This window comes from Lactuca sativa, chromosome 5 (genome assembly GCF_002870075.4).
Source record: "Lactuca sativa cultivar Salinas chromosome 5, Lsat_Salinas_v11, whole genome shotgun sequence".
In the NCBI taxonomy this organism is placed as follows: Eukaryota; Viridiplantae; Streptophyta; class Magnoliopsida; order Asterales; family Asteraceae; genus Lactuca; species Lactuca sativa.
Genome location: NC_056627.2, coordinates 49,818,593 through 49,890,681, shown reverse-complemented (window position 1 = coordinate 49,890,681; position 72,089 = coordinate 49,818,593). Strand labels below are relative to the sequence as shown.

At 39.5% G+C, this 72,089-nt stretch overlaps 1 protein-coding gene across 1 annotated transcript; it reads left to right on the top strand.

Annotated features, from left to right (window-relative positions):
• The first annotated feature begins 40,922 nt into the window (after positions 1–40,922).
• LOC111883290 (diacylglycerol kinase 1) lies at positions 40,923–44,954 on the top strand. Its single transcript, XM_023879628.3, has 7 exons — positions 40,923–41,262; positions 41,721–43,118; positions 43,304–43,670; positions 43,760–43,956; positions 44,055–44,219; positions 44,308–44,445; positions 44,538–44,954. The coding sequence occupies exons 2-7, from the start codon at positions 41,925–41,927 to the stop codon at positions 44,685–44,687; spliced, it is 2,211 nt and encodes a 736-aa protein (XP_023735396.1). The 5' UTR covers positions 40,923–41,262; positions 41,721–41,924; the 3' UTR covers positions 44,688–44,954.
• Positions 44,955–72,089: the final 27,135 nt, after the last annotated feature.

The following is a 72,089-nucleotide window of genomic DNA, read 5'->3' as shown; positions in this document are numbered from 1 at the left end:
GGACTCGGCGAGTCAGCCCTACTCGGCGAGTTCCAGAGGGTGACTCGGCGAGTCGGTGCGTCAGACAGTGCTTATCTCGGGATTTCTTGCTGTTTTTGCATTAGGATAATTACCTTATCATCTTAGATTAATATTAATCCGATTATATGATATATTTGACTATAATTTTAATCTAAATGAAGATATTTATCAATTAATAAGATAATTGTTTCCTTATAAGATAATTGATTAATTATTTTAAGTAAATTGATAAATTGTTTTGCAAGAAATCATCAAATATGGATAATTATGTGATTAAATGTTAATTTGAATTATTTGTTATTTGATCCTTGTTGTTGTGAAAAGTTTCATATTTGGCCCTTTAGGTTTTATAGTTTAAATTTGAACCCCAAAAGTTTTGTTGTTTTGAAATTTAAATAGTTGAAACCCTAATGTTTTGAAAAAGGTTTCAAAACTTGCCCTCAAGTTTTGGAATTTAAAAGTTGATTAAAAGGTTAATTAGAAATGTTAAATTCTAAAACTCTAGTATAGTTTTGAAAAAGTTCAAATCACACCCTTATGGTTTTATTAATTAATTAAAGTGTATAATTAAAAGAGGTTTAGTAAATCCATAAAAGTTTAGGTTTACAATTTAATTGAATTAAAAGTATAATTGTTAAATTAGACCACCTAGTATTTTTAAAAGTATAAAATACACCCTATACTATATATAACATTAAAGGTCTAACATTATATATATGTATGAGTAAAAGTCAGTCTTACCGTTAGTAGGCCTCATTAACGAAGCTAGTCTATAAGGGGTGTTTAAGGAAATTGCCTATAATATGGCGATTGAATGGGTATCCACTCTTACCCACCGCACTCTTGACTAGTGGAGGGTCGTTAGCCGAACGGGTAGGATAGGACGAACCTTCCATTATAAGTATAATGAATTACTAAAGTAACTAAATGTTTTTCGAAATTCCCAATCTTAGTTACTTAGGCAAAAGTGAATTGATGCAATTCCATGAAATTACACTTTGTGCCCTTGCGAAGACGTTAGTGGAGCGTGTGTGGTTAACCGGCACACTAAATGGGTCTAAGCAAAGGTAGCAAAGGGTGACTCAATGTTTGTCATAGTTCGGTGGAGCGTGTGTGGTTTACCGGCACATCGAATAGGTGACTGTAACATGTGAGGACACCATGTAAGTTTGCATGGTTATTCACACCCGCTTTGTGATCCTCGGCATCCCAGTCACAAACAAGAGGGGCATATCGAGATATAAACATGCCATTGAAAGTTCAATGTATCTCAAAGAATCTAGGAGTTTTCATAGATTTAAAACTTAAAATTCTTTTTCGTTTTTTCATGGTGGAAATTAGTGAATCGTCATTCACTTACCTTCAAATATTCTGCAATTAGGGTTACGGCATCCCTCTCCCGAGTTGTAGAATATTGTGTTGGGTCCTAGCCTTAGTATCTCATTTGGGTGATTTACTAAGGACTCAATCAATCAACTAACTTGAATTCGTTTTCTCCCGTATTGTAGATGTCAAAGTTTGACAACTATGGTCTTCTCAAATCCCGTGGAACAAGCATTCCACATGAAGATGATATTCCACGATTCGGTCGAGGAACAAGAAATCATGCTTCACTTTCCCTCCTCCAATTATTCTCCCTAACCCACAAGTTCAAAGGCTTGAAAAGTTCAAGATCACTCAAGCCCTTTTGGCAAGTAAACATAAAGAAGGAAAGTCGGTGTGTACACACGTCCTAGGGATGAAGTCGCGCATTGATAGACTAAGAATGAAGGGATCCGTTGTTAGTGAAGAGATGGTTGTTGATTGGGTTCTTCAGTCACTTCCCAACTCATATAGTGAGTTCGTAAGAGAGTACTATATGACGAACCACAACGTGACCCTTATAAATCTCACCTATATGCTTATTGCCGCCGAATCAGCAATGGTTTGGCGCAATAGAAAAGCAAAGTCAATTGGTGAATCTGCCTTCAAGACCTCTATGGATATAGACAATGGCAATGAAAGACATGCAATGATCGAAAAGTTTGATCATAAGAGAAAGGCGATGTCTGAAGTAGTTCCATGTGTTATTCCAAAAGAGTCAATTTGCTTTTATTGCCAAGAGAAGGGGCATTGGAGACGAAGTTGCCCTTATTACCTAAGAGATCTAAGAGATGGGAGAGTCAAAGGTATGACTGCGCTTTAGGTAAAAATCCACTATCTAACTCCATTAAGTTCCTATTCATTGATTCTTAATACATGATGTAATAAGATTACATTTGAGTGCTTTGTAGGGTCGGTGAAAAGAAAGAAAGCTTGATAAGAGAGCAAGATGAATCTAATCACAAGAGATGGATCTCGATCGCATGGACTTGAAGATTAGATTTTGAGCTTAGAAAGTTATGATAGAGTTGTTAGAAATTTTCTTTTGTACATAGTTTTCAATGGATTGTAAGGACAAATTTTTTCCGCTGCTTTTATAAATAAAACAAATTTTGTTTGACTTATTTATTTATTTGTTTATTTCCTTGCAATCAAATCGTTATGAAAATTGGTGTTTGCATATTTCTACAACAAATGGATATGATTCTTATTTATGGTGTTTATGGAAAAGTCGAGAATTTACCAAATAGGGAGAGTTTCTCATCGCCCAAGTTTCAATTGGACGGAAACTTGGAATCATGCAACTTGGTTGCACGATGAATGAGAAATTTCATATTTGGAAATTAGACTAATTCATTGACAAAGTGTCAAGTGAAGGACTAAGAGATCGAGCACACAATGTTGCGTGTTGATCAAGTCCACCATAAGAGTAACAATGATATTCGTCATGATTTACTAAAGGATTAGTAAATATGATTATACTTACATGATTAGGTGTAATTCTTAATTGATTAAAGGGTTTAAATCAATAGCAGAACGAATAAGAAGAATCAAGTAGGCAGAAAGATAAAAGTTTCTCCATTCTAAGATGAAGGGAGAGTACCTTTTATGCTTTATGATAGGTCTTAATGATTAAGAACCATATCTCAATTGATCCTCTAAGTGAGTCTTAGTACAATTGTATGTCCAAGAAGAGGAATCAAAGATTGAAGAAATGGTCAAATCAAGAAGTCAATCATACTTCGTTCCAAAACAAGTCTTAGAGTTAAGATTATGATAATGAGTGAAAAGTATTAAGAAGGTTTAAAACATTCATTAAATGTGGTAAGTTGTGATGTCTCAGATAAGACAAAGATCAACTAGGACCAATTTATGAGGAGTTTTGATAAAAGCTACACTAACTCTTGAATAATGGTTATTGACAAGAGAACCTTATATGTCAAGGAGTCAGTGGGAGTCTTAATGGTCTTGAAAGGTCTCAAGAACAAATCAAATAAACCTTATCGATCATCACTAGCACACGAGTTAAGGTTTACAACCTATCGTGATGACATTATTTTGATTCTGTGCCAATCCAATCGAGTTAATTATGCATGAGAGTTCTATGAGTTCTCATTTTGAACGCATAAAAGGCAAAGCACCTTAATCAATGAAAGGTACATTGCTAAGAAAAGGTAAGCTGCTTAACTACTTGGAAGACATGGTGGGCAGCTGTGCTACCATAAGGCAAGAAATCAAGATTAAGAAAGTTCGATCCATATGAGTTTGAATTTGTCGTAAACGTTGATTTTGACAAATTCACATGGATTGGAACATTTGCATCGTTTAAAATCTAAGTGTCATAAGATTTCCTCCTTCATGAAAATGATTGTGAGGAAATGCTTTCACTAAGACAGATTTTAAGAATATAGTGATTGTAAAATTGCATTCTCGAATTCAATTATGGTTACGGCATCCCTTTCCATAATTTGAATTGTGAGGTTTGGCAATTAGTCTTAATTGTTTAGACACACATATGAACTATCGAAGGCAAATTTGTATAAGTTCAAGAAGCATTGATAAAGGATTATCAAAGCACTAAGTATTAGAAACATGAACTTAAGAAATTCAATAAGTATTGTTTTCTGAAAGTTAAGATGTTTATGAATACATGTCGAAGCTAGTGGGAGCATAAGTGTTATGTTTTATAATAATCATCATGATAGTGGGAGCATAAATGTTATGATTGTATGATTATTAAGGAAAGTATTGCGAGGTTAGCAATATTAATTATAGAAAACAAGAGTCATACTTTGCAAAGTTGTAAGAGTTGAAGAGTTGTTTTGCTATAATTAAGGGAGAGAATATTATGCTTCATTTCAAATCTAAAGGTTTAGGTTGAGAAATGTTAATAAAATTTAGTCAAAGGTACAAAGTGTGTTCTTAAAATTTCGATTATGATTACGGCATCCCTCTTCACAATTCGAATTTTGAGAACATAGCAAATAAAACATTATGCGTCGTGTCCCATACGCTTCGGGTATAGGATCGATTGCAAATGCTTTAATGTTTGACCATTCTAAAATTTTCCAAATGTCTAGCGCATTTAGAGGGAAAAGGGACTAGAATTGGTATTGACTAAAATAATTAAACAACTATCAAAGGACAATCCAAAGTTCGACGAGGATTGGTCGCTTGTGAGTAGTTGGAAGTATAGTATTGGAAAATATGGAAATGTTTCCATATTGGATGGACCATATCGACATCATTACGAATAGATAAGATTCTATTAAGAATGAGTTGTCATATGGAACATATGGAAGTGTGTCCATATTGGGAATTGAATATTGAGAAATCTATGATTAGATTAGAAACTTCTATGTAAAAGGATGTTCAAAGAATGTACTTTGAGTGAGAGACATCACGTCTATGGAATTGTCTTGTAACAATCTTCGATAGAGGACTTTGTAATATCATTGGCAATAGTCTTTGTGACTTTGGTGCAGTGACATTATGAAAGGATAAGTTGCATAGAATGTTAGAATCTAGCATATTCTATAAGTAGCAAGAATTTGATATTCTTTGACTTATGAAAAACGGATTTGGAGTTGTGAAATGAGAAGGATTGGAAATGTGTTCAATGTGATCTATTTCACAAAGTAAGAACCATAGGTAAACATTGTGTGCATGCTAGGAGCATGGGACAAGTGTTGGAATTCAAGTAAGAAGTTGATTAACCGAAGCGACAAATAATGAGTAATCGATATGGTGATAAATAAAAGGTGTTTAATTTATACTCAAAAGTTTGAGGCCATATGGGAATAGTATTATTCTTGTGTTTCACTTTGCATGTTTTGACTTCCAGAATAATTGAGTTTATTAAGAATAATCGAATTATTCGAACGGGCCACAGTTGTTCATATGTTGGAAGTAGATATGAATGAAGACTGTCGTGAATTGGTGTGTGGATTGTCTAGAAAAGTATTAGACATAAGCAAATGTTTGCTGCAACGTTCATGAGTGCTTACGAATATGATTTGAGCATTGGATTAAACCCACGCTCACTTGGATCACTCCATGAATTGTATCACGAGTGATTGGTGAGACGATAACATCTTATATTCTTGAAACCGAGATGTGTGAGTTGTATCTTGCGAATCGGTTGCACATTGATAATATGTAAACGCACCAGTAACTTGGTGTTATAAAACATATTGTTGTGTGTAATTCGGTGCGTGAGTGCAAGCGAGCATTGTATCAAAGTTTATCCATTCCTTTTATTCAAAGTAGGATAAAAGCGATATCTTTGGGCCCCTCGATGGTTTAGTGATGACAAACGTAAATGCTCGGCCGGGCTAGGGCTAATTTGATTTGTTCAATTAGTCAGTCGTCATAAATCAGAAATCGAGAAGTAGTACAAAGAAAATGATTTGAAATCATTTCTCATATGATATCTAGAATGGAGGAATATATGATCCCTTATCTAAGGACACGCGTATTTGATATGATCAGAGTTGACAGCGGCTTTGGAAAGCTACGATTGCAGATCGGGATCCGAAGTCATACGCAGAATAGTTGTTAGACTTATCCAAGTGGGAGACTGTTGGATTAGTGTCTAAGTCCATAACTATTTTGGTATGTACTTGACCCGATGGTGCATGGTCCTTTTAGGTTGCCTTCACCAAAGCAACTTGAATGGAGAAATAAATAAAGAGAGAGAGGTTATTATGATTTATTAATATGTTATAAGAATAATGTATTAAAGGATAAATCATATTTGTTTAATTAATATTGGTCAATAATTAATTAAGAATTAATTTTGTGATCAAGTGTAATTAATTAAACTAGAGGGGCTGAATTGTAATTATGTGATAGTTACAAAATAAGGTAAGGATTATCTTATAAGCATGGTGAACGAATTTAAGGTTGGAAAGCATTAGAATTCGAGTATGATAAGGATTCAAGGATTATCTTATTGGTTGCTTAATGGATAATCAACTAGATAAGGATAATGACTGAAACCCTATCTCTACACCTATATAAACAACCCCAAGGCTATGAATTCGGGTATCCCTTCCCAAGAAGTCCCAAATACGAATTCTAAACCTCCCTCCTCTCTCTATATACCTTCTCCACTTGCTCATGGTGTTTGTAAGCCATTAGAGGAGTGACACTTGTGACTCTCAGCTTTCCAAGGTCAGTTCAAGGAGGAATTGGATTGTTATTGCTATATAACAATCAAGGTATGTTCTTAAACCTAATTATATGTTAATATTGATTTCCATATGCTAGAATTAGGGTTCATAGTCTTGGATTCAAAGTATGTACAATAGAGAAACCTAGATCCAAGCTTTAGGGTTTGTATGAGCACATAGGATGTCTTATGACCAAAACCCATCACTATTAAGTCGGAATCCTGGTTAGGATGGTGGTATGTTATGTGATCTGTTTGATCTGCTTGTTGACTGTGAATTGCTATATGATTGTATGTATATGTGCACATGGTTGTTTGGACTGGAGTTGGGTTGAGGCGGGTCTTGCTGTGTGCTGTAGGCCAAGATACCCAGGGCGGACCGGTTGTCCCGAAGGCCGAACGAGCGGTCCGGATAGGCTGTAGGCCCCGAAAGGGAGGACCAGACGTGCCGAAGGCTCGGAGAGTGGACCAGATAGACTGAAGGCCCGGTGCGGGCGGACCAGTCATACTGTAGACTCAGAGAGTCGACCAGGTGGATTGAAGGCCCGGGAGTGGGCAGACCAATCACACTGCAGACTTGATGTATGTGGATAGACTCAGAGGGTGGACCAGGTGGACTGTAGGCCGGTGCGGTGGACCAGTCACACAGTAGACCCGAAGTGCATGGCTGTTCTGTGATCGGATATGTTATGGCATGTTATGCGTGTATGGTATTTGTGGTTGGTATTTTGGGGATATCTCATTAAGCTTTCGGGCTTACAGTTGTGGTTTTATGTTTTTCAGGTTCTTCAGGGGATTGTGGCAAGGCGAAGGCGTGATCGTACCGCTCCTCATGATTTTGTAGTATTGTGATTCTGGGAACACGTTAAATGTTTTGTATTGAAAACCTTTTTGTAAAGATTTAATGGAATCGAGATGTTTTTGAAAAAATTTAAAATTGGTTGTATTTTTGAAAGACCCTGTATAGTGGTTTGGTCTAGGCATAGTCGTTGATAGCAGTAGATATGTAATTATGATTGTTTTGTCATGAGTTTACGGTCAGAATGGGTTTACGGCCGTAAACACCTTACGGTCCTTAGTCAAGTCTATAAATAGCGAGTTGTGTCAGTCATTATTGGTTGTTGATGCTTTCGTATACTCCCAAGTTGTATCAGACGTTTTATAGCATTGAAGCGTATGCAAGCTTGGTCTTTTTCTCTATATTCGCTTATTAATTCGTGTTTGCATCTGTTATTATCTTTGATCATTGGTAGATCTGTTTTTCGGGACTTTACAATTGGTATCAGAGCTATACCAGTGTCAAAGGCGTTCAACAGCTGCGTTTTCAACTAAATCGATATTCACAGCAGTATAGAGGGATTTATTCCAGTCGAAATCAAAGTTTCTCGAAGTTTATGGCCTGAGTTTACGGCCGTAAACTCCTCTTCACGGCCACAAGTGCATTCCACGAAAACGATTGTTTTACACATCATTCAAGCTTTCGTGATCACATATTGATTCTGGCATTTAATTGAGTTGTTTTTAAAATAAAAATCGAACTTTTATATTTAACTTTCATTGACCATAAACTCGAGCATTCACGAAAAATCGATTTTCTGTTAAACGATAATTACACCATTATTTTTCGAAGTTTAAATCAAAAGGTATACTTGGACCGTAAACTCGAGTTTATGGCCTAAGGTTTACGGCCTACGAGTTTACGGCCTACGAGTTTACGGCCTATTGAGTTTACGGCTAAGTCAGTTACCATATATTAGTTGAAATTAATTCCTAAATTAAAAATTTATTATTAAATATAATAATTAAAATTAAATTTACAGCCTTAAAATTTACTACAGTTTTTTTTAAAAATGGAAACACAAAACTCAACTCAATACCAAGAACTTGAAGCTGTGATGGGAACAACCACGCGTATTCCAAGACTTATGTCTGTTGATGGTTTCCCCGAGTGGAAATATAGAATTGAAAAGTATATAAAGATGAAGGATTTCAAGATTTGGAAATGCGTTTTAAAGGATCCAGTCATAATCACCACTACAGTTGGGGGGCAGGTAGTCGACAAGAAAATCGAAAACTACACTGATGAAGACTTTGAGAGTGTAGAAGAACAAGAAAAGGCATTGGCCATTTTGACTATGGCTTTATCTCCAGACATTGCACAAGGATTCAGAGAGTATACTTCTGCTAAAGCACTGTGGGAAGCTCTCATTGAAGTATATGAGGGAAATGAAGACATGCGAGAAAGTCGCCAAGATATGCTGAGACAACGCTTCAATATGTTTAATTATGTTCCCGGAGAGACTCTCGAAGCTCAACTGCAGCGATTTACAACTCTCAACACAGAGATGACTGTGGCAGGGATTTTTTTATACAAAGTCAGAAATTAACAAGAAGCTACTAAATGCACTCCCAAAATCTTGGGACATGAATGTAGCAGTAATTAAGAAGACTAAGGATCTCAATCACCTTTCCCTAGCTGAAGTGATGGCTGTCATCAAAGCATGTGATATTGATGACAATCAGCGAGAGATCAATCATGTGAACTCCTACTCAGCCGCCAATCTTGGCATTTCAACTAATAATGCTCTCTCCTCTTTCTCTTATACTCCTGCAGGTTCATCTTCCTCTGCACCGGTCATTCCTTACCCACAAAGCCAGCCTCTTATGTCTACCCAAAATACTTCATCCTCAAATGTGGCTTCTTCTTCAAAGGGAAAGGAGGGTGATGAAAATCTTGTCTTTGGAACAGGGCTTGTGAATTGCTACAATGCTCTTGTAGCTGGGGAACTTCCACCTCAATTTTCATTTGCAGATCTTGATCAAATCCATCCGGAGGACGTTGAGGAAATGGACATCACATGGCAAATTGCCATGGCTGTATTTAGGGCAAAACAGTTTGCCAAAAAGACAGGAAAGAACAATTGGGGAATGAGTGCTGACAAGAAGGTTGGATTCAACAAAGGAAAGCTTTGATGTTTCATTGCCACGAGCCAGGGCATTTTGCTGGTGATTGCCCACACCCTGATAGGAGGGTTAATAATGACAGAACAATGGTTGCAGTTGGGAACAACCAAAGCAGTGGTCAAGCAAACGATGAAAAGGCTATGGTTGCATAATCATTTGACTGGGATGATCAAATACAAGCTCTAAATTTGTCTGGACCAGAAAATGCTCACCTAGCACAAGTGAGGGATGACACTCAAGCAGGGACTGCAGTAGCTGAAGACAATATGATGAAGCTACAATTTGGCTTGATGGTATCTTCTTCTCATGCACCTAATTCGTCCAAGTTAAGTCTTCTATCATGCTCTAAAGCTTGTGTAGATTATGTGAAAACTTTACATTATAAAATTGAGACATTAGGAAATGAAGCAGAAAATCTTAGGATTCTTTGTGAACTCAATGACAAATTAATAAGAGACGTAGAAGACCTTAGATATGAAGGGTACCGACTTCGAAAAGGACAAAAACCACTTAAAGCTCAACTAGAATAAAAAATTAAAGACTTTAGGAGACTCCAGGAAGACTACAGCAACAAATGTGAAAACTATGATTATGTAGTCAAACAAAATGCTGAGCTAGTAGCTGAAGTTGAATCCTTGAAAGGAAAATTTGAGACCGCCAAACTTGATGTTAGAAAATATGATTTCTCAAGTGAGGTGGTTGCAAATATGATAGACCAAAGTATGTAGTTTAAAAGGAATCAATCAAAAGGTCTAAGGTATAATCCTGTACCTCCTCCTTTCAATCATTCATACGTGTCCAAGCCCTTGTCCAAAGAAGAGATTGCCAATGAATCATTTATGATTTATGGCAAGCCCTCCGGTTTTGTTTCAGGAGGATTTATTAATGTTGAAAGTACTAACATTTCTACTTCTCCTGCAGATCAATCCTTGAATCAGTCAAAGCACAAAGTTGAAGGATGTGTTTCTGAAAATAAAATCGAGTCCAAACCTGAAGCTTTCATTTTAAATAAAGACAATTCTTTGTTAAATGTTTTAAGTGACAATTTTTCTTGTGGTGTTTTTAATTATTCTGATACAGTAGCTGCTACCTCTGATACAGTTTTGAGTGTTTCTAATATGTCTGATAAATCTTTGAACAGTTTGGTTGACAATTTAAACGTTTGTGATAAAAATGTTGAGATACCACTAGTCTCACAACCCTCAATAAATATAGCACCCTCACTTGCCTCACAACCTAATAATATTGCATGTTTCTGTGAGACAAGCAAGGGTGTTTGTAGGGAAAACAAATCTGATAAATGCAGCACAAGTTCTAACAATAACAATCAGATCTGTTTTAATGTACTAAGGTTCATATTGCTAGAAATTGTTTTAATTGAATGTTTGTGAGTTATAATCTTCCAAGAGGAGAGAACGAGTTCAGAGGAAGATCTTTAAATAGAAATTCCTCTAGAAGTCGTTCTCGAAATGATTATTGGGTAGATAAAAGAAATAGAAAAATGGATATTTTTCACAGTCATAAAAGGTTTTTTAATCACCTTGTCCTAAACAGTCTGCCAAAAAGGAGCATAGCCACGCCAAGGTCAAGCTCATCCCAAAGTAATAGTGGATCTTCAACCAATTCTGGTAGAAGTAACACATGCTTTAAGCAGATTGTTAAACATAAAATGACAAAGTTGACTGAATTTTTCAAAAAACCTAATTATAAATAGAAGCCCAAATCTACTCCCAATATATCATCTGTATCCTCAGAGAAGTTCATGTGCAATAAATATGAAAAGGTATCGGGATCACCCAGGAAGATCATGACCTGGGTGCCCAAATTTAATTAAACCCGCACATTTTGCAGGGGCAGTTGCGGGGAAATGTCGTCAAACCATGGTTCGTCGACAGCGGCTGTTCCCGGCACATGACAGGAGACATCACCCAATTGAACAACATTCAATCATTGAATGGGGGATACGTCTCTTTTGGGGGTGGAGATGGAGGAAAAATTACACAAAAGGGCACGGTATCAAATGGAGTTTTAAGTTTTGAAAATGTGAATTTCGCTCCAGAGCTAAAACACAGCCTGCTAAGTGTCTCGCAGATCTGTGACAAGGGCTATTCTACGCATTTCACTGACAAGGAATGCATGATCTTAAAGCCAGACTTTGTCATCCCTGAAGAATGGATTCTTGTAAAGTCAAAAAGGGATGGAAATGCTTATATTATCGATATGAATAGCAATCTCCCAGAGCAAGTAACTTGTTTGTTCTCAAAGATCTCTAAGCAAACTGCAATGTTGTGGCACCGAAGATTAGGTCATGCCAACGCCAAAAATCTCAATCGTCTTGCAAAGAATGAGATGGTCCGTGGATTACCTGTCAAAGACTTTATCACGTTTGAGAAATGTGTGTCCTGTGCTCAAGGAAAGCATCATCGAAAGCCACATTTGCCGAAGCAAGTTAACTCAATAAGTCAGGTTCTACAACTTCTTCACATGGATTTATTTGGTCCAGTGAACGTGCTAAGCATCAATAGGAGTTCCTACTGTCTAGTTGTGATTGATGATTTCTCTCGTTTTACGTGGGTTTTCTTTCTATCCAACAAAGCTGGCGTCACTGAATTGATCAAGAGGTTCATCATACTTGTTGAGAATCAGACCAATCAAAGGGTGAAGGCACTTCGCACTGATAATGGAACGGAATTCAAGAATTCTGTTCTCAATCACTTCTGCTCTGAAAAGGGGATCCTGCGTCAATTTAGTTCCGCTCACACACCTCAACAAAATGGTGTTGCTGAGAGGCAAAACAGAACACTTAAAGATGTTGCAAGGACGATGTTGTGTGACTCCAAGCTTCCTATTTTCTTTTGGGCAGAGGCAATAAACACTGCCTGTTATGTTCATAATTGAGTACTCATCAACAAAGCTCAAATGAAAACTCCATATGAAATTTACTATGGTCACAAACCGTCAGTCAGTCATTTTCGAGTATTTGGCTGTCCTTGCACCCTTCTTCACCTAGATGCCAATCCGAAGTTCAATGCCAAAGCCGATGACTGCTATTTTGTTGGGTATGCTGCACGTACCGCCTATAGAGTCTATAACAAGAAAACCAAACAGATTGTGGAATCCTATGACGTGCGTTGGTTGGAAGAAAATGAGACAGACACAAGAGTGGGTCCGGACTGGTTGTTTGATTACACGTCACTTTTCAAATCCTTAAACGTGTATTCAAATGATGTATCAAGAACTGATTCGCATTGGAAGAGTATCTCTGAAGATGAAGACGAAGAAGTTGTATACAAACCTGTATCTAAACCTTCCAATTCATTGAAAGGAAAGTCTAAAGCTTCAACCGAATGGAAGTCCTCTAACTCGCACAAGGGAGAATCTTCTGCTTCATCTGAGGGGGAGCCTTCTGCTGCAATTGAGGGGGAGCCTTCTGCTGAAATTGAGGGGGAGTCTTCTGCAACATCTTCCAAAAAGTCCTCTGCTACTTCTCAGGGGAGGCCGTTCTTGGAACATGACAGTCCTCAATCAGACCACACTGATTCTTCTGATGCTGAATCAAGACCTCTCACATCATTAGAGAAAGAGTTCATTCCAAATGATTCTTCCGCTGTCTCTTCAAACCTGATGGAATTACTCTTTCCTGACCTTATTGTAGATGAGTATGTTGCAGAACCATCTGGTTCTACTCAACAAGCAAATGAAGGAGGTCTTAACATTCACACTCTACCTGTCTCTATCAATGACATCAGCCAAGAAATACCCTCTAGGATTCAACGAGATCATCCGATCGAGAACGTTATCGGCCAGCTAGATAGTGGTGTTAAAACTAGAAGTCAAAGTGGAGACGTGAATACATGTCTGTATTCTTGCTTTATCTCTCAAATTGAGCCCAAGAATGTAGAAATGGCTCTAAATGAACCTAGCTGGGTAGATGCAATGCATGAAGAATTGCATCAATTTGAAAAACTCGGTGTTTGGAAGTTAGTTAAGTTACCAAAGGGCAAAAAGTCTCTTGACACACGGTGGGTCTATCGTAACAAGCAGGACGATTCAGGGGTCATTGTGTGAAACAAAGCTAAACTGGTAGTTCGCAGGTTTCGACAAGTCGAGGGTCTTGACTACACTGAGGTTTATGCTCCCGTAGCTCGCTTGGAGGCTATTCGTATCTTCTTAGCGTATGCTTCGTATATGAACTTTACTGTTTTTCAAATGGATGTCAAGACTGCCTTCTTATATGGCAAGGTGAAGGAAGAAATCTATGTTGATCAACCTCCAGGGTTTGTCGACCCGAAGTTTCCTAATCATGTTTACAAGTTGGACAAAGCGTTGTATGGGCTGCATCAAGCTCCTAGAGCATGGTATGCAACTCTAACTAAGCATTTGCTCGAACATGGTTATACACGTGGTACTATCAATCAAACATTGTTTATAAAGCATGTCAACAAGGACCAGATACTTGTTCAAATATACGTCGACGACATAATTTTTGGATCAACCAGCCAACAACTTTGCAAGGAGTTCGAAAGTGTAATGAAGAAAAGATTTGAAATGAGCTCTTTGGGATAAATGAGCATGTTTTTGGGGCTTTAGGTTAAACAGAATTCAACCGGCATCCTTCTTCATCAGGCCAAGTATGTGGAAGATATTCTCGAGAAGTTTGCACTTCATGATGCTAAATCTGCTTCAACACCAATGGCTGAACGACCCCTCCTGACTCCAGATCCAGAAGGCGAACCCGTAGATCAAACTCTTTATCGATCGATGATCGGATCCCTGATGTATCTTACTGCAAGTCGACCAGACATTATGTTTGCAGTTTGTTAATGCGCACGTTATCAGGCTAATCCTAAACTCTCTCATCTTATTGCTGTTAAAAGAATTTTTCGATATATCAAAGGAAGCCCTAAATTGGGTCTTTGGTATCCGAAGAATTCTGAATTTAATCTTTATGCTTTTACTAACAGCAATTATGGAGGTTGTGAGCTTGACAGGAAATCAACTTCAGGAGGATGTCAATACCTAGGTGACAGACTAGTTTCATGGCAATGCAAGAAGCAGCACATTGTCTCGACTTCAACAGTAGAGGCGGAATATGTGGCAGCATCAGCTTATTGTTCTCAAGTTATTTGGATCCAACATCAGCTGTTGGACTACGGTTTGAATTACTTAGAAACCCCTATCTATTGTGATAATGAGGCTGCCATTCAAATTGCTAAGAACCCAGTCCAACACTCTAAAACCAAGCACATCGATATTACAATTCACTTTATCAAAGACTGTTATGAACGATCTTTAATTCGAATCGAACAAGTCCATACTGATAACAATGTGGCTGACTTGTTCACAATGCCTTTTAACAAAGCTCGTTTTGATGTGCTTGTGGGATTTCTGAAAATGATACGTTTTGAGGATTAAGTTTTTTTTTCTTTTTCTTTTTCTTTGTTTGTTTTTATTTTTTTTTATTTTTTATTTTTGGTCTTATTAGTCTACTTTCAAATTTTATTAGGTTTGTTTTCAATTTTTGTTAGGTCTATTTAAATTTGCGCATTTTTATTTAAACTCTCAACCATGCACAAATTTAGGGGGAGAAATAAAATCCAAAAACATCAAAAATTACAAAAACATCCAAAAATATTGTCATTTCAATTCAACATTTTAAAATTTTTTTTGTTAACAACCTCGGTTGTAAGTACTGTGATGGGAAATGATATTAATAAGTGATAAAGGACAACCTGAATCGGCGTAACGTACCTAAGTTGAATCGTCTACGCTCTGTACTCGATGTGCTGGTAGGCGCGAAAGATTTTAAAAAGGGATTTGACTAGGAAAGTTGAACCTAATGAATTTCAGGACTCGACAAATTTTGACCTAGTTAGATCCGTTTAATCTGACATCACGACGCTCGGATAGGTTGAGCAGGGAGATAAACATGAGAATCTACTCGTCACATTAATTGAACCCATACTTGGAACCGTGGCTTAACTTTTCCTCGATGTGCGGATTTTGTCCTTAATTCCGGTTGGATGGGGCGACTGGTAAATTCCGATAAATTAGGTCTGTAGAAAATCATTTTCTTTCTTTCCGTCTGTTAGCCATATGTTGTCTCCTTTGCGCGACTTCCAATCCGACCTGGTACACAACATATGCAACTCTATTTCTCTGTAGGAAATATATATGTGCGTGAAATATATGTGTGAAAAACTTCTCATCTGTTAGCCATATGTTGTCTCCTTTGCGCGACTTCTAATCCGACCTGGTACACAGCATACGCAACCTTCTTCTTCTCAACCCCTCTGAAGTAGTTAGCAATAGAATTCTGTATCCCTTCTCTCTCTGAATGGTTGTCTGCTCACCCGGTGTAAGGAGTACTCTGGAAGTTCTTGATGGCTGGGGCATATCAGGAAGCGGGAAACACGTTCCAGTACACCTAAAAATTGAACTCATACAGATTGTCTGTAGATCTCGCTGGTCAATTTAGGTGGACAACAATATCCCTGGTTGTAGTCAATTAAATGGTCATAAGGTGATTTCACGTAAGATTTAGGAGTTATCATAATTACCAGAAATTTACAATTAGGTATATGCCCGAATCATGTCATTGGTAAAAAGTCCAAAAAATGTCACAAATCCTTCGCGCTTAAGTGGACCACAATACTGGCAATCGGTCAGACGAAGATGTGAAGATAAGGGTACCGATAAGTAGAATAAGGCCGTCCAATAACTTTAATCCAAGCATCACAAAAGAAGTGGTAGTTAAAGTGTTTCTTAATTTTCTTTGACGTTAATTTTTATCTTATTTTATTTTTAATTTTATTTTTATTTTTATTTTTATTTTTATTTTTATTTTTATTTTTAATTTTATTTTTATTTAATTTTTGCAACTTCAAATTTTATGTTAATTTTATTTTACTTTTATTTTTATTGTCTTATTTAAATTTGTTTTATTTTTCTAGCATTTAAAATTATGGTGTGTTAGTTTTTTATTTTTTATTTTTAAAAGTTTTTTTTAAATTAAATTAATCCTCAAAAGTTTTTTTTTTTAATTAACTGGCGAAAAATTGGAAAGACTGGGTAGCTATCAGCCAGGAGGGTAAGAAAGGTAGAAAGGTAAAAAGGTAAAAAAGGGGGTTCACGGCCAGAATCTCCCCACTCAACAGTTTCCGGCCGCAAACTCACTCTCAAAAGCTCTCAAAGTGCTGGAAAATTTATCTTCGATTTTCAGAAAAACGATTACATCATCGTGAAGGTAGCATCGTGTAGATCTCGAATATGTATTTTATTTCACAGTTCACCATTGGGTGTCAAAATTAAAAAAACCGAGTCGAGGAGTTTACGGCCGTAAGCATAGGCCGTAAACTCTGAAAATTGATGATTTCGATTCGAAGTTATTTTATTATGATGCTATTTATCTTTATATTCACGACTGTATGCTTTTCGTTTGTTATTTCAAAGAGAAAGATCGATTTTTAGCCACTTTTCGGAGTAAACATTCATAGGCCGTAAACTCCCAGTTTACGGCCCGTGAATTCGGGTGTAACTGCCCTGGATCGTTTGAAAGATTTCAATGATAACTGCGCATCGCTTTTTCGAAGTAATTTCTAGGCCGTAAACTAGAGTTTACGGCCCAAGAACAAATTCTCGATTCAAGCTTATTTTGGTCGTAAACAGGTTGGGTAACGATTGCGTGGTGCTTTCTCTTAGACCGTGAACCAAAGGTTTTTTTTTTGAAGTGTTCCTTAGGCCGTAAACTAGAGTTTACGGCCCAAGAACCAAATTGCCAAAAGGTTTCGTTTTTTTATTTTTAAAGGTGGAGGGCAGTAAACATACATCATTAATAAATAAATTTTATTTTGATCATATTTTTATTGTCCTATTCTTGGTCAAAATAAGTTTTATTGTTGGTGTCGGTTTCTTACAATTGTGTTTGAGTGCAGAAAAATGGCAAATCTCAAGTTTGCAGACATGCACAATCTGGCAATCGTTCTTGCTGATCTACCTGTCATACATTCCGATATGCTATCAATGGTTCACAGGTTGCATGAATGTTGTGTTGCATCAGCATTAACAGTCAATCCGGTGATATATCAGAACATTGTTCGTGAATTTTGGGAGACGGCAAGGACGCAGATGGATGATGATGGAAATTTCACGGTTGCGGCGAAGGTGCAAGGACGAGACATTGTGATCAATGAAAGCTTTGTTCGAGAGGCATTGTTGATTGACGATCAACCTAACTATCCGACGGAGATTGGTATCGAAGACGTTCAGAGAATACTACGACGGATGAGTTATGAGGGAACCTACCCACCAACGTTGAAAAAGCTGCTCCATCCGTATTGGAGATTTCTAGCTCATGTGTTCGTGAGTTGCATATTGGGTAGAAGGAGTGGGGCTGATGAAATTTCTCAACGCACAACTGGTGCGTTGGTGTCTTTAGCTGCAGGAATTCATTTCAATTTCTCGAAGTTCATCCTAGAGGAATTTGTAATTAACATCCGAGCTTCTACGAGGGATACCTTTCTACAATATCCCCGCTTCATTCAAGTGTTTGTCGAGATGCAGTTTCCTGAGGTTAGAAAGTCGGGAGACACTTTGGATATGAAATCCTTGGGTCCACACACTGTGGGACTCATTAAGCAAAACAGAAGAGGAAAATTTGTCTTTCGAGGGCGTTATCCATTGGAGAAATTTGGAAAGTTTACAGAATTAGACGAGACGCCAGTGTCATACGAATCGTCAGAACCGACCTCTTCTGAGAAAACATCTACTGAGGGTTCGACTCCAGCAAACATAGTGATAGATGTGACTGAAGATGATGAAGATTCACCAACTCCGAGAGACCAAAGTGCTTCTAGTCATGAACATGAGTCGAATGAAAGACAAGATGAAAGGGAAATGGGTACCGGTGATGATGGACATGACTCATTTGAAGATCTTGATCTTACGGGATTTGATAATGATGATATTGCGGCTTCCTTAGCTAGTAGCGCCAATGTTGTGTCCAATGAGATTCTTGACACAATTTTTCAAAATGTCGATGATGGTGTTTTGCCGACAACTGAGATGAGGAAGTCGAGCGAAACTCTTACTCCAACTTCTGAGCAGATGGTGTCAACTTTGATTCCAATGGAGGTAGTTGTGGGATGTTCCCCTCCCGTGTCTATTTCTCCTACAACTGAACCATTTGTTAGTGTAATACCTCCACAAGCTGACCAACCTCAATCAAAGAGGAGAAGACTTGATGAAAGACAATCCAAGCTAATTACTAGTTTGGTCAGTGGTCTTCCTACACCACCAATTACTACTGCTACTACACAACTTTCTGCAACAAAGATGTTTGCAACTGGACCTAGTTCGGTTTTTGATGTTGGCGGCCCTTCAGCTCCGCCCGGTTTTCCTGTTCCAAGATTCAATAGGGATGCAGCTTCTGAGAGGCTGGCTTTGCACATGGCAGAAGAACAGCTTCGTTCGCCCAGTCCTCAAGGAAAGAGCATTTCTATGAACGAAGGGGGTACTCCAGATGATGATCCATCTCTTGCTAGGTTACGAAAGGAGATCTATGTGCTAAGTCAGAAGAACATAGAGCTTGACATTTAAGTAGCTGAACTTCGTGCTCAGAACATTGAGCTTCGTACTCAAGTGTCTAAGCTTCAGTCAGATAGAACTTATCTTGGCGGACAGCTTGCAGAAGTTAAAAGGGATAAGAAAGTGAAAAATAAGCAGATTTCTGATCTTCAAGAACATTTCAATCTGCTAACTTCGAGCTACTTCGAATTGAAAAAGAAACTAGAGGATGATTTTGGTGAGAAGTATAAAACAAGCATAGAAGAACAAAGAATAAATCTACATGTGCAAGCATATCCAGTAGATGTGCCAACTGGTCAATCATCTGGTTCTGCTGAACGAATTGCAGTTGTTCCTCCTATGGCTTCTCATATTCAAGAGATCATTCGGAAAAATCAAGAAGATGATACTGAAAAGGGGCAGTTGTTATTCAAGAGAAATGCTACTCAGAGCACTTCTAAAGGAGGACCTTTGATCATTGTCACTGATCTTGAAATTGTTCGGTTTAGAGATACTTATGGGGATCGATCAGGTGTGGCTGCTTGGGGATTTCACGATCCTCTTCAACTTTGGATTATTATTTGCAAGAGTGGTAATTCAGAGTTGTATAAAGATGTTCGTGCTTTTAGTTCGTTGACAAGGGTTGATCTTACGGAGTTATCACAAGCTCCTTTTATCAATCTATTAAACAATCCTCATGTTTCGCAGTTCAAATTCTTTCTGGATGAGCAAGTTAAGAAGGGTTTTCCAACAATGCCAACTGTCGAGTCAGTCATTCTAGAACATCCAGATGTGTTTGAAGCCTCTTCTGATAAACCTCTGCAAGTGGTTATGTGGCCTCCCACGTCTCAAGTGAAACAATTTCCCATTGTTCAAGGCTATCCAGATGGATCACTCGGTTCTATGGAGTGATGGGTTTATGATGAGAGTACTTGTGGTGCAGTCATTAAGCTCAAGAATGGGTGCATACGACTGTATGATCGAAGAGACCTACTGCAGTTCAGGAAGTGGGATATTCATTACCTGAGCAATTTTCAGATCAAAGTGGTTGAAGATATCTATGAGCAGGGAGCCAAGGCGTATACTAGGATGGTTGCTGAGATCTTGAGCAAGCAGATGTGGAATGGCGCTATGGGCCAAATGGATGTCATGCTGGTAAAGAAAGGAATGGGGCCGAGCTAGTCCAAACCAAGGGGGAGATTGAAAGACCTTGTATAGTGGTTTGGTCTAGGCATAGTCGTTGATAGCAGTAGATATGTAATTATGATTGTTTTGTCATGAGTTTACGGTCAGAATGGGTTTACGGCCGTAAACTCCTTACGTCCGTAAACACCTTACGGTCCTTAGTCAAGTCTATAAATAGCAAGTTGTGTCAGTCATTATTGGTTGTTGATGCTTTCGTATACTCCCAAGTTGTATCAGACGTTTTATAGCATTGAAGCGTATGCAAGCTTGGTCTTTTGCTCTATATTCGCTTATTAATTCGTGTTTGCATCTGTTATTATCTTTGATCATTGGTAGATCTGTTTTTCGGGACTTTACAATTTTTCGGTCGTTACAAGTTGGTATCAGAGCCTTGGTTTGAGTGAATTGGAGGAACATTCGTGTGACTCCAGTCTCAAATCGAGGAGAGTTTTCAAAAGAGTATTTAAAATGGTTTTCAAAATGAGTAAGGGAGGACGCGGAGGTACGATCAGCCGGAGCCAGTAAGTAACCCCAAAATACCATGCATGTTATTTGTTTTTGAGCTTTGATAGAACAGCATGCTAGTGATAGGCTAGGGATCTTCAGGATTTCATGATATGTTGCCTGATTTGTGATGCCTGTAGCCTAGGGTTCCTTATGGGATATTTTCAGTGTTCCTCTAGTGGTGAGGGTTGAGCGTTGTTATGCATGTTTCTCTAGGGCGTTGTGGTAGTACTTCATACAAATATGGGTAGGTGTGGAAGGTAGTATGGGCCCGTACTACTGAAAGCACAGGACCCATACGCGTATCAGGGAAACCATGATCTCTAGGGTTGGGTTGAGAGAGTTGGATCCCAGGATGGTGGGAAGAGTCTGAGATTTTATGTGGTGTTTTTCAGTATGGAGATTCTGAGGCATGATGAGAGTGGATCCGGATCAGGATCGGGAGCTGGAGAGAGAGTTTCGGGCGGATCGGTGCCGCCCGAGGTTATCGGTCAGATGAGCACGAGCGAGTCGGATGCGAGGATTCGTGAGATCCTGCGTGATGAGATTGTTGAGTTGTTCCGGGCTGAGTTGCCGGAGTTGTTTGGGTCGATCAAGACCGCCATGGTTGAGTGTTTTGATGAGCGATATGCGGCTCTCGCAGAGACGGCTGCCGCGGCGGCTACAGCGGCTGTAGCGGCAGCAGGGGGAGGATCTAGTCGGGGTTTTCAGTATCGGGACTTCGCTAATACGAAGCCTCCCACTTTCGATGGAGTTCAGGACCCGATCGTCGCTATGAGATGGTTATCAGACGTGGAGGGGTGTTTCTTCACGTGTTTATGCCCTGCTGATCAGAGGGTGAGGTGTGCTTTGAACCTGTTGAGGCTCGGGGCGAAGGATTGGTGGAGATTGACCACGGGGTCATATTCAGATGCGCAGAGTGTTGCGGTATCATGGGATCAGTTCCGAGAGATGTTCATCACTCGTTATGTTCCGCAGGTTGAGAGGGAGAGATTGGCTTAGGAGTTCCTTGAGCTGAAGCAGGATTCGGAGTCGGTGACTGAGACCACCAGAATGTTCACTGAGAGGGCGATGTTTTGCCCAGAGTTCGCTTCGGAGCAGGCTCAGATGTCTCGATATCTGAGCATGCTCAAGAGGGACATCAGGCAGTTTGTGTCTGCGCAGAGCTACGTGACATTGTTGGAGTTGCAGGAGGCCGCTAGGCGGCGTGAGTTAGAGATTGAGTTGCAGTTGCATGAGCTGAGGCAGGCTCTGGTGCAGTCGCAGCCGGCGCCGAAACGGTCCAAGACCGTTGATGTTAGAGTGGGGGATCTGAGCAGCCACACTTGTGGGAAGTGTGGGAGGGCTCACACCGGGGTTTGTAGGTCTGGTGGTGCATGCTGCAAGTGCAAAAAGGAGCGGCACTATGCGAGGGATTGTCGGCAGTCAGCGCCAGTTCGGGATTTGAGGATTTGCTATCATTGTCATCAGGTTGGGCATTTGAGGGTCAACTGTCCTCAGCTTGCTGCAGGACCGGTGCAGGCTCCAGCACCAGCCACTTTGAGGATCACAGGTGGAGGTCAGGGTGGAGCAGAGCCCCCAAGGGCTCAGGGTCGTGCTTTTCAGCTTGTAGCAAAGGAGGTCAGGGCAGTGCCGGATGCAGCTGCGGGTATGTTTCTTTCTTGATGTCTTGTTATCTTGTGATTATTGTGGTGTATTGTTTTGTGCTGGTATCCTTGTGTGGTTTTCGATGCGGTATTCGTCATTTTGCGGGATTGTGGTTTTGGTTATGGGTTATTGTTTTGGGAATTCCGTTGGTTATCATTCATGAGGGTTATTAGTGCAAACCCGACATTGGGTTGCAGGCCGGGTAGCATCTGCTTTCTGAGGAGTGGTTAGATGCAGATTGATTTTCTTTCGAGCAGGTTGATCGGTGTTGATGTGAGATCTCGTTGAGGTTGTTTATGCTTGTGAGAAGCAGTCCGCGTGTAAGTGTGTTCTTTGTGAAAGAGTTGTTTTGGGAGGTCGGTGATCGCGACCGGTGGTTGATAGTTTGTGCCCAAGTGGGGGAGAATTGGAGAATTCTCCGGAAGATCAATGAGTAATTGAAAGTGCTTAGCTGTTGGGATTCAGCAAGTGTTCTGTCAGCCCAGAATATAGGCTGATAGGAGTAAGTGTCGGGCATGCGGGGCGGGATACAGACCTAGGGCATTTAATTGTGGAGGGCCTAGGAGCAGGCCGGGATCGAGTATGTATGATGGAGTTAGAGTTCGGAACCCCTAGAGGGCTAGAACGGTATGCATGGGAGGATTTCCGGGGGGGATAGCCCGGAATGTTGAATGCTAGTTGAGCGGTCCGAATAGACTGAAGGTCGGTAGGCGTACCAGTCAGGCCGAAGGCTCGAAGAACGGTCCAGCCAAATTGAAGGCACTGAGAGCGGTCCAGATTGGCTGAAGGTTCTGAGAGTGGTCCAGATGGGCTGAAGGCCTGGTGAGGCGGTCCAGTCATGCTGAAGACTCTGCAGGTATTGTTGGATCAGTTTGAGGATATGGATTATGTATGTTGCAGTGTGATTGCATTAGAAGGTCTGGCCCCGGGTAGTGATCTTGATTAGTGGAGATAGTGCAGGGGATTGAGAGTCCCTGCGATGAGAGTCAGAGTATGTGTGTGTTGGATGGATAGCGGATACGCTAAAAAGGGTGGTGTAGCGTTGGGCGAGCACCGTGGCACTTGTTGGAGTGACAATATGGCCAAGTGGATTCCTTGGAAAAGGAAGTGAGAGAGGTGTGTAACTCCGAGAGGGAGTGCAAGTTCACAAAAGTGAAAGCGGCAGAGCAGAGTTATGATTAGAGTAATTCGAGTATGGTTTTTGAGCAGCGTGTTTGCGGTAGTGGAATAGAAGCTTATCCGGTTTGGGATGTCTGCTGAGGTTGCGGAGGAATTCCGTAGATGTAGAGCCAAGAGACTCGGAAGGGATGCAGGGAGAGAGTCTTGGGCTCTCAGTGTGATTTTGATCAGGGTATTGGATATGTATTAGTGGTTCATCTTGGGGGATGTTGGAGGATATCATCAGTGTATCAGGTTTTCCCAACCTGAGGGTGCTGGAGAAAGTTCAGCATGTGTATGTGATTGCAAGAGGAGAACTCGTGGGAGTTGCTCTGAGATTGAGAATGGGTCTTTCCGTCGTCACGGAATGGATAGAGTGGGATTCGGATCGGGGATCCGATGGTTCATGGCTTTCTAGCCCTTATGGGTCAAGTGATTGTTGGGATTTGGGGCAGTGATGCTTCATGGGTAATTCTCGGTTGTTGAGTGTGATTATCAGAGGGTACAGCCGGTGCCCGGCTCGAGACGGTGGTTAGGACACCGTAAGGAAAGAGAAAGTGTGTTTGAGTTTCGATGGGTATGCCTTGAGGGACTTGGCCCGGTTACGGCCAGGTGGCGCGTTGTGGGAGTATCTTTGGGATTGAATTGCTATAGGCTTCGAGGACGAAGCCTAATTTAAGTGGGGGAGAATTGTAACATCCTGAAATATCAAGAGTAGAGTTGAAGGGCTAAAAGAGTAAATTAGGAAAGAGTGACTCGGCGAGTCCATGGATGGACTCGGCGAGTAGAGTCGCGATTTGGTCGCATGTTAAGTAGCCGACTCGGCGAGTCAATGAGGTGGACTCGGCGAGTAGGCGCTGAGTGGAGAAAACCCTAATTCTCGGGGTTGAGCCCTATATAAAGAACATTATGTTTCCTTCCCAGCCTCTTTATCACCCCTTGAGTCCCAGAAACCCTAAAGTCTTGGAGAAACCCCATTGTTGAGCAAATTGGAGCTTGGAGAGGTGGTTGTTGAAGAGATCTTAGAGAAGGAGAGGCTTGGAGCAAGGGGCTTTGCTTGGATTCAAGTTTCATTGCAGTTGGGGCGTTCTTTTGAGGTAATATCTCGTCTTTGAGCTGTTATTTCCTTGATGCATCATTTTGGGGGTATTAGAGATTATATATTTGGATGTGTTGGAGTTTAGAGGTTAGATCTGAGGTTGCTACGTCAGATCTGGAATGGAGAAGAGTTGGAATGCATGAAAGTCCCTGTGTTGAGTGTTGGATGAAGCTATCATGTCCCAAACCTTAGCCCTAATGTGCAAAATGCATAGATCTCTTTGGATTCATGTAAAGTTTGCCACTTTACGTGATGGATGAGTTGTAGGAGGCTAGATCTATGTTTTGGAGCAATTGCATGGCCTGGAATGCTTCTAAATGGATTCAGACCGGTGGTACTCGGTGAGTCACATGGGTGTACTCGACGAGTTGCTTGAAGATGAGCTGGAACTCGACGAGTTGGAAGAACAACTCGGCGAGTTGGATGAAGATGACCTGGAACTCGGTGAGTTGTATGAACAACTCGGGGAGTAGGTTGAAAATAGCCTTAGACTCGGCGAGTCTTGTCGAAGAGTTCCAATATTTTCTGGTTGAGTCGAGAATCGGCGAGTCAAGGGATGACTTGGTGAGTTGTGGGCGAGTGGACTCAGAGTTGTTGGACTCGGCGAGTCTCGGGGTGACTCGGCGAGTTTAGGTCGCGGATTGAGGGAAGTTCTGAGTATGGGGACTCGGCGAGTCATCGGGTTGACTCGGCGAGTAGAGTCACTCAGGGGTTGACTTTGACCTTGTCTTTGACCAAGGGTTGACCAGTGGTTTCCAAGGGCATTTTGGTAATTGTTGATTATTGTTTTGAGTTCAGTGTATTGGTGTTTGTCCAGTGATCGGAGCAGCTTGGGTTATCTGTTCAGTCGGTAGTTTCGAGGTGAGTTATCCTCACTATATCAACAGGGTCTAAGGCACCAAGGCCGGCCCTTATCGGATTGATATACGGGTAGTTGTTATCATGTTACTGCTTTGATATGTTTGCATCATGTGAGCTAGGATCGCATATGTTAGAGACCTTATTGAGATCGGTATCCTGAGAGATAGGGAGATGCTATGCTAGTGACCTGTTAAGTCGGAATCCTGGTTAGGATGGTGGTATGTTATGTGATATGTTTGATCTGCTTGTTGACTGTGAATTGCTATATGATTGTATGTATATGTGCACATGGTTGTTTGGACTGGAGTTGGGTTGAGGCGGGTCCTGCTGTGTGCTGTAGGCCAAGATACCCAGGGCAGACCGGTTGTCCCGAAGGCCCAACAAGCGGTCCGGATAGGCTGTAGGCCCCGAAAGGGAGGACCAGACGTGCCGAAGGCTCGGAGAGTGGAGCAGATAGACTGAAGGCCCGGTGCGGGCGGACCAGTCATACTGTAGACTCAGAGAGTGGACCAGGTGGACTGTAGGCCGGTGCGGTGGACCAGTCACACAGTAGACCCGAAGTGCATGGCTGTTCTGTGATCGGATATGTTCTGGGAACACGTTAAATGTTTTGTATTGAAAACCTTTTTGTAAAGATTTGATGGAATCGAGATGTTTTTGAAAAAATTTAAAATTGGTTGTATTTTTCGGTCGTTACATGATGTGTTATGCATTCTGAGAGTCAAGGTTGAGTAAGTAACTGGTTAGACTGATTTGAGGCTTTGATATTGCAGACGTCAGTCAATAATGGTTCAAACCCTAAGTGGGGGAGGAATAGGTGTTCTGTTGGAAGGATCATTGGTCCGTTTGATTTTTATTGTAGCACCTGGTTCCTGGTATGTAAAATTTATCTAAGTGTTTTGCATTTTTAGCCTTGGACTCGGCGAGTCGTAGGCCCGACTCGCCAAGTAGAGACAGGACTTGGAACGCGTTTAAGTTGGCAACTCAGCGAGTCTATATTCTAGACTCAGCGTGTCCCCGCTGTCTGATGAAACCCTAACTTCAAGGGTTTGCACCCTATTTAAATCATCTTATGCGGCCCCAAGCTCGCCCCTTCACCCTCGGAGCTCCCTATATCGTCCAAACCTTGTTCTTTGTGAGATTGAAGTGCTTTGGTGTGTTTTTCTTGAAGTTTTTTGAGAAAAAAGGAGAGTAGATCAAGAAGAGAAGAAGGAGGCCAGACATCTTGGTGTTATTCCAGTGATTTCCTTGAGCCGAAGGATTTCCGGGGCAGTAGCAGCAGAAGACAGTCAACTCCCACGCAGAACAACAGCTACTTTGAGGTGAGTTACCTTCCAGTAACAGTGGGTCTACGGCCACAATGCCCACCCACTAGTAGGAATTGTATGATAGATGTTTGTCTTTGTGAATTTCATCTATGGTTGCTACTACCTGTGATATGTTATTGTGCTAGTATGATATGATGCTATATGCTAGTGACAATAGGGGGGAAATAGTCCCCCAGATTACCGGTCGATAGGGCCGAAGGGGCGGTAAAGCCCAGCCATGCTAGATAGAATATGTGATATATGTGTTATGTGGTAGTAGTAGGGGTGAAATAGTCCCCAGTACCCGGTCGAGAGGACCGAAGGGGAGACCAGCACCCAGATATGCTAGTCAGTATCCGGTCAAGAGGACCGAAGGGGATACCAACACCCAGGTATGCTAGTCAGTATCCGGTCGAGAGGACCGAAGGGGAGACCATCACCAAGGTATGATAGTTAGTATCTGGTCAAGAGGACCGAAGGGGAGGCCATCTCCCAGATATACTAGCCAGTATCCGGTCGAGAGGACCGAAGGGGTAGGTTGGGCACCCAGATATGCCTGACAATATATGTATGTTATGCGATTGTATGGTATGTGGTATGTTGGGAGAACTCACTAAGCTTCGTGCTTATAGTTTTCAGTTTTGGTTTCAGGTACCTCTTCTTCGAAGGGGAAGGAGCTAGCGCGGTAGCAGCACATCACACACATGCCTCGTATTCTGCACTATGAGATCTTCCTGGGGATTTGTACACTGACATTATTATTTTTATAAAATGTTTTCCAGACATGCGATATCTTTTATGAAATGATATGAGTTGGTATCAGAGCCCTGGTTTGAGGGATTCGGATACGCCTTCGGGGGTGCCTGAACTCAAATCGAGGGATTAAAGATTTTGAAAGAGAAAATGTTTTCTAAAAGGTTAAGCCGAGCTCAAGTAAGTATTCCCCAAAGTACCCATACAAGCTTATGTTATGTTTATCAGTTTCAGTAGAACAGCATGCTAGATTAGGACTAAGGATCTAGGAGTGATGCCTTATGTGCCTGCTTTATGTGCTTCAGTGTATGAAAATTGCATGCTAGAAGCGAGTAGACAGCAGTAGGATAGCCTGTTAGTGTTATGCCTGATAGTATGAGTTTAGCGCTGTATGCTAGTTCAGTTTCTCTCTATGAGAGCAGAGTTGCTTGAGACTGTTTCCTTTTGTCTGAATGCTGCTTGCTTTGTGCTTCGTGGGACTTTGAGTAATAGGAGTTAGCCATTAGGTGAATACATCACGTCACAGGTGATCAGGGTTGAATAATCTTAGAGTGTTGGGTTTGGCCCTATTGCGCAGCTCTTGTCTCAGTCTAACCGTTGTAGGGATGAGTCTTTTACTTGAAGGATTATCTGAGCCTCATCACATGTGATGGTATTCAGGTAATGGCTAATTGGCATTACAAGGAGGCCTTCAGCAGATGAGGACCGGGAAGGGTGGAGTTGGAGATTTCCCTAGGGCAAGCCTATGATGGGTATAGCAGTGATCAGCAGTAGTGAAAGGGATCTGGTGGAGTCGAGGCAGTCCTTGAAGAAGGTACGGATAGATGTGGAAGGTAGTATGGGCTCGTACTACTGAAAGCAGAGGATCTGTACCCGAACCAAGGAAGGCCAAGATAAGACCAGGGAACTTGTAGTAGATGTGATCCCTCAAGAAGTATCATTATCACTAACGAATGTTATTTATGTATTGCAGAATGGTGGTACTACGATCGAGGTCGACAGTTGGCAGTTCAGGAGAGGGATCGGGTTCGGGATCAGGTTCCAAGCCAGTAGATGTGGGACTACGCGAGTTCATCGCGTCAGAGATCACCAGGGGTATCCTTGAGTCGACCCCCATTATCTTCGGGTCGATCAAGGAAGGGATAGTGGAGTTGATGGAGGATCGCCTCAGGGCATTCAGGAGTGACATGGCGTTTGGCCAGTCGGGATCTCGTACACTGTCCTTCAAGGACTTCTGGGGCAGTGGTGCACCGGATTTTCATGGGACGAAGGACCCCATAGCTGCCAGGCGATGGATTGCAGACATTGAGTCTGTGCAGTTGACTAGCTTCTGCCCTAAGGGGTCGAAGGTGAGATATACAACAGGATGTTTGAGAGATCGAGCTAGGGATTGGTGGGAGTCCGTTGGTGACTCGTTGGGAGCCTCGGATGTCGAGGCTATGACCTGGTCAGAATTCGTGACCAGGTTCAGGGCAGAGTTTGCGCCGGCTGTCAAGCTTCAGCAGCTGGCCAGGGAGTTCCTAGACATGAGACAGATGACGGAGACTGTGGCGGAGATCACCGCCATGTTTCGGGAGAGGGCGTTGCTGGTGCCCCAGTATGCGGGTGATGAGGATATGAAGAGGACCCGCTATCATGACATGCTACGAGCTGATAGGAGCATGTCAGTTTTTCAGCTTGCCCTACCCTGGACTCTATGATTGCCAGGGCAAGGGAGAGAGAGATAGATCTGGAGCACATCTGGAAGAGGAAGGCGGAAGAGGGGCATGTTATGCGGGCTTCGGGGAAGAAGCCCAAGGGACCAGATGCGGGGCCGAAAGGCCAACAGGGGCGGGGGCCGCTGCAGGAAATGCGGCAAGATGCACGAGGGAGCGTGCAAGTTGGGATCGTTAGGTTGCTACAAGTGCGGCAAGTTAGGTCACTTCAGCAGGGATTGTACCGCCCCTGCACCTGTGAAACAGACGTCGGAGTTGTTGTTTTTCCACTGCAACCAGAGGGGCCACAAGAAGGCCAATTGCCCCTAGTTGACAGCATCAGCGCCGGTTAAGGCGCCAGCTCCAGCTACCCTGCAGATTACAGATGGCCGGCAGGGCAAGGCAGAGGCTCCAGTGGTGAGGAGTCGGGCGTTTCAGCTGACAACCGAGGAGGCACACGCCGCACCCAATGTGGTGATGGGTATGATTCTTTCCCTCTATTTTATTTATATGATGTTGTGATATTGATATGTGCTCTGTATATATATGTGCGTTAGGATCGTTCCATGTGAACGGTATCCCTGTTCAGGTGTTGTTTGACTCGAGTGTCACCCGATCATTTGTTTCTCTTGCGCTTAGCAAGAAGTTCACTGAGTCTTCGGGCATGTTGGATTGCCCTTTAGAGGTAGAGATCGCCGATGATCGATCGGTTCGGGCATCAGCGGTATTCGAAAATTGTGTTCTGAGGTTATTCAAGGAGCGCTATTTGGTGGATTTGGTTCTCATTCCGTTACGTGGGAACAAAGTGATTATAGGCATGGATTGGTTGAGCCCTAATGTGGCGGTGATAGATTGCGCACAGCAGCTAGTGCGGATCAGGACCCCAAGTGGGGGAGAGTTGGTGATCCACAGCGAGAGGCCACATCATGGACCCACAGTGTGTTCAGCAACAAGAGCTAGGCGCTACCTTCAGTAGGGTTGCGCGGGATATGTCGCGTACGTTATGGATACCCGGGAGACGGGTAATGCGACGGTGAGCGAGGTTCTAGTGGTGCGAGACTACACTGATGTGTTCCCAGAGGAGCTTCCTGGAATACCTCCAGAGCGTCAGGTAGAGTTCAGGATCGACTTAGTTCCTGGTGCGGCTCCGATAGCCAAGGCACCCTATCGGTTGGCTCTTCCCGAGATGCAGGAGTTGTCTACGCAGCTGCAGGAGCTGCTAGACAAGGGATTTATTCGACCGAGCAGTTCACCCTGGGGAGCCCCGATCCTGTTTGTGAAAAAGAAGGACGGGTCGCATCGGATATGTATAGATTACCGGGAGCTGAACAAGGTAACGGTGAAGAACCGTTACCCACTCCCGAGGATTGACGACCTCTTTGATCAGTTGCAGGGAGCATCTTGGTTCTCCAAGATCGATTTGCATTCAGGTTATCATCAGATGAGGCCGTGATTGTCAACAGAATGGTATACTGGTTGACCCGGCCAAGATCGAGGTCGTGATGATGTAGCACCCGGTTCCTGGTACGTAAATGTTATTTGAGTATTTCCTTTCTTTTATCCTTGGACTCGGCGAGTCATAGGTCCGACTCGCCGAGTGGATGCGGGACCCGGGACGCGTTTAAGTTGCTGACTCGGCGAGTCCATATCCTGGACTCGGCGAGTCACAGCTGTTGGATGAAACCCTAAGTTTCAGGGGTTTGCACCCTATTTAAGCAGCTTATCTGCCCAAGGCCAGCCCCCATTCTCTCCCCAGAGCTCCCCAACCCTCGTTTGTGCTTGTTCTTTGAAGATTGAAGTTTTGTTGTGTACTTTTGAAGGCTTTGAAGGAAGGAAGGAAGTAGATCCAGAAGATAGGAAGCCATCCAAGCATTATTTGTGTCCTTCCAGCAGTTCCTTTGAGGTATAACCCGTTTTCCCCTTGATTTTATGCTTAAAACTTCATTTGGGTCCTTCTTGGTCATTTCCCCAAGTTGGTATGTGCATTATATGTCGTAATAAGGCGTTTGGCCTTTGGATCTATGCAAGATTGAGCTCCAGGAGCTCAGATCTGTTGGCTTTTTGGCCCCATGTGGCTTGTTAGCCCTAGATCTACCCTTTTGAGACATTTTGAGCCCTATAATCCATATTGGTGGATATCCACACGTAAAGTTGGAAACTTTACGTGTGATTCGTGTCCTAGGAGTCCAGATCTATGAATGGCATGGACTGGAATCGAGCAAATCGGTATATTTTAGGAGTGCATGGCAGCGACTCGGCGAGTCGTTCATGTGACTCGGCGAGTCTGCTCGCGAGTCTTCGAGTTTGTCCCCTTTCCGTAGTGTCGAGTGAGCAGTGAGTCACAGGGTGTGACTCAGTGAGTCGGAAGCTTAACCCATCTATGGAGGTACTCGGCGAGTCAATGCCCTGACTCGGCGAGTTCAAGGCAATCTCCTTAGATCAAGAACAGACTCGACGAGTTGTTCATACAACTCGGCGAGTCTTAGCATGGGTGTTCTTCGGATGAAGATGGACTCGACGAGTTGTTCATACAACTCGGCGAGTAGGATAAAGGACTTGAGTATTGGTCTTGAAGGCGAACCCGTCGAGTCATCGCCTAACTCGACGGGTAGGATCGGGATTCAGGGCAGTCGTTTGCGTAGGGACTCGGCGAGTCGGAAAGCCAACTCGGCGAGTCGAGGTCAACTGAAAGTTGACTCTGACTTTGACTTGGGGCAAGGTCAGGGGTAAAATGGTCATTTTACCCAAAGGTCAGTGAGCAGTGTTTGATTGAGTATATTGTGGGAATTGCAGCCGGAGGGTTTCCGGAGCAGCAGCAGCAGTAGTAGGTGATCAGTTCCCACGCAGACCAGCAGCTATTTCGAGGTGAGTTTCCTTCCCAGTAGGAACGGGTCTAAGGCACCAAGGCCGACCCGTGTAGACGAGATGCTAGTACTAGAGTGTGGGCCGAGCCCGTATCTCTGTTGTAGTTAAGTACGGTATATGTGTTAATATGATAGTATTGCTTATACTTGTTGTCTGCGTGATACTTGTATGTTATGGGTTAGTGGTTGAGTGTGGGCAGGGCCCGTATCTCGCCAAGGTCGGAGTGTGGGATAGGCCCGTATCTCCCAGATAGTGAAGTGTGGGCAGGGCCCGTATCTTCACGAGTGTGGGCGAGGCCCGTATCTCCCGGCTAGCGAAGTGTGGGCAGGGCCCGTATCTTCCCGAGTGTGGGCAAGGCCCGTAACTCCTAGCTGAATAGTGGTTGTTACTTGTTGCATGGTATGTGGTATTATGGGGGAACTCACTAAGCTTTGTGCTTACAGTTTTCAGTTTTGGTTTCAGGTATCTCCTCAGCTAGGGGAAAGGAGCCGGCGCGGTAGCGGCACGTCACGCACACACTCTCCGGTTTCCGCATTTACGAGCTTTTCTGGGATTTGTACTCTGATATTTTAATTGAATGTATGATTTGGCCTTTAGACATGATTCACTGGTGTGACATTCTGATCAGACAATGTTTTAGCCTTTTATATTTTCTAAAAGTAATGTTCTTTTAAAACGAAATTTTTGGTCATGAAAATTGGGTCGTTACAGATGAGATGGGAGGTTCTGAATTCTCCATCTGAGATTTGGAGTTTCCTAGGATTAGCGGGCTACTATCGGAGATTCATTCAGGATTTCTCCAAGATAGCCGTACCCTAACACAGTTGACTAAGAAAGCCGTGGTCTTTCGATGGGGGCCTGAGCAGCAGGCAGCGTTCGAGATTCTGAGGCAAAGATTGTGCGAGGCGCCAATCTTAGCCCTGGCCGAGGGCATAGAGGATTTTGTGGTATACTGTGATGCGTCCATTTCGGGGTTGGGTGCAGTACTGATGCAGAAGGGGCTTGTCATTGTCTATGCTTCAAGGCAGCTGAAGCCTCACGAGGTGAACTACCTGACGCACGATTTAGAGTTGGGGGCGGTGGTATTCGCCCTCAAGATTTGGCGGCATTACCTCTACGGGGTCCGATGTACCATCTACACGGACCAAAAGAGTCTGAGGTACCTCATGGATCAACTGAATCCGAACATGAGGCAGCGTCGGTGGTTGGACGTGGTGAAGGATTATGATTATGAGATCCTTTATCACCCGGGGAAGGCCAATGTAGTGGCCGATGCGCTTAGCCGTAAGGCGGTGCCGATCAGGGATGTATGTATGAGGATGACGGTGGTGACTCCACTGTTAGAGCAGATTCAGGAAGCTCAGCAGGAGGCTATGAAGGAGGAGCATCAGAAAAGCGAGCGGATAGTGGGTCAAGTCACCTCCTTCGATTATGATAGCCGATGATTATTGACACTACACCGTAGGGTGTGGGTGCCGTATCACGGAGGCGTGCGTCAGATCTTGATGGAGGAGGCACACAAATCCCGATTTTCTATTCATTTAGTGGCAACGAAGATGTATAGGGATCTTCGTCTAGACTATTGGTGACCCTGCATGAAGCGGGATGTGGCTTGGTACGTTGAGCGGTGCTTGACCTGCAAGAAGGTCAAGGCCAAACATCAGAGACCGCATGGCAAGATGCAACCGTTGGATATCCCGTTGTGGAAATGAGAAGATATTACGATGGATTTTATCGCAAAGCTTCCCAGGACCGCACGGGGAGAAGATTCGATATGGGTCATCGTGGACCGATTGACTAAGAGCACCCATTTTATTCCGATCCAGGAGAGTATCTCGGCCGAAAAGTTGGCCGATATTTATATCAGGGAGATAGTGGCGCGGCACGGGGTGCCGGTGTCCATGATATCGGACCGAGATGTGCGGTTCACTTCCAGGTTTTGGAAGAAGTTTCATGATGAGTTGGGCACTCGTCTGCATTTTAGCACTGCCTTTCATCCGCAGACGGACGGTCAGAGCGATTGCACCATCCAGACTCTGGAGGATATGTTGTGAGCGTGCGTGCTTGACTTCGGTGGTAGTTGGGATACCTATCTTCCCTTGGTTGAGTTCTCGTACAACAACAACTACCACGCAACTATTGACCGCCCTCCATTCGAGATGTTGTACGGACGGAGGTGCAGGACCCAAATATGTTGGGGTGAAGTGGGCCAGAGGGTCATGGGAAGCACCAAAGTGGTGCTCGAGACGACTGAGAGGATCCAACAGGTTTGGAGCAGGCTTCAGACTGCACAAAGTCGGCAGAAAAGTTATGCCGACAAGTGTCATTCGGACTTGGAATTCCAAGTTGGGGATATGGTTCTCTTAAAAGTGTCGCCTTGGAAGGGCATCATCCGATTCAGGAAGCGGGGCAAGTTGGGCTCGAGATACATTGGACCGTTCAGGGTTGTAGCCCGGGTGGGCAAGGTGGCATATAGGCTGGATCTGCCAGCCGAACTTAGTCAGATCCATAGCACCTTCCATGTCTCCCAGTTGTGGAAGTGCCTGGTGGATGATTCAGCGGTGGTGCCGTTAGAAGATATTTAGATTGATGACAGCCTGAATTACATTGAGCGCCCAGTCGCAATCCTCGACCGGAAGTCGAAGGACTTGAGGAACAAGAGGGTGGAATTAGTGAAGGTGCAATGGCAGCACCGAAAGGGTTCAAAATGGACTTGGGAGCTGGTGGAAGAAATGAGGGAGCATTACCCCGAGCTGTTTCAAGATCGAGCAGCAGACTTTGAGGATGAAGTCTAAAATAAGTGGAAGAGCTTTGTAGCACCTGGTTCCTGGTATGTAAAATTTGTCTATGTTTGACTTTTTAAGTCTCTTTTGTTTAACTTTGACCCAAAGTAATTTACTTTTTGTTATATAATTTTTTATGCAAGATATATGAATAAATTGTTTTTAAATGTATTTTCTTTGTTATAAGTTTCATTAAAAATTATATAACACAAATAAAGTTATTTATGGTCAAAGTTGACATGAAAAGACTTCAAAAGTCAAACGTGGACAATAATTTTGGGACGGATAGAGTATATAATATAATATAATGGTAGGATTGGTTCATTGATTTTATGGACTTTGTGAAAAGTAAAACTTGGTCCTAAAATGTTAAACACATAATGAAATACAACCCTCTGTTAAATCGATTGTAGTTACTGGTTTAATTTTGGTTTTTGGATTGGAGAGGAAGAACACGACTAATACCTGGATGAACGACGTAAATTGTGATCGTTGATAACCTCATTCCATGTATCAATTAACAATTGTTTAATGAATTAAATTAGCAATGGGTCAGCCTCAATGGACATGGGTGATGGCCCGACGGGTGAATCATAGAGACTAAAAGCATCTCAAATGGGTTTTTTTTTTTGACAAAACTTCAAAAATGGTCCATGTGGTTTCCAGAAATAACAAGTTTAGTCCCTAAGTTCAAAAAACCTCACAGATGGTCCATGTGGTTTCAAAACTTTTAACAAATGGTCCTTCCGGCTCACTCCGTTAGCATTTCACCGTTAACTCATTTTTTAATAAAATATTGCAGGGGTAATTTCGTCATTTCAGTTGTAACCTTCTCTCTTTAAAAGAAATTGCATGCCGATTTTTGGGCAAATCCTTTAGCTTTATCAGTCGATCATCTCTCCTCCTTTCCACTGTTGCTCGACCGTCGCACCCTTCACGACATCCAATCGCTTCTGATTCAAAGATGGTGACTTGCAGATGTGGGAATGAAGCAACAAAGATCACTTCATGGACTGATCGTAATCCTGGAAGACAATTTTGGAACTATAGAAGATGTGGTTTCATTCGATGGTTTGATCCTCCTATGTGTGCTAGGGCTTTGGTGGTGATTCCAGGTTTGATAAGATCAATGAATCGATTGGAAGAGAGGGTCACCATTGTAACTGCAGAATTGTGGAACTACCAGCTGATATTGTTTTGTTCATGGGTGTTTTTTTTGGTATTATTATAATCTCTAAGTATCTTGTGAAGGTTTGGATGGTAATTGAGTTTTGGTTTTTGGTTTGTAACTATTGCAGGGTTTTTTTGATTTTAATCGGATAGGTTTTTTTTGCTTTCAGTTTATGTAGGTGGTTTTGGAATTGATGTTGTTGTTGTTGTATTTGGTTTATGTATCAGATTAATGTGTACTGCAGTGGTAATGGTAACGGTAATGGAATGTAGTTTGTTATATAATATTGTTCAATTTCTTGAATGTTTTTGAAATGCAATTGTTAAGTGTATTGTAAATGCATCTTGAAAATGGTTTTCATTTGCAATTGAAATGTACAATGTTATTAATTGATCTGTGAAGGGTAATACACAAAACATATTAATTCATTACCAAAAAGTGCATACACACCATTACATTCAAAGTTATAAAGTTCTTAACACAAACATGATGCAAAGTTTTCAAAAGACCTACAACACAAGCATTACATGCAAAGTTTTCAAGTTCTTAACACATCTTCAAACAAGTACACATGACATAAGTTTCTAAATACCTACAACACCAGCATCCTAATAACCACTAAAAATAGTTTTCAGCCCCCTCCAACTTCTCCACTGCCTCCCTGCCCTTTACATGTTCTGGAATTATGCCCTTTGTTATGACACTTTGAACAAGTGACTGCCAAATATTTCCTGCTCAATCTACCAGCTTGGCTGTTTGGCTCATCAACACCCCTCCTTCTCTTCTTCTTAGGCCTCCCAACCTACACATATTGATATAATATAGTTAAAATTGAATTCATTCCATGTTCACATGTATACTATATATTTGGTGTACTTTAAATACAAACCTGTGTCTTATGTTTTGGTGGAAGTAAAGTGAATGGGCAGTCACTTTTAGGCCACATTGTACGTCCATTCAATGGATCAATTTTGTTGAAATACATGGCTTTCCATGTTGATAACCTATAGCAAGGATGGACCCATTCATCAACATGTGGGGTATTTTCACCATTTTCAATTTTGTCCCATATAGCACAAACAACATGTCTACATGGGAAACCTGTAATCTCCCAAAACCTACAACTGCAGCTTTGATCATTCAAGTTTACCACATATTGGTCTTGCCATGTGCTTGCCACTTGGTACTTTCCTGCCCCATTGTATTTAGCCACATACTTTGATGCATCAGTCTTAATCTTTTCAAACAGTGTAGTTGCAGTAGGGGTTAGAAGTCCTTCACACTTATCTATTTCCTTTTGCACCACACATAACCTCTTCATGAGATACTCTCTAATATACTCTAAGCAAGTGATAATAGGTTTATCCCTACCTTCATCTAGCTTAGAATTGAATACCTCACAAAGGTTATTCAACAAACAATCAGTATGTGCCCTTCCTGAATAATAAATATTAACAGAAGACAATTACACATATAGTAAACACACAACAAGGAAGATTAACATTTCTCAATAAATTTCTAGAAACTTACCACTAAAGTGAGATTTAGCCCAAGTGTTTGCTGGGATCTTAGACACCCAAGCATGAGCCTCTGCATTGATCTTCTTCAACTCATCCATTGCTCTGTTAAAATGATTGACTGTTGTTGCTCTACCACACTCCCAAAGCTGGTCACTTAAGTCTTTTCCTTTCCATTGTTTCTTCATGTTTTCCTGGATATGCCTCAAACAGATGCTATGTTCTGCACTAGGGAATACCTTCTCCATTGCTGGTATTATTCCCTAAACAAAAGTCAATGTATGCAACATTAGTTAACCAAATGTATTTAGAAAAGGTAATAAAAAAAGTTAGGTGGTACACACCTTTTGTCTATCTAAAATGAAGGTAAAGTTTGAATTTGGTCCCATATCCAAATCTTCTCCTAACAGTTCCAAGAACCAGGTCCAACTACTTGTTGATTCTGTCTCTACCACTGCATATGCTACAGGGTATATGTCATTGCTTGAGTCCAACCCTACAGCAGTTAACACTTGCCCAGGGTAAGGGCCCTTCATGAAAGTACCATCCAGACCTAGAAAATCTCTTAACCCAGATTTGAATCCTAACTTCAACGCACCTAAACATACATATATTCTTCTAAAAGTTCTTGTGGTAACAGACAGGGAGGTTTCTGGATACACATCAATCCAAACTGTTGTACCAGGATTAGTGTTGAGTAGCTCCAACACATAATCCCTCAAAAATCCATACTATACTTGGTAGTCCCCACTAATGATACGCTCAGCCATTGACTTTGCCCTAGCAACCTTTTGCAATGACATTCCTACCTCCAGTTTCTTGCACAACTCTTCGTGTAAAGCTTTCACTGGAATTTTAGGGTTACTCTGTATTTGTTGAACAATTAAGTTTGCTATGTATCTGGAAGTGCAAGCTTTAACCACCCTTGTTTGCAAATATTTATGCTCATCCTGTACTGTTTTCACCAACCAATCCTGATTTTCATTAGCCCTCGATATTTGGACTGCCATGGACATGTACCTTTATTGGAAATTACATCTTTACCCTTGCACTTTGCCCTACTTCTGGTTGAGAGCCCACCACCATCAACTCCTGTAGAAGGCTTACTTACAACACCTTTACATTTCACCCTAATCTGGATTTTGTCATTTTTTGCTAGGTATAAAGACCTCCTTGTTGCTACAGCATGTGAGTTCATGTAGTTTTTAACATCAACCTTGGTTTTGAAGACCTGACCAATCTGAAATGGTTTAACATGAACCTCTCCATGTGAGCATGTACTTGACTTACTCGACTCTTTTAGCAGTCTCTTCCTATCATCTTCATGAAATCCTGCAAATTGATAATCATCAGTGGCAATAACTTCCAACTCATCATCAACCACTCCAATCCCATCATCTTTTGAATGATTGTTCAAGATTCCATGCTCATCTACATAAACAGCATTATGGAATTCACTCATGTATACATCTACATCAAATTGTATGTTAGACTCATCCACATTGTATTCACTGTCATCAGAATCATCTCCACTATCCTCAGAACCATGGCCACTCTCAGAGTAGAAAGCCTCTCCACTATCATCACTCACCATACCCTCTAGATAATCCATTTCTGGTTGTTTTTTAAATGAAGTTTGAACATTAAACTCAGCATCATAATCAACATAAAGTGAGTAATCCTCTACAAATGGTTCATAGTCATCAACTGTTGTAGTATTAGCTCCATCATCAGCTTGGCAGCTTGGTTCCTGTACATGGTAAGTTCCCAATTGTTCTTCAGTTTCAACTACACTAGTGATCACTTCTTCTTGAGTTTCAATTTCATGATTCACCACTTCCTCCTGAATGACATGACTTTGTTTGCCTTGTGACCTTATAAATGGTAGAATACTCTTTGAGTAATCATGGCCTTCATCAACATCTAACACTTGTGACTGCTCATAATCAGGGTTCATAGACTTGTTTAGATCAAGCTTTCTACTACATGATCCTGCTTCTCTCCTACAAGGTTTCTTTCTATTCATTTCAGGTGACACACTATCAGACTCTAACTCTTCAATAACAACTTTAGAAGGAGACTTGTAATAACTAGCTACCCTTGTCTGACCAGTTTCAATATACACCCTAATAAGTTTGTGTTTAGGGACATATGATACCATTTTAAGTACATCTTGATCATTACCTAAAGGCATTAAGCCATAGTCCAAAGGGTATTGAGGGATAGAGAAATGGTAGTAAAGGGTTTGCTCAGTTTTGTACCCTAGTTCTCGAAGCATGTCGTCAAGCTCATGAACTGAAAATAAATCAGTGTCAACATCATCTACATATGCTACAACACCATCAACGTATTTCCTTCTAGGTGCTTTGGTGAAGACACCACTGTAGTGTATCTTCAACGTGAAATAGTTGTCATAACCTTCTGTAAACACAAAAAAAAAAAAGTAAAATCAATGATTTCCTTACGTCAACACAATAGACCAAGAAAAAACAAGTTTTGTTGTAGTATTGTACCGTATCTTTTTCCTAAGTCCTCCACGGTTACAAAATTTTCTCGAAAACACCATATTGATAGCACTATTGCAATTTCTACAGCTTAAAACCCTAAATCCCAATTTCTGTTCTTGCTTCTACGCTCGGAATGAACCCGATGACTAAACTTGTAACTGGTTATCTTCTTGGGAGAGGGACGGGTAGTGATGTGCAAGCAACAGGTAATCATGTCATATTAAAGAGAGAAGGTTACAGCTGAAATGACGAAATTACCCCTGCAATATTTTATTAAAAAATGAGTTAACGGCGAAATGCTAACAGAGTGAGCCGAAAGGGCCATTTGTTAAAAGTTTTGAAATCACAGGGACCATCTGTAAGGCTTTTTGAACTTAGGGACTAAACTTGATATTTCTGGAAACCACAGGAACCATTTTTGAAGTTTTGTCTTTTTTTTTAAATGATTTATCACTATTCATTTATTTTAAATAAGGCCTCAATCCCATTAGAGTGCATAATTTATTTGTTTTTTTATTGATTATTCAATATATATTGAATGGATTAGTTTGAATAAAAAATAAAATTGAAATTAAATCGATAAGAAAAATATATAAATAATAGTTTTTAAAGTAGTGTCTAAAAAATGTAGTATAACTGTCCCTTATTCGTCTTGTAGCCAAACACACCCATCACGGAACCACAGTTGCCACGTGACTGCCACGTGGTTAGTTTTCTCTTGGAAAAGAATCGTAGTGGACCCCACTTCTTTTTTTTCAAAGTCACGTCGGCACCTTCATTGACTCGCCACGTTTTAATCGCTGATATCTCCTCCTCGTCTCGCGCGCACACAAAATTGGAAGGAATCTGAATCTTCTTTTCCCCAACAATAGAAAAAAAAGCGAAAAATATTTCGAAAAATTATGAACAAAATCACACGTATACATACAGATCGATTATATGAATATATAGCTAAAGGGCAAAGCTATACAGATCTGGGAATTGAAATATTATCGACGTATTCGTTACTTTTTCGCTTTTTGCTGTTTGCGTGATTGAGGAGACTTGTTTTCGTTTAGGGTTTTTCATCTCACTCCTCTTAATCGAGATCTTTCTGTTGGTTGGATCATTACAGACAGAAACACTTTGTAAGTATTCATTTAAACGTTTGATTGATTGAATATTTGTGTGTTCATTTGATAGTGATTTCTAAATTTGTGGTTATTTATTTATTTTTTATTTTCTTCGGGTGTGGGTATGTGCGTCTCCTGCTTTACTTCTGGTGCATATTAAGAAAAAACCCCTTGTGTACTGATACTATACGTGTATTAATGTATTCGAAAACCTAGAAAATTGTTCTTGCAGTAGCCTATGTTTTGATTCACTTATTGGTGAACAAATTGAAAAGTGAAAACCGAAAAACCCGTAATTGCTTGGTGGGGTTCGTAGCTCTAGACAGAACTCTGTTACTTACTTTTCTGGTGGTAGGGTGGAGTAGTAGGGCAAGTCCATATAGAAGTTTGCCTGCCATACTCATAGGTTTTTAATTGTATTACTTTTGTTTGGTTGCTCATAGTTCTTGTACACAATTTATCTTGTTTTGTAGGTAAAATATCTTTGTTTTTAGGTTCTTCCTGGATACAGGTTTATCTGCTCCCGGCTGAAGTTTTGAAGACAGATCTTGTTAAACTTATTGGAAAACTTTTCTAGAATGCATGATGGTGTGAAAAACCATCACCGTTTATATTAACTCTGCTTTCAGAGAGCATGAGTTGGAACTTGTAGAATGCAGAATACCAGAAATTAGAGGATGGATGACTACAGACAAGCTGATATTTTTCCTCCTGCATGGATAAACAGGAATCCATCTGAATTGGCAGAATCACGTGTCTTCATCATCTCTTGCTGTATTGCTGGCATTATTGGTATCTTGACCATTGTGTATACCGCATTCCAATGGAGAAGAAACATCAGTCTAAGCTTAATGAAAGCTACTGCTAAAAAAAAGAAGGATCCAAAATCAAGAAGCAGGGTTCCAGTAGCTGCTCATACTTGGTATCTTGAGTCTGGATCCCGTGGGAAAAACTTAAACTGCTGTGTATGCTTAAAATCAGTGTCATCTTCACAGACACTTGGCCCAATGGTGGCTTCAGATAGCTTTATTCACCGTTGTAGAATATGTGGGGCTGCAGCTCACCTCAGTTGTTCCTCAAAGGCTCACAGAGACTGTAAGTGTGTATCAATGATTGGTTCAACACGTGTGTTACACCTGTGGGCTATTAGGTGGACTGAGGTGGTGGATCAACCTGATGAAATCTCTTTTTGCAGCCATTGTGAAGAGCCCTGTAGTGCTTCTTTTCTTGGAGGGTCACCAATATGGTGTTGCTTATGGTGTCAGCGTTTGGTTCATGTTGATTGTCATAGTAGTCTTTATAGTGACACAGGTGATGTTTGTGATTTGGGTCCTTTTAGAAGGCTGATTGTGTCACCTCTTCATGTTAAGGAGCTCAGGAGGTCTTCATCTGGTGGAATCTTGAGTTCCATCACTCATGGAGCTAATGAGATTGCATCTTCTGTACGTGCAAGTATTAGAAATCAAAGTAAGAAAACCAAAAAAGAAAACGAAGTCCCTGTGGATATTAGTAATGGTAGTGTAGAGGAAGCTTCTACAGAAAGTACAACAGATATTAATATAGCAAATGGTGCCTCAAAAGAGAACTACAATGGAAACACAAACACAAACACAAACACAAACACAGAGGTTACAAGTCAACAACAAGATGGTGATGTGGTCAACAAGTTTGGGCGAAAGTTGAGTTTTAAAAGAAACATATCAAACAGTCAGAGAGATGAGTCACATATAGTTGGGATGAAGCAGAAATATGAGTTGACCGATATGGGTCCAGATTCAAGGCCTCTTTTAGTCTTTATTAACAAGAAGAGTGGTGCTCAGAGAGGTGATTCACTCAGGTTAAGGATGAATATCCTCTTGAACCCTGTTCAGGTCAGTGTTTCATATGCTTGTATCATAAGGTGTTGATCCCAGATAGGTTGTAGATCATGAGCAATTGAACTAAATTCAACAAATTAGTAATCATAATTAACACAATCAAATTGGTAGACGAGTAATTGATAGACACTCGTTTGAAAAAAATCAACCTTAAGTATACTTTGTTTAATGTTGTTTAGGTGTTTGAGTTGAGTTCAACAGAGGGGCCAGAAGTTGGTCTTTATCTATTCAGAAAAGTCACGAATTTTAGAATTCTTATATGTGGTGGAGATGGGACAGTTGGGTGGGTATTGGATGCCATTGAGAAGCAAAACTTCATATCTCCACCACCAGTTGCTATTCTGCCAGCTGGCACTGGAAATGACCTGGCAAGAGTGTTAGGCTGGGGAGGTGGTTTGGGGTCAGTAGAGAAACATGGTGGCCTCTGTACAATGCTTCAAGACATAGAACATGCTGCTGTCACCATTCTTGATCGTTGGAAGGTTTCTATAACAAATCAGAAGGGAAAACAGCTTCGTTCACCAAAATTTATGAATAATTATCTTGGTATGTCACATCTCCTTAAAGTTTAAACCATCCATCTGTCTATGCATGGTTTTTCATTAATAAATGAATTGTCTCTTGTTGCTACACAGGTGTAGGATGTGATGCGAAGGTTGCTTTAGAAATTCATAATCTGAGAGAGGAGAATCCAGAGAAGTTTTATAACCAGTTTATGAATAAAGTTTTGTATGCTAGAGAAGGTGCGAGAACCATCATGGATAGAACATTCCAAGATTACCCTTGGCAAGTGAAAGTGGAGGTAGATGGTGTTGATATTGAGGTCCCTGAGGTTGGTGATTGTTATTTCTCATGTATCATCATACTTTTTATAATGATGGTATGACATGACATGACATGACATGACAGTATGAGATTGTGTATGTATAGGATGCGGAGGGTGTTCTTGTTGCGAATATTGGAAGCTATATGGGTGGTGTAGACTTGTGGCAGAATGAAGATGACAACTATGATAATTTTGATCCTCAATCTATGCATGATAAGATTCTGGAAGTTGTGAGCATATCAGGGACCTGGCATCTTGGAAAACTTCAGGTAATGTCACTTGAAAAATAATGAAGAAAGTCACAAACAGAAGAGCTGAGCTGACTCCAGGAATCATGTTAATGTTAAAACTTAACAGGTAGGGCTGTCTCGAGCTCGAAGGCTGGCACAGGGACAGAGCATAAAAATTCAGCTTCTTGCTCCGTTGCCTGTTCAGATTGATGGTGAACCATGGATGCAGTCACCATGCACTTTGACCATTTCACATCATGGCCAGGTTCTCTCCCTTTTTTCTTTATGAAAATTCTTCCAATAAAGTAAACCTTGTCTTTTCGATAAGTTTGGATTTGAAATTTTGAATAATAACAGGCTTTCATGCTGAAAAGGTCGGGTGAAGAACCCCTTGGTCATGCAGCAGCTATAGTGGCTGATGTGCTGGCACATGCGGAGACAACTAATGTCATAAATGCATCTCAGAAAAGAGCTCTTCTTCAGGAAATCGCACTCAAGCTCTCCTAGAATCACTTTTACTTGTTTTGTAGCAACCAAGGAGAGCTCATACTTCATATCATATCATCTCATCATATATAATATATTTATAGCTTGGTCTCCCCTTTTATTCTTTTTTGGTCATGTGTTTCATTTCTTTCACGCATGCTTGTAATACAACAAATCTTGAATATACATACATATAACTAGAATGAAAATAGTTTTTGATTTGTAAACTCAGGCTGTATTGTATTGGACATGTTTTGTTTTCTGGATAAATGATGGTTTAAAACTCAATATTTTCTCTATTAAGTTGTTCATTCTTCATCATGTGAAAAAGAAATATCATCTTCTAGACTCTTGTTAACAGGATTATTATTGAGCCACCTGACAATGAAATTGTGTTTTCCATTCTCAGTGGAAGTTAGCAAGGAGCAATGGTATGGGTATGGTGAATGGTAGGGTTGTGAATTAAATGGAAGCGATAGAGATAGATTATTGAAAAGTGAAAATACAATATATAATATAATATAATATAGCTAGGGATTGTTTGTTAGACCATTGATTGGATTGGTATGTGTTACATGGATTTATGGCATTGATTGATTGATTGCGGTTGTTTGTTGCCTTGCCTCTGACTCTGTCCCTCGTGAAAAAGAAAATGAGAAGCCAATCATCATAATCATAATAGTAACATCAGTGGAGTTGTACCAAAATTGGAAGTAAACTTTCTGGCATGCCAAAAAAACAAAAACAGCAAAAATCACCTATCTTTGTAAGTAATTTACGGGTCCTCCTATATGCACGAATTGTTTCGTGTATTACTTCGAAATTAGTAAACTAATATTATAAAATTTTGAAATACAATCATATGATTATGTTGCGACCGACGCATTCCCATTAAATTCTATATTTTACTTTTGCCCTTTTTATTTGGATTGATTTTCAAAATATACATACCTCAAAGTTTTTATTTTATATTTAGTCTCTTTTTATTTTAGTAATTTTGAAACAATTAACAAAATAAAAGTTGTAAATTAACTTAAGAAATCACAATCTATTACATACGTTAAAAAATACATTAATATTATAAAATTATTTTTTTGTTGAATTAATATTCGTTAAACTAGATTTGTTTCATAATTTGTTATATATAAATGGATGTATATTTTTTAGACAAACTCGCTATAATAGTAAAATGAAAACTCCAATAACTAAAGTTATAAACAAAACGAATGAGTATGAATGAATTTTTTTTTTTATATTCGTTCGTTTATATTTAACCAAACAAATAAACGAATATGGCTGAATTGATGAACGTTCAATTTGTTTACAATCATATATATATATATATATATATATATATATATATATATATATATATATATATATATATATATATATATAGGGTTAGGTTATATTGTTTCTAGTAACTATTGTGTGCCAGAATGCACAGATATGGACCACTGGATGAATAGAATCAACAGTCATGATCTGAGGGTCTATGTTATTACCATAGGGTAGCATGTATCATATAATCACACAAATTTCAGCAAAAGGGTATGTTGGTCAATTAACCTATTTTAAAAAAAGAAATTTTCGGATTTTAAGGGATCATTAATTCCCTTATTTTTTAAAAATCTGAATTTTTTAAATTAATTCTAATTAAATTTTAATATTATTTTTAATAATAACCGATTTTATTCATCGTCTCCCCTCTTATTCCAGAAAAACACCACCACTTCTGGCTCAACCTCAAATAATCACACCGTCACTACAATTACAGGCCTCTGATAAGGTGGACGACTTCGTGATTATACGACTGGTGAACAGGAACATATTTATACAAACCAAGACAATGCAAGAAACAGTTGGGACCAAACCATGGGGGAGATCGATGCACTCAGAGATAGCGACTCCAAAACCCAGACCCTAACTTCCTCAAACACGACTCGCTTTACTCTACGCTAATAGAACCCATATCTATCTTCACTATCGTCGCTAACTTTTCAGGCACATTGCATTCCAACATGGGGCCATGATTTTAGGTAATCTCTCAAGGCTTAGTGGTATTTGTTAGGTTAACATCAGATAACAAGTTGGCAAGTTTCGATTGCCAAATGCCAACATGGAAGGTTATCATTTGTGGTAAAATGACATCTTATGTTGCAATTAGCTAGGTAGTATTTGGTGCATGATAGAATTAGAGGAACGAATAGAATGATTCATTCCATTGGAATGAAAAAGAAATTGTTTGTTTTCCTTTATATTGTAGAAGTAGGGGGGAAAGAAATGAAATTTTAAATTATAACTACTTTTCACTCATAATGATTGATATAGTGATTGACGTTACTCTAGTTTCGTGTATTTAGAACTTTTATCGTGCATTTAGAATTACCCTTATTAAAATAATATTTGTGTCGATAAAATGTATTAATATGTGTGCCGATAAAATAATCATTTTATCGATAAAATGTAATATTAGAATTTTATACCTTCGGTTTACATTGTAGTTTTAGAAAAGACCCTAGATTTTATCAATTTAAATCTTAAACCCTTAAAACTTTATTAATTTTGAAAACTAACAAATAGAAACATATTACTTATTCATAAAAGTTGTTTAATTAAAATGATCTCATGAATACATTTACAAGAAGAGTAATAATGAATATTATTAAATATTAATAGAAAAAAATTAATTTGTTAAATAAGAAATATAAACTATGAAACATTAACAAAAATAGAAGGGATAAAAATGAAAATTTGGTTACAATTTCTTTCTATATATAGAGGATTGGTATTTCTTATATGGTAACTGAAAGCGACTTGTTGAAAGTAACTTTCCTTAAAAGCAAACATATGATATTTGTTATAAATATAGATTTTATTAAATGATAAGTTGGGAAAAATGGATGGGTAACACATATTATGAAATATTTGTACTTAACCTTTCTTATTATTATTATTATTATTATTATATATGTTTTTCTCTTTGTTATGTTTAGAGAGATGATATTCATCCAATGGAGACAAATGAAGTAGATGAAAATAATAGCTTCAATGAAAGTAACTATTTTTTCGACGACACATCACCATTCGAAACGGATATTCATCCAATGGACGCAAATGAAGCAGATGAAAACGAAAGTTTGAACGAAAGTCGTTATTTCTTCGATGACACATCACCCTTCAAAACAAATATGGTATAAATTCATTAGTATGTTGTTATTGTACTGTAAGCATCAAGTGGATTTGTTGGCTACTGATAATAATATAATTGTCAGGTGTTCAATTCTCGTCAAGAATTGATGGATTGGGTGCAAAATATGGCAAATACTTTAGGTTATGTCATCGTCATAAAAAATTCTAAACGTAACTTTAATGTTGTATTTCAATGTGACCGTGGAGGTACATACAAAAGTACACAAATCTCCAAAAAAAAACAAGAACAAAAAAAATTAATTGTCCATTTAGCCTACATGGTAAATATTCGTCACTAGATAATTCTTGGAATGACTCTCATGAACGCATACACTATTATATTTCCAGATGCTAAATGATTACTTTACAGATGACATATAAATAACAATATCATGAAGAAATGCAAATTATGTTGGGATGTTCTTTATACGTCATGGACGAGGTTAGTTAACTCTGAAACAAAGGAAGCATACAACAAGAATTTGGCACAAGTTGAAAAAATTACGAATAATTATCCAGGTATTTTTAAATATACATTATAATATGTTATAATTCATTACATCAACTGAAATTTTTTATGTATTTCAGATGCATTTTCTTATCTAAACAAAACATGGTTGACACCACACAAAGAAAAGTTTGTGTCTGCATGGACCGATAAGTTTCTTAACTTTGGCAACCACACAACTAATAGAGCTGAAAGTCAACATGCCAAGTTAAAAAGATATGTCGAAACATCACGATCAGATATCGCCAAATCATTGAAGCGTATTGCTGATGTTGTTGAGTCACAATACACAGGTATAAAAGCGAGTCTTGCGCATAACAAAATTTTGATTGTACATCGGTACTACGAAATACCACATCTAAAACCATTGTGTCGTTTCATTTCAGTTTATGCACTTGATATCATTTTCAAAGAATATGAGCGGTCCAAAGAATTTGGATTTGTTTATGAAAATTGTGGATGTCAAGTACATACAAGTTATGGGCTACCATGTGCGCATGAACAAGCTATATTTGTTAAAAAGGTCATTGTGTACTGCTTCATTCAGTAGATAAGTTTTGGAAGAAACTTGATTTATTAGAATGCAAATCGTTAGAAGATGACAATTTGGGTTGTGCAGTTGAGGTAAATATGTTTAATGCTCATTACGAAAAACAATCAAGACCTGTTAAGTTAAGTTTAGTAAGGAAGTTACTAAACTTAATCACGCCTTCAACAACTTCAGTTTCTGAACCTGCTACTCACAAAAATACTCGTGGGCGCCCCTCTTTAAAGAAGAAACTTTTCAAGAAAACCCATATCGATTTAAACCAAGACCCACCAACTCAAGATCCACCACCTCAAGATCAACCGACTCAAGCGCCACCAACTCAATATCTGTCTCGACGTAGCATTTCTACTTATACGCCTGACTATATGCGGTCTAATTTGTTTGATCTAAACCAGGAACCGGATAGGCACAGTACGTACTCGTTCCGAGAACCTCCAATGTTCAACTCAACTTTTAATCTGGAACAATCGATGCATAGCTCGTACTTCAACCGAGAACAAGTAATGTATAATTCAGATCCACTTATGAATGAAATTTCGTATGAATTTCATCCATATGTCACAAACATACAAAACGTGAGGGGAGATGGAAATTGTGGATTTCGTGCAATAGCTGCGTGTCTCGGTTATAGTGAAGATAATTGGCGTCAAATCCGCTTAGATTTACAGAATGAGTTGTTAGCACACCCAGCTGAGTACGCACAGATTTTTTATTACGATTTAAACACCATACATCACTCATTGAATTTCAATAGATCACATTTCGCACCAAAAGATCGTTGGTTGATTATGCCGGTCACTAGCTTTCTCATTGCTAACAAGTATGATGTAATAGTTATTTTTCTAAGCAAAGATAGTCCATCAACATGTTTTCCACTATGGCTTGGTCCCCAATACATCTCAACTCATAGAGTTGTTGTTATTGCTCTTGTTAGAGGTGATCATTATGTGAATGTTGATTTACATGGAGCATATTTAATGCCTACTATTTTACCATTTTGGCGTCACAACAGATCATCACGGTCTGCTGGATGGGAAACTATTTATGCTGCTCGCCTGAATTCCTACATTTCTCCATTTGCAACACACAGTAATTGTAACAATTCTACAGTTATAATATCTGATAATTAATAAAATCAAATTTATGTTTTGTTGTTGATAATTATTAAGATCTCTATAAATTAAAAAAAAAATGTTTTTTTTTTAATTTAGCAAACTTATATATGTGCAATTCTGATGTCTCTAAAAAAAAGATTAAATATTTTGAAGTACAATCTAGAAACTAATCACAGTCTACAATATATATATATATATATATATATATATATATATATATATATATATATATATATAGAGAGAGAGAGAGAGAGAGAGAGTTAGGTTCAAATGTTTTCACTATCTATTGTGTGCATGTATGACTGATTCTAGACCAATCATTTTAGTTATTTTAAGAAAGTAATTAATGTATATTAAATGCTGAAGATGTAATTAATATTCATTATATCTTCAACATGTAATATGCATTAATTGCTTTCTTAAAATAACTAAAATGATTGGTCCAGAATCAATCATACATGCACACAATAGATAGTGAAAACCAAATTACCTAACTATATATATATATATATATATATATATATATATATATATATATATATATATATATATATATATATATATATATATATATATATATATATATATATATATAAGTTTTAAAAAAATGTAAGGTTTGATTTGAAAATAAATACAAGTATAAGGTATTGAATTGAAAACTTACATCTTCTATAATTTTTAACAACAGCCGATGCAAATTCAATTTAATGTTATTAAAAATAGTCAAATTTGTTAAGTGATGTATATCAAATCAATCGTGTGCATTTGGAATTCAATCCGTGGGTTTTGAATTACCCTTAATTTACTTTAAATAGGATAGGAGATAGGTGGTAGTTACAGACATATAGCATGTGTAGGCCTTGTTACGAATCGGGGTTGGGGGCCATACCTACCCTACCCTATGTGCTTTTATGACTCGCTTGACCCATCTTCTGTTATTTTTTGAATATATTTTTGTTATTTTCCTTTGTGGGTGTAAATCCGAATATATTAAATGTGGTTGTAAATTGTAGTAGGCAATTCGATCAAAATTAATGATGGGAGCGGGAGGTGATAAAATGCAGACTTTCATTGTCTCGCTCAAATTTTGGATATGTCACTAAAATAAAATTACGTAAGAAAATTTAGAGTGAAAAGAAAGAAATATTCTAAAATGTGTAATGGAGTTATTCTCTTGATTTGTTGCGTTTGTCATGCTCCATTTGACTTGTCCAATTGATACTCTTGCGTTATGTCATCAATTATTCATCACCTCACTGCCTCACATGACTTGTTATATATGATTTATAAAGTTGATAGTTTTTTAAAAACCTTTTCAAAGGTCTTGTGGATCGAGGGTTTGGATGATGAAGCTGGAGTGTAGATAAATCTCCGAGACAAGTATCACCTGAGAGAAAATAATGTTGGAGGTGTCTTGGTGTGAGCCTGGAGATATGCTCCACTGTTGTTGAAGTGAATATGAGCTAGAGTGAGAGTATAGTGATCAAAGAGTATAATGTCAGGGAATGAGCTACACACACAGAGATAGATGATCTCATTTGTGTAGGTCTCCGTTTTTAGTACTTATAAGGGACGTAGTAATAACCCAACATGTTTTGTCATAATAAAAGGTAGTGGAACTTTATTTGATTTTTTCTAGTTAGTGGGTGAGGCACCATGTGCTTGCATGGGTCAAAATAGTGATGAAGGATGCGTCTTGAACAAACTCGACAAATTTGGTGGGCCGAGATCAAAACTCTCGGACACGGGCTTCATTGGTATTAGTGTAAAGTTATATTTTATGATTGGTCCACAATCAATTTTACATTTATACAATATATATATATATATATATATATATATATATATATATATATATATATATATATATATATATATATATATTACATCGGGTGAAGTGGTTGTGATTTCATGTTCCGGGATATAGCAAAACAAGTTCAAAATCCATGATGGGGATGCTTAATGTGGAAAAATGAAGAAAGCTTAGATAGTTGTTGTGATCAACAAAGCAAGACTTGAAAGAAGAGAAAAAAAAAAGAAACTGAAGATCAGAAATGCATGCAGCCCACGTAACGTGTCCATGCTAAATGTGCACGCCTATGCATATGACCATAATTTCCAAAACGGTGGCTTACTTTGTTCTGTGACAATGCCAGAAAGGTAATACATACAAATATAATTTATGAAATTTAGGTGTTTAAAATGATAGTTTTATAATTTATGAATTTTAGGTGTTTAAAAGAATATTTTTAAGGCGTTATCTCATAATTATATTTTACAAACTTAGGTATGTATACTCTCTAGGTGGGCGATCTTGAACTCTAAGTAAGTCATTTCCATGGCCTTTTATTAGTTTAATTTGATTGTAAATTCAAGGGGAAGCTATACATGACCCAATTTTTTTCATTATATATTTTTATTTAAGAATTTATAATAAAAATAAGGATCATTTTTTTCTTGTTCGTCCTGGACCTTTAAGAATATTTAATTTTTCAGGACCGCCTTGATTGTAATAATGCTTTTACTGTCATATGTCGCTAAATTGTTTGAAGTTTTTGTTCATTTGATTATGCGAAACGCTAGATCTCTTTTGAATGCTTTGTTTATACGAATTCTTACATTTAAATCCAAATTTAATTTGGATGTATATTAGATTACTAATAAACATGTTTTATTTGTTAGTATTCTCCTAAAATTCATTAAGATTTACGACCTCGTTGTAAATTTTAAATCTTAGTAATTGGAACAAATAAATTTTAACTCTTAGACTACACGGAGTGACCCTCGCTACCATCGCTCGTTAGCCTCGCTATGGACACAAAACACCACCCCTTAGCATTCGCTAGGGGAGTCGCCAAGGAGGAATCGCTACATACATAGGGAGAAGAGAGAGGGGATGGAGCTGTAATCTGATTGGTGCAGCCTCTCATTTTCTACTTTTCCCTTCCTGTAAAAGAAGGCAACCAAACAGCCCCCTTGAAAATCACTGCTGATGCCCTCCTTCTTCTTCTTCGATTACTGCCAAAAACCCCACCGACGTTTAACGGATGCGCGAAAAACTCCACCGGCGTTGAACGGAAGCGCGATTGATTGAATTTATTGTAGCAGATAAGGAGAGAGAGAGAGAGAGAGAGAGAGAGAGAGAGAGAGAGAGAGAGAGAGAGAGAGAGAGAGAGAGAGAGAGAGAGAGAGAGCTTTGTTTTGTTGTGTGGCACGTGGGGTTACGTTCTTTTTTTGAATGAATACAGTGGACCAAAAAAAATTATATTCTTTATGAAGGTATCCTTTGAAGTTTAAAATTTGAAGGTTTAATCAATAAAGTCTACTAACATATATTATTTAATATTTATGTCTATAAATTAATGTTTCGGTTTTCATTATACAAGTGTGATTTGCTTTCGTTTCTTGCTCTCTCTATGAAGAGATGTAATATTTTGGATATTAAAATAATATAACTTAATTAAATTTGAAAAAAAAAATAAAGTGTTAGGAGTGTTACCACTCCCTTTGAAATGTCAAGAATGGGATGCTAAGACAAAAAAAAAATGAGGTGGCATTCAAAAAAATGACATAATAAGGTGTTAGGAGTGTTACCACTCCTTCTAGCCTTAGTATCTAGAACAAATAACGGTACCGTATGTTTCTAAGATTTCACTACCATTATATATTTATATAATACATTTTAAACATTATAAACAACGTGAATTATCGATTTTACTTAAAATTTCCATCAACATCAATATGATATGCAAACTAAGTTCATAACTACTAGAATTTAGAGCAACATATTATGTTTAATCAGTGAAACATTACTTGGTTTAATTACATAAATGAAAATGTTATCATAACTTTCTAACTATTGTTAATACAATCCATTCTTTAAGGGATCATTCGGTGGCAGAAATTAGTGGAGTATTGGGTCCTGGATCACTGCTTAATTTCCGGCACGTAGTGTAATTTTTTTTTCTATTAGGTACATCGGCCTGAAGTACAAGGAACAACCCTATTAAAACATTTTGCGTCTGCCACTAGGATCATTGCATCATATTTGTTAATAATCATATATAGAGCCATAAATAACTTAATGTTGGAATTTTTTTTATTTCCTAGACACGCATTTACTTGTTAATGCATGTAGTGATAATTATCAGAAAAAGCTTTTTTTTTTAATCTTAGTTTTATTCGTATCAGTAATTGAAGTTTTTAGCATATCTTGCTACCTCCAAATCTTTATTGTATCACCCCCTACTTCCGATATCATATAGACAAAATTGCAAGAATGGTCCCTGTAGTATGTTAAAACTAACAACTTTGGTCCAAAATGGGTTTGGCTAGCAAGGATGGTCAAATAGTTTCGTTTTGTTGCGAATTTAGTCCATTTTCCTATGAACTTTTTTATAATGACGGATTTGCCCCTTATTATTTTATTTTCCATTTTTCTTTTATTACAACAATTAAAAACAAAACAAAAATAAAATCTCTCTCTCTCTCTCGCGCGCGCTCTTTCTCTCTCTCTCACTGATAAACCAATACAATCAACACATATCCTTATTCTTCCCTTCTGCATTCGTTCCCAGCCAAGAACACAAGAGCATTCTTGTTCTTTTCATGTATACCTGCAAATGAGAAATACAACCACTCCTTGTTATTGATTCATCTTCTTTCCATGACAATTTCAAGCAAACAAAACACAAACCTAAACCTAGTGATTTACACCCCGTCAATTCTGTTAAGCAAAACAAACATACACCCATCGATTTCCTGTAAAAGATTAACCTCACTCATCCATTCCATTTATCCATTTCTTTAAAGAATCAATCAACAAACACTCATCTTAACCTAAATCTATTGACTAAACCCCATGAATTTACAATCAAAGTAAAAAAGAAGAGAGATGAAAGGAAACCTGTGATTGTTGAGAAAACAACAACGCCGAACACCCCCCATCGCATCTGCCCTTCTTCCAGTCGAGCTCCACTGCCAAACACACCACCTACACCGATGTTGCTGCTCTCCTAGCTTAACCGGTTCTCCCTTCTGCATCGTACCTTGTTATCAGAATAGGAAGAGAGAAGCTTCACTGCCTTCCCTTTCCTTCTCTTCGGCCCTATCAATTTCCGAAAACAAAGCTTTTGCAGGAAATCGACCCTCACTACTGCCCTACCCATCCCATTCCCTCACCTGTTCCATGGTCGACAACCACATTATACCCACCGACGATCTCCCTCGTCGCTATCGATCGACCAATCAGCACCAGGATTAGCCGCCTGCGAGCCATCTTCCCTTCCCCTCCGATCCCGTCATGCGTTGGAGGCGCTTCATCTTCTTCACGATCGGTCATCAATTGGAGGCTAATGTTTGATTTCATTCATGTTTCCTTCGTGTCTACTGTGGTTTATTCGCGTTCATATCACCCAATCAAACATCGAACACGGGCACAAAAAGCCCTTTCCCTTTTATCCATCTAGATCGATTCAAGAATCCAAATAAAATTTATGCATTATTATCTTTTGATAATTTGGATTTTTAGGGTATTTTTACGTTGTAATGTTCTTGGGTAATGTTCTAGGTGATGACGAGAGAGAGAGAGAGAGAGAGAGAGAGAGAGAGAGAGAGATTTACTTTTTTTCTTTTTCTTTTTGATTTCTGTAATAAAAAAAATTAAAAAGGGAAAATACCAAGGGCAAATCTGTCATCATAAAAAGTTTTAAAATTTTTGGACTAAAATTGCAACAAAACGAAACTATTGGACCATCCTTGCAAGCAAAACTCATTTTGGACCAAAGTTGCTAGTTTTGACATACCACAGAGACCATTCTTGCAATTTTGTCTATCATATATATTAGTTCTATTTGTAGTAAAAAAGAAGTCCTTGTTTCTTTATATTATTTGTTGGTTTTGACAACCGTCGCACCCTAATTTCGGGGGTAACAATCTTTGCCTTTAGTACAATGAATAAAAGAAAAACTCATTTTTAAAATTTTTATTTCATCATAACTTGAACCAGAGATTGTACATAAGTGAAAGAAAAACTTATTTTTAAAATTTTTATTTCATCATAACTTGAACTAGAGATTGTACATAAGTGGAAGACAGTACAAGAAAAAAAAATATACTTTATTAAGATTACAACACTTTTAAACTTAGTGACAAGCGAGAGAAAAAAATGACTTTTTAAAATTCATAAATCTCATCAATTTTTTTATAATAACTCTATAATTGAAATAAAATTACTTGTATTCTTTTTTAAATATAACAATTTCTATAAAAAAAAAATTGGACCATTTTGAATGATGCGTCCTAGACAGTCGCCCCTATCGCCCACCCTCTAGGACGGGCCTACTTAGTGATCAGTAACGGTTTCATGATCAAACATATTTTCAACTACTAAATCAAAGAGTAATAAAATAAAACATTTTTTTGGATCTTATGTTACAAAATAAGAATGTCAACTTTTTAGAGATTCTTAAATCTCGGGTCCACGTAAGGGGTGCTTAAAATGGTCCGTTTGCAAGATGCCCCTTTATGCTATATCACATGCGATGATTAATCATCTAATGATGTTACTTATCGTCAGTGCTGTAAAACTCGCCGAGTTGGCCGATTACTCCTCTGAGTACTCGCTACTCGGCCCCTTATCGAACGAGTTATATAATCCCGAGTACTCACCGATCGACCCCTTACTGAACTGAGCAGTGTTGTAAAACTTGGTCAACTCGGTGATTAATATGTATAATTACTTGATGATTTATTATTTAACACACACATACGTGATTATTACTACGTATATATCTTAAACTTTCAGTAATTATTCACGAAGTGAGACCATTATGTGTTTTCAGATTTTGTGTATTCATATGTATCTAATTTTGTTATATATTTCAATCAACTTATGATTTTAACTTATGATTTTGACATATATAATTTCCCTAAAAATATTTCTACATGAATTACCGAATCCGAGTACTCCTCGAGTACTCGCTACTCGGTAGTCGGCCGAACAGGTACCGAGTAACGAGTTCTACAACCTTGCTTATCATATACAAATATGATATCAATGTATAACATATAAATTACATGTTAAAATCATGCTATAACATATACATTTCCATATAGAAAACATAATCATAACATTGCTTTATGTAAGAAAACATGGCAATAAGTTATCAAAAAGATTTATTCACACATAATGTATACCAGTAAACCACATAACATACTCACTTTGTCTAAATCTTGCTTAGAAACTCTAATCCTAATTCTTAACCTTTAAGACTTATGTTTTTGTAATGAAGAATAATGAATTACTTAAGTTCCTATTTACAGTGATAATGTCTTACAATAACTTACTTGTTCCTTTGGCCTTTTATCTTGTAAATCTCTAGGAAAATGATACATGTACACCTTCTCATGTTTATCTTTTAGGATTTTCTTGACATTTCATGAAATCTAGTCATTTTAGCCTTGCCTTGTAATACCTTTAGCTTATTTCTATCACAAGTTTTTGTAACACCGTAAATTTCACAACAATTTTTCTTTTGAAAAATTATAATTCTCAGTACATATTTCACAAAACATCATTATTAAATCACAAAAACATAGCTCCATGTTTAATAAAATGATAATCCAGGATCCTCTTAACTCTTTCTCTGGTGTGTGCAATCAAGCCGGTGCCGTCCCGCGATCTAAATAAGAAAAACCTAAAACACATAACACATAACACGGTAAGAACAAAGCTTAGCGAGTTCCCTAAAATACCACATGTAACATATATTAGCCACTCGAGGCTATAACTCTGTGGACCTTCTGGTCCTAACTCTGTGGACCCTCTGGTCCTAACTATGTGAACTCTGGAACATACACAACATAAATCACATAGAAATAATGCAGTGTATCACATCATATAAATAACATACAAAATACTCTGTCATATAACTCTAATTACCACTCTAGGTAAAGTATAGTGAGAAGACTCACCTTAGATGAAGAACAACTCCTATAGTCACTGCTGCTACGTACCGGTCTCTAACTCCGTGCCAAACCCACAATAAATCTCAATTAGGAGCTAAGTCCAACCTTTCACTCATTGGGTCTAAAGATAGACCACCTAACAGCCCATTAATACCCTAAGCCCTTTGGGCCCACCAAAGCCTAATAATAAATGGGTCCTTACACGGCCCAATTTCTAACTAGAAAGGCAAGCCCAAACCAAGGGCCCCAAAGCACATATATACACTCCGCTGGTCCAAGACTCTATGCATGAAGCCCAAACTCCAGGCCCAACTCTCAAGGCCCAAAACATCACTTAGCCCAAAAGCCCACATAGAGGTTACGCGGGGCGTACCTCCTTTGGTACGCTCAGTGTAATCAAGCATGCACAATTCTGATCGGGGACCTCAGCCCAGTACGCGGGACGTACTAGGATTACACTGAGCGTACTCTCAGTTTTTCTTAAATCAATTTCTGGGTCTTAACCCGTTAAGACCTTAACTCATCTCTTGGATCTAGACTTCCTAACATCTCCTGCTCAATAAAGTTAGCGACTTTAAGCCTTTGCATGGCTGATAAGGTCACAACACATAAAAACTCTTACTTTCTTAACCCAAAATGCTCATAACTCATGCGTGGGTAGATTCACACGATCAAGACCTTATTTTTATGGTTCTCCACCATTAGAAACACTTAAAAGGACAAGTTATTAAGCTCTAGAGTGCATCAACTCATAAAGCCTCAAGCTTGGGACCAAAAACCCTACTATGGACCCTAATATGCACAAAACAAAAAGAGGGAGAAAGCTTGGAGCTTTATACCTTCAAATGGTGCTCTAGCCCCAAGAAAGCTCAAATCCACAGCCTGCTCTTCAACTTCACTCCCTTCCATGCTCCTTCTTAACTCTTAAAAGTCCACAAGAACACAAACAAGCGCATCATGGCCACCACAAGCTTCAAGAACGGATATTAGGGTTTGAGAGGGTTTAATAACTGAGGAAGGTGGTCAGAAATGAGACCATCTCTTTCTTTTTATAGGGATACTTCACTTAATTAGCGTTTCCTTCTGTGCCTAGTACGCCCAGCGTACCCCCTGGTATGCCCAACGTATTAGGTGGCTCTTGCTTAAGAAACACGCGCATCTGTATGCTAAGTATACGCATACGTACGCCCCAGCATACTTCGCTGCCACACGTCTCCGCTTTAGGGACTCATCTTGCCTAATCTTCAAACTTCCATAGCTTCTTTGATATAACTTCGATTCCAAAGATCCTCATATCTACGGAAAGGTGATAAGATGCTTTACGATTCCAGAAACTCGCCACAACCCGAGACTTCCTCATGCCCGGCTCATGGCACACAAACCCTAATCATGGACCATCTGAATCAGGATGTTACAATTCTCCCCCACTTAATCAGATTTCGCCCTCGAAATCGCTTCTTATCAACACTTAGATCGAAACCAAACCCAAGAGGCACCAATAAAAGGACCTCATATCCCACCACTATCTTCGCATGGATGCCTGAGTCCAAATAGGAACTCCCAAATCCATAACCAAAATCGAACCCTCTGCCGCTAAGCTACCCCCTTTTTGACCTTCCCAAAATCGGGAACTCCAGTCGCTTGGCTCGCCGCCAAATCATCCACTCATGTTATCACCATGATAGTCACCCCCTTGAACCTCAAACTCTGATAACTCACTGATCCTCTGTCTTCACAAGACAAAACTCAAAAATCGGCTATCGATCACTCATACCAATGCACCAAACAATCTGGATCACACCCCAAAGAACGGAAGGGTTCACATCCCACCAGGGCTCATTCACTGAACTGCTATACTAACCCATTCGAACAGTGAATTCTCAACACCCTGCCCCCAGACACAAGAGAATAATCATGCTCGCTTAGAAGTGTCCTCAGACACAAAAATAACCATAAGCCTCAGCTCCATTTCACATACCCCTTTTTAACACTGAGCACCAAGTCTGAACTCGACCCATCCGTTGAACCTCCAAGGTTAATTGCATTATCTCAACCGTCTCAATGGCTCCCTTCTCACAATAACTACCTCGATCTATAGTGACACACAAGTCATGAAATTCGCTTTACCTCAAGCGAATGCTACACACCCACTGAAGGTCGACTCAGCCCCAACCTATGTCATTCACTGCTCAAAGTTCCATGCATCTCGCGGTACTTCCCGTACCCGAGTACTGACCTACACAGGCTTAAGACAACAGATGATAAACAATACCCCTCAATATAGAATCCATCTCTGATTCCAGAATCTCGTCTCATCTATCCAACATACCACCCGGACTCAACTCAACTCGAGAGTTTGGTCCGACCCGAAGTAGGAACCATTCGTCCCAAATACCCACTCAACTCATGACTCGTGACCCGCAACTCATGCGTACTTCACTTATCCAATTCCTTCGGATTGCGATGCCCACACCTTACTCAGAATACAATGATTCCTAATCATTGAGGAGACCCCAGTCTCGCCCCTGGTCCGACCACCAGGCTCCTAAAAACTCATAAATTACGGCTACTCAAGCCTAAGACTCTTCCGTGTCATGCTCTAAACAAGAGTGCTTCATCATAACAACCTATCGCTAACTAGTGCGTACTATGGCTCCCCATAGCATCACGACGTCCTCCTCTCTGACTAGCGAATACTACGGCTCCCCGTAGCATCACAACACCCTTTCTCTGACGAGTGAGTACTATGGCTCCCCGTAGCATCACAACACCCTCTCTCTGACCAGTGAGTACTACGGCTCCCCATAGCATCACAACACCCTCTCTCTGACCAGTGAGTACTACGGCTCCCCGTAGCATCACAACACCCTCTTTCTGACCAGTGAGTACTACGGCTACCCATAGCATCACAAAACTCTCTCTCATCACTAACTCATTGTACTGCAGCTCTTCGCGATCTCACCCCGCTAACTCTTACCACTTCACAATCTCACTCTCAGATCGACGCCACACTGCGATCATTACTCATGCCTTACGGATCATCCATAGATAGGTGCACGCACACCCATCCAGGCTAAGCAACACTACTTCGGACGACCGCCGTCGCGACAAAACCTCTTTTTCTCGTTGCAATTCACATTCTCAAATAAATCCTTTTGATGTCAAATAGCTGAAGGGCCTCCCACCAAAACCATAGACACTCGATACCCCCACTTGGCATCTCAAGCTCAAAACTCAAAATAATTTGAGATTTAGGACATTGAACTCGAATACCCCGGAATACTCCATCTTCCGAATTAAAACACAAAGAAATTACCAACGACTCAAAACACGAAGATGACAAATCCAAAACTTCCTCCTCTATTGCCCAAAACTCATGCTAGAATACCCATAACGACTCTGAATTTGGTTGACTAATCAACTCGAATTCACCTTTTAACCTTAAAGGATTCCTAACTACTACAAGGTCTCCGACTAACGGCCAGCAACATCGCACCCAGTCTCGCAAGGTGCTACGCAACGCTCGATGATCTCCTCGGCAGAGATCGAACAACTCCAAATACCCAATCTCATAGGAAATCCTCAGAACTTACCAACATGACCGCCTCTAGTCATTCATAATCTCACATCATACCCTCATCGGACCTTCCAAATGTCCAGTATTAACCCTGACTCCAAATCTGGAAATAATGAACTATCATACTCCTCATCCTCGACTCCTCGTCCCACGCTCCGACACGTCCCTTATCATAAGAGCAGAAACTACATTTCCATTCTCTATACACATCAAAGACAATATGTCACACCCCAAAACCGGAACGGCGGAAACGTTCGGGTGCGGAGGACGTCATGTACAGTATCACAACCATGCAAAGTAGTGAACAAGCAACAACATCATCCATTGCATTAATAATATAATTTCATACAAGTGTGTTCTGACATGTTATATAGACACCAAAAAAATATACATCCAAAAAAAAAGAGGAGTCCTGAACGAGCTCCGTCTTCTAAAAAATCTGGCTCCGGTACCTGTCTACTGGTGCCCTGATGATGTGTGTAAACTCAACTAGTTTTAAACCTACTTTTAATTATAAAATGAACACACAAAGACAGTGGACCTATCAATTGTGGTAAAGCTAAATAAGTAGGGTATCGAACACAGGGAACGGTAAATTAAAACTAAAGACTAATTTTATCTAAATTAAATAATAAATAGGGGTTTTCTCTAGTTTTACAAGACTAGGAACTTACTACTATTACTTAGACTAAAAACTAGAAAAGTAAAGATTTAACTAAATTCAATAACGAAAGGAACTTCTGTTTAGTTCAACTCAGTTGATCCTATGTTTGATATTGTGGTAATAGTGCAATGGATTAATTATTCTATTGGCTACCAATTCAAGTGATTAGCTTCGCGTTCGCTGCACTAATCCTTAGAGAACAGACTAACTCAAACAGTGATCAGTTGTCTAATTTAATTTAATTCACTAGGTTATTTATTCGGGTTAATTTAGACTTGTAATAGCTAACTAATTTGGTCCTTTAGTTAACCTCTTGTTGATGGTCATCACACAAGCTCACACATGAATTTACCTAATTTTCTATTAATTCTAGTTTCATGTTCATTAATCCTTGACATATGATAAAGTGGTCACATAACATATGAGGTTGACAATTAAAAGATGTTCATACTATTTAATTATCTTCCTATTAACAGAAAAATAGTTATCATTCACACACAAGGTTCTTTAACAAGCTAAAATCAACAAAATCACCAATATTAAATCAATCCTACCATAAAATCAAACCATAATCACAAAATCATCTATCCTAAACAGAAGTTATGAGTTTTTAGCTCATATCTACAGCAAATAACAAACTAAAAACATAATCTAATGATTGAAACATGGTTTATGCAAAAGATTAAGATAAAAGTAGTGTGTTATTGCCTTTTATCTTCTTCCAAATTGATATCTAAGTTGAAATCTCGAAAACCACAGCTTCTAAGAACCCTTCTGGCCTCCAAAAATCGTCCTAAACTTCCCCCATTCGTTAGGGTTCGAATGAGAAGCGTTTCTATATATATATATATATATATATATATATATATATATATATATATATATATATATATATATATATATATTATGACAACAGGGGCTACTCGTCGAGTCCAGTGACCTACTCGCCGAGTCCATCACTTAAAATCCCGTGTACGGCAAGGCAAAGTCAAGAATCGCGAAACTTCTGACCAACTCGTCGAGTCCGTTTGGAATCAGCATTTTCTCAAAACACAAAAGTCGTCCGAAATTATGTCTAGTTTTCAGAACATTTTGAATCTCGTCAATCGGATTTACGGTTCATGAGATATGGCCAAAACACTGACGAGGGTTCAAGCTGTCCAGCAACATCCTTCTTTCTTCAAAATCCAAGATCCAAGCGTCCAATCGCCAATTCCGCTTCATTTTCCTTTCGAGCATGTCTTTGTTGCTGAAAATGAAATATTTAAGCTAATTAAGCACCTTTGGTTCATTATTTGAGATAAAATTAACATAAAGTATTAAGATCATGCATGCATTTTATAACTAAATTTGCCCATATCACCTAAGAATACAAGTTATTTTGAAAGGGAGTATCAGCTTTAAAGCTGGTGAGATCATAAGTATATTAGTGTCCGTGTTTGTATGAAAGAATTTGTAAGATGTTTGTAAGATGTAAAGTATAAGTTTTGTAAAGTTTGTATTTGTTTGAACACTCCTAGAAAACCCTATGTTTCCTACTAAAAGTAGCCTTCTACCAAGGCATCTAGTATTTGTATGTGTGCCTCTTGTAAGAGTGTGTATTTTCCCAAATCCGACTATCATTAACCAAAAATATAGCTTTTACATTACCGTGCATTGGGTAAATGTTCACGAAGTGAATGTAATGGGAAAATATTATAGTACTGTAGTATTGTATTAAGTAACTACTGTTGTACTGACTATCTTAAACCATTTGATATTTAAAGTACCATGTGATCGGCCTGTATCCTGCTACCGACTCAATAGTAAAACGACGATGTAAGACGTCGTAATAAATGACATTTGGCACCCGTAGACTTGCAAGTCCCACTGTAGCGAGCAACAAGGTGTAGGATAGTCAATCCTGTATAGATCTATATGCAAACTCATACGCTCCCCGATTAAGGAGATTCTGGATACAAAAACGGTCATGGCAGGTAGTGCCATGCCCTGTTTAATGGCTCACATAAATGTATTAATGTATATGTAATGTATTTGTGTGCTAGCTATATTGTATGTTCTTTCTTTGGCTAGCCTGTATGTTTGTTTCTCATCATAATATCTATTGTTTGTTTCTCGTCATAGTATCATATGTTGTTTCTCATTATAGTATATTGTTTGTTTCTCATCACTCTGTATCTATTGACTCATGTATGAACTGAATCATTGTATGTTTCATTGTTCTAGTATTAGTATTAGTATCTTCCTACACTACTCCTATAGTAGTTTACTAGCAATGTATGGACATGTTTGTATACCCTTGCTACCCAAAGGTATGGATCTGAATGAAAGAACTTTTATGACTATATATGTATACAGGATATACAATTAATATTTAAACTACCGTCGGACGGAAAGCCGATGCCCTAAAGCCACATCCAAACAAGGAAATGAATTAAAGCGAGCTAGCCTTCCTAAGTCCTTTAAACATTACTTATATAACTATACATATATAGGCATGCATTTGACAATATATAAGTATAGAAGAGTTTAAGTAAAGGTATTTGACAAGTAAAAGAGTTTGTAAAACAGTTTGGTAAACAGTTTGAAAAGTAAGATAACCACTTGTTTGGTAGTTATTAATCACATGTGATTGATATAGTAACTATAATTGTTCAACTTGTCCCCCCCCCCCCTAAAAGCATTCTAAAAACATTTAAAAGGTTAATTAAGGGGTATGAACTTACCTGTAGTGAGTGGTTTGGATGAACGGATTATACAGGATGCTAAGTGTCAAGTGAAGACTTGAGCACACACGCGGATCCTATTTAACATATAATGATACATATATGAATATAATTAGTGCTTATAACCCCTAATTATTGTATTGAAACCACCTTAGGGTCGAGGAAATACTTATTTTGAAGTGTTACAACCACATATGATTGTATATAAGGGGTATATGGCCATATAAGGGAGTGTATGGTCAAAATGCACACTATTTGTGTGTGTACGGCCAGGGTGTGCGGACAGGGGGTGTGTGCGGCTGCACACTCCCTATGGAATGTGTCAAAACGTGTTTCATGGCTTTAGGACTCATCTAGGAAGGTCTCTTACTTCATGCTTTAGCCTTATATGAAGTTTATTGCCATTTTGGGACCTAAAAAGGGTGTGTGCGGCCAGCATGATGTGTGCGGCCGCACACCCTTCATGAACATGATGAAATCATGTTTTTCAAGCATATCATATAGTGTTCTTAGCATATAACAAGTTATGGTAAGTGTAAACACATTATAGAGGCTTGAAAGGGTGATTTAAGGTCTAAAACTAGTGTGTGTTCTTGGTGTTCTTGGCTAAAAAAATGGATGTTTTCATGGATCAAACAAAGGGTTTTGCTAGATAAGGTCGTATATCAACAAATAAAGGGAAGGATTACTACCTTTTATGAAGATCGAGATGAAGATTTGGATGATACTTGAGAGGATTTCGAGTTCTAGCTTTGAAGAAGTGGAAAGGTGTTCAAAAATGACTAAGTGTTCTATATATAGGGAGAGTGTGCGGTTGGGATGGGTGTGTTGCCGCACACTCTTGTGTGCGGCCGCACACACCTTGTGTTGGTGTGATTGGCTCAAATGCATGGCGATACAACCACAATATTCATCCCATGACTCATACCCTACTTATACTAGGCTTTAAACACTAAATGTGACCCCAAAAAGTGCTAGAAAAATAGCAAAACGAGTTTGACCTTCATTGATTTGAATATTGTATAAGATAAAAATTTCGGATTGTCACACAATAAGAGTCACCACCCTTATATACTCCTCTTGATCGTCCAATGCTGCAGCTATCACATGCGCTACTATACTCCAATAGGGTGTATCTTGGTCCTTGATCGTCTCAATCCCCACTGACAACCTGCTCAAGCTATATCATTCCCTCGCGACAGACCTACTACCAGATACTCTGATTGAAGATCACCGTCAGTGCGATCCCACAAGGCTCACTCCCAGCTCAGAAACCAAAATCTCTACACCTCATACATATCCCTTAGGAACGAAGATAGCACTACTCGGGTCACAAAGGTGACGTCTCTATTATCGGCCGGCTGCCCAGCTCAGACCGTACTCTTCCATAACGCACCGTCCCTGCTCAATTATGAGTCTTGCGACTCTTCTGGCATATCACCAGCAATCCCTCGGAGCTAAATCAATTTCCCTATCAAGGGATGCTCCACCAAAACTCGTTCATCCTGGCCTTCTAGACCCATACTCTTTCACATCCAACCTTGGTCTAGATAATCACTGCAGAATAAACGATAAAAACCAAAAGCACTAACCGTCACATATCATGGTACTCGAACCACGATGTCTCCTCTCAATCTGCCACCAATCATGGTACTCGAACCATGGCATCACCTCTCGATCTGCTTCCAATCATGGTACTCGAACCATGGCATCACCCCTCAATCTGATACTAATCATGGTACTCGAACCATAGCATCACCTCTCAATATGCTACTAATCATGGTACTCGAACCATGACATCACCTCTTGATCTGCTACTAATCATGGTACTCGAACCATGACATCACCCCTCGATCAGCTTCTTAGAACCTCTGGGATACTCCCTGCATCGAGTATGGGTCCTGTGCTTTCAGTAGTACGGGCCCATACTACCTGACACATCTACCCATACTCTCTACACGGACCACTCCAGATTCCCTAAGTAGCTGCTCATCCTCCTCTTCACCAATCTCAACACGCGTGATCGCTCCCCAGCAAAATGCTCTACTCTGTCAGCATACTCACCTGACTAAGGCCACTTCCTAGGTTCTCACATTTCTTTGCCATCAGCTGCTGAGAAACTGTGACATCCCCAAAATCACAGCCATAAAAGACCGATTTTCATTTATGCTTTTAAAATAATTTCAGAGTAAATCCTTTTGATTTGAAAGAGTTGCGGAATTTGTTCCCAAAAACAAAGTATGATAAAATAAGATTTACCAAAGCATTTCTTAAAGAAATGTATTTTTCATTATATTACAATACTCGGGATGTCATGTTCCGATAAACAGACCAAAAGCATAAACATTTAAATATAGACCTTACAATAGTTATTTACAACAACAAGTCTATAATCCAAAAATAACTTGACAAGTCATCCAACTTATGCTCTGGCGCCACTACCTGTAATACAAAGAAACTGAGTGGGTCAGGCTTGGGAGCCTGGTGAGCATATAGGGTTTTCAACCCACAATAAATAATTATATTTAATTCCACCAACCAACAATAACCCAATTACCCATTCCCGTTATTCTCATTTTACATCCCTAAGACAACTAACATAAGAGACCTAGTCTAAGAATATTTCATCGGGGCGACAACACATGCTTCGGAGGTTCCTCAGCAATATAAGTCAAATAAGGCAACCATGAGGGGGATGGAGTACAGCGAATGAACACCCAAGTTCATTAACACCTACAGGTGGCGAGCCTGCTAGTGTTCCACAAGACTATCTAGAAAAGTCCGTGGTCGTCATCTAAACTCCGCTAGATGACTGAATCAAAACAACAACGAGGCCTCTCATCTGTTTATTACACACCAACTATCTACCCATGTTCTACCCAACATATTAGTAGATAAAAATATACATTTTTATACATAGTTTAAAAACCTGTATAGCATGCTTTAATCAATACATATTCCACATAACAGATGAGGCACACACACATAACACGTATTTCATAGAGAATAAATCAGATCTATGAGATAGAAGAGAGTGAATATACATTCACACATATAACAACAAAATATATACACATAGCACGTATTTTATATAAAATACTTCATAATATTGTATTGGAAGAAAATAACTACACACTCACTTGATCAGAAGATGATCGGACAGCACTACGGCTTACAGTAGTAGTTATCCTCACCAGATCTGGAAGATCTTCACAAAAATCAAACTTCTCGCGGACAGAGCTTCGGCTCAGGAATCGCACTTCTCGGGATCTTCGGGGCTTCGGGACTTGCTTCGGGATATTTATTGCATGTAAATCGAGGTAAAACGGGAGAGAGAGGAGAGAAAACAGCAACCCTAAATGGCTGGCCCTTCAAATCTATTTATAGGGCAAATTTGGCCCTTGCCACGTCGTGTCACCCTTTTTCCACGTCGTGGGCTTGGTCGTCATTGAATACGTCATCGCAAGTTGCATCTGGGGGACTTCCGGAGGTGTCAGAAGACTTGCCACGTCGTGGCACTGCTTGCCACGTCGTGGTCTGACACAGCTTTGGGGTTCGCGCCCCGAACTTCAGAAATTCATAACTTTCGCATACGAACTCCGTTTTCGGCGTTCTTTATATCAACGCGAAGGTGGGATTATGCTCTACAACTCTTGTTTGGACTCCATTGGCTAATTTTGAATTGATTTTTAATATATTATAAGTATATTACTTATATAGTATTTTTAGTAGGCCGGGACAGGAAAACTTTGTTCGAAATTCATAACTCCTTCATCTGAACTCCGTTTTCGTCTGTCTTTTTATCGTTGGACTACTATCAATGAGATCTTCAATTCTCATTTAGAAAGTTTTGGTTAAATATCACTCGATCTCTATTTCGAGTATTCGGGCTGCATACCGCTAAGTCGAAACTTCGAAAAATCATAACTTCCTCGAAGTCAGATTTAGGCGTTATTTTTATGCACCCTCTCGGTTTAAAGAACTCTACAACATTCGCTTAGATCACTAAGGCTAAATATCCCACTAACGTAAATTTCACTTTTTACGTCATTCAGCGTTGCCGGTTCTGTCGCGAAACTTCGACATGTCATAACTTCTTCGTTATAACTCGGATTTCGACATTCTTTATATATTCGGAAACCTCGTTTCAACCACTAAAACATTATCCATAGATATCGGCTTTATCTAACATTTCATTTTGACGCTTATTTTTATTCTTAATTAAATTAAGTCACACAATTAAGCACATAACACATAATACTTAAATATTTCATCATTAATACTTCAAAAAGAGTTACAAGGGTTAACCTAGTCTATTACATCAATGATAATGCCTAGTCTGGAAACGCGGGCGTTACAATTCTCTCCCCCTTAGGATGATTTCGTCCCCGAAATCATACGTCAACAAACAAATGTGGATAGCGACTCAACATGTCACTCTCCGTTTCCCAAGTGAGATTTGACCCATTCGTATGTTTCCAACGGACAAGCACTAATTCGACCATCTTGCATCGAAGCTTCTTATTCTTTCGGTTAACAATTGCCTCTGGTTCTTCAATTAACCTCTTGTTTTCATCAATTCTCAATTCAGAAATTGGAATTATATCGGGAACTTCTCCCATGAACTTTCTCAAATAACACACATGAAAAGTGTTATGAATCAGTTCTTCGGGTAATTTGAGCTTGTAAGCTTGGTTCCCAATTCTCTGAAGAACTTTAAACGGTCCAATAAACCTTGGACTCAACTTTCCCCTTTTACCAAATCTTATAAGTCCCTTCCACGGCGAGACTTTAAGCAAAACCGAATCTCCAACCTCAAAAGTCATCAGTCTTTGCTTCTTGTCAGCATAGCTCTTTTGACGATCCTGAGCTGCTAACATTCTTTCTCTAATTATTTTCAACTTTTCAGCGGTTTGATGGACCATCTCGGGACCCATAAACTGCTTTTCCCCAGCCTCAAGCCAACAAGACGGCGTACGACACTTCTGTCCGTACAAAGCTTGATAAGGTGCCATCTTTATGCTTGAGTGGAAACTATTATTGTAGGAAAATTCTACTAAAGGTAAGTGCTCATCCCAGTTACCTAGGAATTCTAGGGTACATGCTCTCAGCATATCTTCAAGTGTTTGTATTGTTCTTTCACTCTGACCATCAGTCTGCGGATGGTAAGCTGTACTTAAACATAACTTGGTACCCATTTCCTCTTGTAGACTTTTCCAAAACCTTGAGGTGAAATGACTATCACGATCCGATACAACCGTTAACGAAACACCGTGAAGCCTCACAATTTCCTTCACAAAAAAATTCACGAGCTTTTCCATAGACCATTTCTCATTGGCTGCTATGAAATGCGCACTCTTAGGGAATCGATCAACGACCACCCAAATCATGTCGTGACCATTCTTTGTTCTGGGTAGTTTAGTGACAAAATCCATCGCAATGTCTTCCCATTTACCCATAGGCACAGGTAAAGGTTCTAAACTCCCATATGGTTTCTGATGTTGTGTCTTGACTCTCGCACAAGTCACACACTCGGCCACATACTTTGCAACATCAAGCTTCATCGTCGGCCACCAGTAGTAGGGTTTCAGGTCCCTATACATTTTAGTACTCCCAGGATGAATCGAGTACATGGTTTTGTAAGCTTCTTCCATCAGAAGATCCCTAATTCCTCCTTACTTAGGTACCCAAATACGATCTTGGAATACCTTCAGTCCATGACCGTTTGTACCAAACACCAACGTTTTGCCCAAACGTTCCTCCTTCCGGTCATTCTTCTCAGAAGCTTCCTCTTGAGCTTTCTTTATACTCTCCACAATTGTCGAGACAACTTCTATTCTCAATGCTCTTGGCCTTTTTCTCTCAACATTGACTATCCGACTGAGAGCATCAGCAACAACATTAGCTTTACCGGGATAGTCCTTGAGTAACTCCAGCCAGCGTCGTTGCCTCATATTCAATTCTTTATGATTAAAGAGATATTGGAGACTCTTATGATTAGTGAAAAATTTACACTTCGTGCCATAGAGGTAATGTCTCCATATTTTCAGAGCGAAAACTACCGCCGCCAACTCCAAATCATGAGTCGGGTAATTCTTTTCATGCTCCTGCAGCTGTCGAGATGCATATGTTATCACCTTTTCTCTTTGGGTCAAAACACAACCCAATCTAACCCCATACGCATCGCTATAGACAACGAAGTCTTCAACTCCATCAGGTAGAGAAAGTATCGGTGCCTCGCATAGCTTCTTCTTTAGCTTCTTGAATGCTTCTTTATGCTTATCACTCCAAGCATAAGTAGCTCCTTTGTGGGTTAAAGCTGTTAATGGAGTAGCAATCGATGAAAAGCCTTGGATAAACCTTCGGTAATATCCGGCTAATCCTAAAAAGCTTCGGATCTCCGTGGGATTTTTCGGTTGTTCCCACTTCATCACAGCTTCAATCTTTGCTGGATCAACCATTATCCCTTCTTGGTTGACCACGTGGCCCAAGAATTGGACTTCACGAATCCAAAAATCACATTTGGAGAACTTTGCATACAGCTTCTCCTTCTTCAAAACTTCTAACACTTCTCGCAAGTGTCTGCCATGCTCCTCTTGGCTTTTCGAGTAAACCAGAATGTCATCTATGAACACTATCATAGATTTATCAAGGAACGGATTACAAACCCTATTCATTAAATCCATGAATGCTGCTGGAGCATTGGTTAGCCCAAACGACATAACCAAGAACTCGTAGTGTCCATATCTAGTTCTGAATGCAGTCTTCTCGATATCTTGCTCTCTTACATTTAGCTGATGATATCCTGACCTAAGATCGATCTTCGAGAAATAGCTCGAACCTTGCAATTGATCAAATAGGTCATCAATACTCGGCAACGAATATCTATTCTTTATTGTTGCCTTGTTCAGCTCTCTGTAATCAATGCACATTCTCATACTTCCATCTTTCTTCTTCACAAATAACACCGGAGCTCCCCAGGGTGATGAACTAGGTCTAATGAAACCTTTGTCCAATAACTCCTGAAGTTGCATCATCAACTCCTTCATCTCCGTCGGTGCTAATCGATAAGGTGCTTTTGCTATTGGCGTGGTTCATGGTAACAAGTCTATTCTGAACTCCA

Excerpts from the sequence above, each read along its gene's own strand:
- LOC111883290 (XM_023879628.3), top strand. The coding sequence starts at position 41,925 with ATGGATGACTACAGACAAGCTGATATTTTTCCTCCTGCATGGATAAAC. Across the intron at positions 43,119-43,303 it reads TCCTCTTGAACCCTGTTCAG|GTGTTTGAGTTGAGTTCAAC; the intron begins GTCAGTGTTTCA and ends AATGTTGTTTAG. Across the intron at positions 44,220-44,307 it reads GGCATCTTGGAAAACTTCAG|GTAGGGCTGTCTCGAGCTCG; the intron begins GTAATGTCACTT and ends AAAACTTAACAG.